Below are 72,089 nucleotides of genomic sequence, written 5' to 3'. Positions count from 1 at the left end.
GTGTAAAAGTGCCTTTTACACCGGTTGGGATCGGAACCGGTGTAAAAGGTGCACTTTTTACACCGATTATGACCATAACCGGTGTAAAAAATATTATATTCTACAACGGTTGTGGTAATAACCAGTGTAAAAAGTATTTTTTTATATTATATTTATTTTATCGATTTTACCCATTTTTGTGCATAGAAATTGCCAAATCAGACAGCCCAATTAATTTACAATTGTTTATCAAGTATTTATCAACTATACAAAGCTATTTAACTATTAAAAAAACTAATAATTGTCTAAATTGTCAAAATTGCCATTTCTGTGCATAAAAATTGCCAAATCAGACAGCTCAATTCATTTACAATTATTTATCAAGTATTTATCAACTATACAAAACTATTTAACTATTAGGAAAACTAATAATTATCTAAATTGTGTCAACTATCAAAATTAAAACATGTCTAAAAGTAACAAAAACCTCACAAGTTCTTCAAAAATAGGTTGCCCAACGTATGCGGATATCTTCAATTTTAGCTTCAGAAAATGCATCCGAATGTCGAACATCTAAAATTTAATTAATAAAGTAGGCATATTAATCAATCTCAAATAACATATTAAGTGAACCATAATGTCAAAAAATGTAGGAAGAAAGTGCATCTCAAGTTGGCACAAGATAGTACAAGCTTCTTGTTCTAACTCTTCCAGTTTACGGGGATCAATAATTTTACTGCATATAGCATTGAAAAAAAAAACAAAGTCTGGTTATTGTAAGTCTTAAATCTTCTTTCAATATGTCTCGAATAGCCAAAGGTAATAGTTGTTGCATCAAGACATGGCAATTATGAGATTTTAAGCCTACCAGTTTCAACTCTTTCATAGATACAAGCTTCATAATATTTGAAGAATACCCCGAAAGAACTTTGATTCCATGTAAACACTCACAAAAACTTGTTTTCTCAGATTTGCACAATGTATGAGAGGCTGGGGGACAATAAGTTCGTTTACCTTCTGGTCTTGGGTGTAAGTCTTCCCGTATTCCCATTTCTTTCAAATCCAATCTTACATTCACACCATCCTTAGTCTTACCTGGTATGTTCAGAAGCGTTCCAATAATACTATCACACACATTTTTCTCCACATGCATAACATCAATACAATGCCTTACTTCAAGATTGCACCAATATGGGAGGTCAAAAAAGATAGACCTTTTTTTCCATATGCTTTTTGCACCAGTATTCTTTTTAGTCTTACCGAAGACAATATTAATGTTTTTCACACGTTCATATACTTGATCCCCAGTCAAAGCATCCGGAGCATCATTATGTTCTTGGTGACCATGAAAAGCTTTCTTCAATCTACGATATAGGTGATCTCATCTAAGAAACCTCCGATGGCCAAGGTAGACTGTCTTCCTTCTATGTTGAAGTTGATGATAGTTTGTGCTTTCTTTACAAATTGAACAAGCTTTATGACCTTTCACGCTATAACCAGACAAATTTCCATATGCAAGAAAATCATTTATAGTACAAAAGATCATAGCACGTAACTTAAAATTCTCCTTCTGATTTGCATCAAACATTTCCACACCTACCTCCCACAACACTTTCAAATCTTCAATCAGAGGTCTTAGGTAAATATCAATATCATTTTTCGGTTGTTTTGGTCCCGAAATCAACATGGATAGCATCATGTACTTCCGTTTCATGCACAACTTAGGTAATAGATTGTAAATCACCAAAAGAACAGGCCACGAACTATGTATACTACTAAAACTACCATAAGGATTCATTCCATCGGTAGAAAGTCCAAGCCTCAAGTTCCTTGGCTCATTGCCAAATTCGGGAAACAATTGATTAATTTTCTTCCATTGAGGAGAATCGGCTGGATGTCGAAGTTTTCCATCAGATATCCTCTCATTTGCATGCCACATCAAGTTCTTTGCATCATTAGTATTTGCAAACAAATGCTTGAACCTTAGTATAATTGGAAGATACCATAAGACTTTTGTCGGAGCCCCCTTCTCTTTGTACTATGGTGCCTCACATTTCGGACACTTCTCCTCCCCTTCAAGCTCTTTTCTGTACAACACACAATCATTAGGACATGTGTGTATTTTTTTATACTTCATACCTATTGGACACAAGATCTTCTTGGCATCATAATAACAATTTGGTAGTACATTGCCCTTCAGAAACATTATTTGAAGTAACTCTAACAACCATATGAAACTTTGATCACTCCACCCAGCTCTTGCCTTTAAGGTAACTAGTTTTAACACCCCAGATAACAAACTAAAATCAGTGCACCCCGAGTATAGAGGCTTCTCTGCGTCAGTGCACAAGTTATCATACACATGTGCTCGTTCAAAAGCCTCTTCCCCAACATCACGGATCATGTCCTCTAATCGATCTTCATTCATTTCTACTTCATCATCAAGATTATCAACTCTCACACATTGAGATGTGTTACTATAATTTTTCAATCGATCACCATGCCAAATCCATATTGTATAATTTTTGCAAATCCCATCACAAACTAAGTGCTCTCTTATTTCGGGAACACCTAGTCTCCTCTCATTTAAACAATTAACACAAGGACAATAGAACCTTTTACTATTGTCAACAGCATTTTTCTTAGCAAATTTTAAAAATTCTTTCACCCCATTATCATACTTGTCACTCGTTCGTCTAGCATTCATCCAACTACGATCCATATGTCACCTCTTAAAGAATATAACTAATGTTATTATCTTCAAACTATTTTAAAAAACTAAGTTCCTAATTAAATTAAGATTTGAAAAAATTTCGGCAGAATCTCCCCTAAAAATTGGATCTCCCAAGACTTTTAAAAAAAATTTACAAGAAAAAATTGACAATTTTAAACCAAATAAATGATCACATACAACAACCTGAGGCCTTATGAAGCCACTAATAGCACTCCCAACAACAATCAATATCATTAAAAACTAAATTTAAAAAAATTAGAGGAAAGAATAAATTCAAAAAAAATTTCGACAGAATCTCCCCTAAAAATTGGACTTCCCAAAAGTTTTAGAAAATTTTACACGAAAAAATTAACAATTTTAAACCAAATAAATGAATCACATGCAACAACCTGAGACTTTATGAAGCCACTAACAGCACTCCCAGCAACAATCAATATCATTAAAAATTAAATTTAAACATTATAAAATTTAAAAATTTATATTCAACACATACTTGGGTGGTGGCAGCTACAGCAACAACTCAACACTAAGAGGGAGGGAGAAGGAGTGGTGGAGGGGGGCAAGAGGGAGGGAGAGGGGCAGGGGGGGCGGGAGAGTGAAGGGGTGGGCAAGGGGAGAGGGGGAGGGGGAGTGGGCGGCGGGACGAGGGGGAGGGGATAGGCGGCCGAGGAAGGGGGAGGGGGGCGACAGGATGAGGGGGAGAGGGAGGGGGTTGGGTGGACCTAGGGGGAGGGGAAGGGGGCGGCCGGGGCAAACCGAGGGGGAAGGGGAGGGGCCGGCGAGAGGAGGAGGGGGAGGGGGCTGCGGGATGAGGGGGAGGGGGCTGGGCGGACCGAGGGGGAGGGGGAGTGGGCGGCGAGGGGAGGAGGGGGAGGGGGCTTGGCGGACGGGTGGGAAGGCTGGGCGGACGGGGGGGGGAGGGCGGCCGGTGAGGAAGAAGACGAGGGGGAGGGGGAGTGGGCGGACGAAGGGAGACGAGAGGGAGGGCGGAGGGCGCGAGAAGGAGGAGATGAGGGAACTGATGAATGAAGGGAGAATGAAAATGAATTTAAAAAAACATTTTTTACACCGGGTGCCTGGACACCCGGTGTAAAAGTGTCATATAATTCAAGATAATTACAAAAAATGCACCACCGCCTTTATTTTTTTTACACCGTTTGCCTTCCAACCGATGTAAAAAGTACCCCATAAATTTTATATTTTGTACTAGTGAGGGTCTTCGATCAAGCTCTGAAGGATGCTTCCTCTTGCAATTCCTCGTTCTCGGCATATAATAACTCCAGAGATTCACCTCTGGATCAGGCACCATGAAGCGGAAGAACCCCAAAATGAACCTGCATCTGTTTTGGCGGCATCTTGGTTCACTGCCAGGTATAGAAAACCAAACGCACCCACCATAGCTCCAAGCTTCTCCGACGCTGAAGATATCCCATGATAAGTAACCAGAATCTTGCAGGAAATATCTCAGCAGGCAGCCAGGCGCCACAAATATGTTGTAGCGTTCGAAACTGGCGAAAAGAGTCATTGAATACAGATATCACGTGTTGTTTTTCGAACAGAATTATTGATTGTAAAACGCAATGTCAAGCAGGGACCAAGTGCTAGTTGTTCCTAGTAAGTGAACTCCATGGCGACAAACAAACTCTTTAGAAACCAAATCCATGTTTATTACAATCTCGTTACTTTCAGCCACTGGCGTTTGCTTTTTTGCGGTTCAGCTTCGAGGTCGACTTGGAGAACTTTGAACACATATATTGCTTCAAATTATTTGCTCAGCTTCAACGTATAATTACTTTTTTTTTAAAAAAAAAATAGTTACCTTAGAGTTATTAACTTAGTATACAATCATGCACATTAATTGATAAGATGGTTGGGGTTTAAATGCCAATGAAGAGATTTGAGGTTGAAAATGTCAAACCAAATTAAACTTTCCCGGCCCATTCCCATAGGATGTTTGCGTACTTTACCCAAGGATCACAAGTCTCCAAATGCACCTTAAAAGTTGACGAGAAGACCAGAATATGATCATAATCAGATTATTTATGTAATAAACTTCAAGTGGACTAGTGCCACGAAGCAAATACGTACAAAACATCACGAACTCCTTGCCCAAATACGCACAAAACATCAATTCTACGTGTTTTATTGCGTTAGCTCTGCCTCTCCCTTGTTGCTTTCGTCTTCCTCGTCAGCCTCCCTGGATATCTCCTCCAAGGATCTCCCCTTCGGCTCAGGCACCAAGAATGTGAGAGCGAAGCCTAAAGCATTAATGGCCCCCAGCACGAGCAATGAATTCTTCACCCCAATACCTGGACGGTACCCTGCATCTACTTTGCTGGGATCCTGACTCTGGGACAGAGCCAAGAACCCAAATGCGCCAACTATAGCCCCTAGTTTCCCAGACGCTGATGATATGCCATGACACGTTGATCTGAACCTGGCTGGGAAAATCTCTGCTGGCACTACGAATGTTGTGGCATTAGGTCCGAAATTGGAGAAGAAGAATGTCAAGGCGTACAAGACCACGAATCCAACATGGTTGTGCTTGAGAGTCCAGTGATGGTAAGGAATGGCCAGAGCAAGCATAAATACGGTCATAAAGAAGAACCCCATCAATTGAATTTTGAATCTTCCTATTTTGTCAATCAAAGCCACAGTGAACCAGTAGCCTGGAATCGTACTGAATAGAGCAATAAGCGTTTGAGCCTTGGCAATGCTGTAAAGCTCCTCAAGGGCATTCAAGGTTTTCGCAGGAGGAATCCATCCAATTGCACTGAATATGTCTTTCTGAAATAGATTTTGGCTGTAATAAGCGATGTCGAGCAAGAACCAGGTACTCGATGTTCCTAGCAAGTGAAGGCCATGCCGAGTCAGAAACTCCTTGGAGAACAATCCAAATCTCTTGGCCTTCGGCTGAGGGGTCTTCTTCTCGGCTTTCTTGAGATCAGCTTCAACGTCCACCTGCAAAACCTTGGCCATATCAGCTGCTGCTCTCTCAGCGTTCTTGGCAACAAGAGCAGTGTAACGAGCAGTTTCAGGCATCTTCAGCCTCCAGTAGAAAGTCATTGCAGCCGGGACTGATCCCGCCATTAGAACTATCCTCCAAACGAAGTCTGCTTGTGGAACTGTTGACCCAACTGGATCGACCTCGTAGGGAGGAGCTTTGAAGCTGGACTTGAAAATAGCGGAAACGATCATTGCAAACAAGCCACCAGCCAAAATCCAAAACCCTGCATAGCAAAAACTGCAGAAATGAAAGCGCCACGAGTCTTCTTGCTGGAATACTCAGAAATGATGGTGGCAGAAAGTGGGTAGTCTCCACCAATACCAAAGCCAAGCCAGAAGCGGAAAAAGCAGAGAGTAGTGATGACAGATTTAGAGGTGTGTCCAAAGGAAAGGCCCGAGCAAATAGAACACAGGATCATCAGCAACAGAGTTATCCCGTATACGGCTCTTCGTCCCACCTTGTCTCCCATCCAGCCAAAGAAGAGCTGGCCAGTAAGTGTTCCGCAGAAGGCTACGCCATTAATGGCGGACGATACGTGGGGAGGCAACGTACCAGGTTTCTCCTCATCTCCGGCGTAATAAACACGACCGATCAACTTGGTGACGAGGGAAATCGCGAACAGGTCATATGCGTCTGTGAAGAACCCCATGCCTGCTATGATGATTGCAGTAAAATGATACCATTGTGTTTTGGCCACATCAAGCGCATTCAACACTTGGATTTGTCCCCTTCCCCATGATTTGCTATATTTCCCGGTCGCTCCTTGGAACGGTTGACATTCACTGCACAAGTTGAACCGAAACCTATTCAATAGATTTTCATAATTATGAGATTTCCCCCTCGAATTTGACAAGTACGTAGAATACTGCAATTAAGGGAACGTTAAAGCTGAGTGACCGTTTGCATTTGCACACATTTAAACACTGATCTAGAATCAAAGTGGCTTCTGGCCATTATAAAATGAAATAACGATGAAATGCTAAGCTCGTATAAATACAAATAAACAGTATTGCCTTGAATCCGCAACCTGAGAGCTAAAGAGGCAAGAAAACGAATCCGCAAATCTATATGGGGAGTTGAGGGTGAGCACTTATAAGTAACAAAGTCAGACATATTCTACCAGCATATTCTTTGCCAAATTAGCCGTTGAAATTAGTAGAATTTTTTTTTTTTTGGTTTTCACTTCTAATTCCTTCCATGCATATCATACCTCATATATTAAAATAAATTTCATTATACAGAAACTATTCATTTCAATTTCTTATTTAACTATAATATCCGTTCTCTTGATTCATTAAAAATAATTATTTAATTTATCTAACCTACTTATATATAATTTGAATTATTTTATCATTATTTGAAAAGCTTTTATCTTAGTTAAAAAAATATATTGTTGTTTTATTTAATAATTCTTCTGTAACGGATAACAATCTTCAAATCATTCTGTTTTGATCTCACAGCAAATATTCTGTATCGACTTTTTTCAATTAATTTCCTTTAAATTGATAATAAAAATTACACACACACACACACACACACACTTATATATAAAAGAAACTATTATTTTCCAGCACTTACGATTTTAGTTGCCATCTTTAAGAAGGTCGGCAAACCATCCAGGATTATAGTAATACTATCTTGAGAATTTTTTTTCAATAAAGTAACTTTTGCTTTTCAATAAAATAGTATTTTCTTTTATCTTTACATAATATGTGTGACTAACAATTTTGAAATGGTTATTTTGAATTTTAATTTTTTTTTTTTTATTACTTACATGTATCTTTTCATGGGAGGCAATCCTATTCAAAATACAATACGTAAATGCAATAGTGACAAATCTCATTTTGTTCATTGTTTATGATATTGAAACAAATGTAAATGTTATGAAAGAAAAGAATATAACGCATGCATTACCAAGGGATGAAATAGGTAAAATTGACTGAACTATTAAGATACCACTGTAAATAAGATTGTAAAATTAATAATACAACTTTAATTGTGCATTTCAAAATATTTTAATTATTTAAATAACAAGATATTAACAATATAGTTCACAAATTAATTTTACATCCAAGCATTCTTCTTTTAATCAGATTAGTTTTAGATTTTCTATTTAAACATAAACATATTATTTTTCATTAATTGTATGACTGTTCTTATTAAAGTGTTTTTTTGGGTTAATAACAATCTTATTTATTGACCTGAAATTGTTTGTTATGCCATTTCATCTTAATAATTCTTCATAATTGTGTGCCATTTTTAATTAGTTTTCTCCCTTTTCCTCCCACCCTCCCTCAATAGTATCTTACATTACAATAAATTTTACTTTAGATAAACTATTTATTTTGATTTTTTATTTCAACAGTAATTAGCTATAATATTCATTCGTTGATTCATTAAAAGTATTATTCAATTTATCTAATACACTCATGCTTAATTTGAATTGTTTAATCATTATTTTATAAATTTATTTTAGATAAATAATTTATTTATGTTTTTATTTAATTCTTCATTTGTAATGAATCAAAATCTTCGTATCATTCAGTTTTGATCTCACAAAAATATTCTTTTTGATTAAACGGGGACCTGGTAATTCTCCTAAATTCTCTATCGATTAGTTTATATTTTCTGTTTAAATATGATATCACTTGATGTCTCCTGATTTTTTAAATTTTTAAATTAAATTTCAGGTAAGATATATAATAGAAAAATTGTATTGAAATTTAGGAGAGGGAATTGCCCTTCACCTTAATATGAAGCTCTGTAATTTTGTTGTTACTCCCCTTAACAACAAATCTGATGAAAGAAACGTATTATTTATTTTGTTTACTCCCCCTAACCTACAAATACTTGTCTATCGTGTGTCCATAAACCATATATTTTTCTTGGGCCTGTGGTATAACAATTTTAAATACGTTATTTTGCGGTGGTTGTGACACCTTCAAATCAAGATTGAGTTGGGTGTTCATGTACTGTGCATGTATCATCTTATAATTTTATAGGTCTTGGATCTAGTGCGGAGGAGATTTAGTAAAAAGCATTGACAGTTCTTGACTGGTGTTGGCAAGAAATTGGTAAGTGGCGATAATACCCTCTTCTGGTGGGACTCGCGGACAAATCTTGATGGACCACTTATGCAGAATGTTCATAGCAACATCAAGGTTTTTAACACCAAGGCTATAGTCAAGGCTATGACAAGTCCCGATGGTAGATGGAATGTTAATCTTCTCCAACACTTGACGCCTCACTGGGTTGTCCAAAATATACTGAAAATTAAACCCCCGAATCAACAGGCTGAAGATCTTTGGGTGCTGGAAAAACTCTAAAGATGGTCAATTTTCTGATAAAAGCAGTATAACGAATTCTTGTGCCAACAAATTCTAAGGTCTAGAGGCAAGTATGGAATAGCTTTTGGAAGGGGTCTATACCCGGAAACAATCTCCCTGGATAGATAACCCGCGGATTCTCTCACAGCCAAAAGATATTTTACCTCAAATACTGAGTGCTACTGTAAGTGTCTTTGTGAGGAAACACATACACATACTGCGTGATTGCTCTTTTGCTAGAGAAGTATGTTCCTATTTTATTAACCCCATATATCTGTCTAGTTTCCTTTCTGGTGATTTACAGGTTTGGCTTCATTGGAATACGAGGCATAATCCAAGCAGGAACAAATTCCAACAATGGTCTCGGAAAAATCTGTTTTCCCAAGTCTGCCAGTCACTTTTGGTTGTGCAGATACAAGAAAATTTTCCAAAAAATTCAAACTACTCCAAAGAATGTTCCAGCAAGCTAAGCTTTGCTTCAAGTTTGTGAGTGAGCAAATTTAGAGCTGCCTATCACAAGAAACGACCAGAGATGGAGCAAGATGGCAACCTCCACCACCTAGTACATCAGAATTGATGTGGACGGGGCCCAGTCACAAACGAGAAGCTAGCAGCATGTGGCAGTGTCATACGGAATTATCGAGGAGAATGGCTTCTAGGGTATCAACTGTGGGTGATAAGATCATGTCTTCAAGTTTGTCAAAGGTTGGGCCATTCGAAAGTCCAGCTGTTCACTGATTCCTTGGATGTATTAAACCTTCTTGTGAAAGATTTAGGGGGAGGGGGGGATATTTCAACAATTTTACTTGTAGAGATTTACCATAACCATCAAATGAGCTGGCTTAATGGTTAGAGTGAGTTAAAATTAAAATTACAAAGACTAAATGATTAATATTTTTTTTAATTTTTGTTGGATCAAATCCAGGTCTATTTGTATGATATATGAAGTTGGATTGGCCTCATTCTCACATAAGGAACAAATCCCCACGATGCCTTTCAATAATTCTTTTAAAATAATAAAATTGTTAATTATAAAAAAAATTAAAATAGATTTTGGCCCTCACTTCATATTTTATTTTTCATTTTCTCCTATTCATTAATTCCTAGATTCATTACTGTTTCTCTCATATCTAAATCCTTTGATCATGATAGCCCCAAATATTCTCTAGTTTTTTCTGTTTTTTCAACGCCCTTATTTTCTATAGAAATAATATTAAAAGTTTCGAACCATTCGTATCTTCCATGCCAAGCGCAATATTTGACTAAAAATCCAAATTTGACTATTACAATATATATTTATAATGAAGAGTTTATTTTTTATATTGTTTAAATTAAAGGTGCAAATTTATTCCTAAAATATCACCCAAGGCCAGGTATCTTAAAGTAAGGAAATGTATAATGTTGCCCAATTTTAACAAATCCCGGGCAATGCTTAGTTGGCAATCTATGTGGCACTTTTTTTTTTAATTTGTTAAAGCACATTTCTTTTCTTTTCTTATTTTTCTTTTGTTAAAACACATTCATACCATCTCCATGCTTGATGTCGTTGATGCTTGTCAATCTCCCTCGCATGCTCCACTAAATAACCTTCAACAAACACCCAAGCCACTTGACCTTGGGAAAGCTCCGACTCATAAAAGCACGATTGTTCCAAGTCTGCGCCTGGTAAAAATGAGGAACGCACTGTTTAGGGTATTGAAGCCCTGGTTTGGGATAGCCAAGGCGCTGGTTAGATGCGTGTTTTTGTATCTGATATTAAAAATTCCGTGCCTCTTGCAAGTCAGCCACCGCCACCCTCTTCTGCCGTGCCAACTCCGCCTTCCTCTACGACTCCAGGTCTCTGCCTCCAATAACCTTGCTTCCCCCCATGCGCACGTCTGGGTCTGTGCGCAGGCTCCTGCTCATGTCACCTGCACTCCAGTGAGTACGGGTTTCCAAAATAGAGCCTTGCCTATATCTAGATTTTGAGTTGCTGGATCCAAAGGAGGAAGATCATGAGTAGAACAGTTCCTGCATTGACATGTTGTATTGCAAGAGTGCGTGCATCATTTCCAGAATTAGGAAATCTTCATAAATTAAGCAAGAAAATCGAGATCCATTCTCAACATGATCATCATCAAATTAGGAAATCTTCACAAATTTGAAAAAGGAAATTTGAAGGAAATAAAAAACGAAACAAGAAAAGGAGCGAAAAAAAGGAATAGAAATCTGGACGGTTTTTTTTTGGAAAGCTTGGGATGCCAAGAGACGAAACTGTTTCAGAGTTTTGAAATCCTCAAAATCTGCGGCCAATCGCTTCGTGTTCTTCTTGTTGCCTTCGCCTTTCCTTGTTTAGAGATCGAACTGTTTCACCAGTCATTGTTCGCACAAATGCAAAAGCGCAATCTTCATTCTTAATCACAAGGAGTATTTTGGCTTCACGGATTTTAATACTCCAGTATTGGGGTTCTAGGTTCTAAATTAGAGCAGGTTCCAAATGTGACAGGTCCTTGCGAGTTAGTGAAGAAAAAGAAGACGAACAAGATTTGAGGGATAGAGGATAGTGAGGACTGAGGAGTGGGTTTTGAAAGAGAAGGAATTTGAGAGAAACTTATCCGGCATGCCACCTTCAGCTTACATGGCATGCTAGATAAGCATGTCCTAGTCAGAACTTTCTATTTAATAATCGACGTTTCTCATTTATTTAAAGGGTTGACATTGCACTGTTTCAAAAGGTGACATTATTATTTCATTACTTTAAAATTTTGGCGTCCCTTGCTCGGTACCTATAGAGCAAATATGCACCTTAATCATTTTATGTTTTATCAAATACAAAGAACATACATCCAACACGCTCCTATCTTTTTTGGCCAAAAAAAAAACGACGCTCCATCTTCTCCTTTCCCTCAAATAACTAAAAACTAATGATTTCTAAAAAGAAAAACTGGATTAGAATGTAGTTTATTAAAAACTAGTAAAGTACCCAAGTAATGCACGGGTTTTATATTATAGTTTTTATAATAAGTTTGAAGGAATACTTGTAAACGATATTTTATTCATATATATCATATATGCAGTGAAGTTGTATTATTATAATTATTAATATTATATATACATATTCAAGTAAAGTAAATGGTAAAAACTAAATATATATTGCGTAAATCAATATAATGGGAGGTAAATTAACAAATTTTATAATTATTTAAATCAAATTATCGAATACATCCTTATAAACGACATTAAAAAAAATATTATATCTTTATAGTGACTATCCTTATCAAAAACTAATCTTTTTAGACTCTTAATGCTTTGAACATGAGAAACAACATATAATTGGTTATTGGTAAAAACAGGATGATTATGTACAAACCAATATGACATCGGATCAAATTCTAGCTCTTATTAATGGAAATGGCAAAAACTAACATAATGAGAAACTGCTTCTTTCTCATAATAAATGACAATCTTAAATTAGATATACATATAACAATACCTGGTATACATACTTTTATCCTTGCAGTTGATTCAGACATTTATTATGTTTCAATAACATGTTTTTTAGCTTGTGTAACTATAAGATGTATATCATTATACAACCCATAAACTTCTCAATGTTTCAATTCACATTAAAATTGAGGCACCTACTTTAAGCCATATTTCATAATTCAGGAGGTTTGACATTGTAATTTAATTTAAAAAATGTGTAGAATGCAAGTCATTAAGTAAATTCATATCTTCAACATATTTAATAACACTATCGAAGCTCATATATACAATTTTCTCTTAGAAAGTAAGAATAACATGTACTTGTTTACTTCTTTAGTCACAACCTACGTAAGAGCTAACACATAAATTATTTTAAAGAAAAGAAAGTATAAATTATACTGGCTAATTTATTCTCATTGTGCATTACTTTTGCATATACATGTTTAAAATATTATTTTAAATAACTTGTGTATTTATATTTTAAAAAATAATTAAAAAATAAGTTTTCAAAACTAAAAAGTTTAAAATATGATTAAATATTTCAAAAATATGTGCATTAAATTTTTTTTAAGATATATTGAATGATTCCTACACAACATCTACATCTAAATAGACTTTTTAATCCAATTTATGACTTAACAGTCAATTAATAATTGGGTGAATGGAAATAAAAATTTAAAATAAAAAGGAGGTTTTTGCTATAAAATTATTAATTCTAGAAAAGTTTGTGTATGTTTTGAAAAAATAAAAAGGATATATATTCAATGAAAGTAAATTAGAAGAGAAGTTAATGTATTTTATTTTTTTAATTATTATAATATATATATATATATGGATGAAAATTAAAATTAAATTGACAATATTTCTAATCATCATATATTGAAATTTTGATTTATCTAGCTTAAAATTCCAAATTTAAACTTAAATACTTTTTTTATTAAGAACTTAAAGTCTTTTTATTATTAATTACATTATATTGGCAATCCAAAATATTTGAATACATTGACTAATATTATTAGCTTATCCTACTCAAATTATAGCATGCCAAAATTTTAAATACTCCTCAAAGTTATGATTAATTTGGGAGAATTATTTTACCAAAGATATATTTTAGAGATATTTTTTGTACATTCAATTGGTTGATGTGTTTTGCACTTTTTAACTTATTTGATAACATGTTTTAATTTCAAATATCAATATTTACTAATTAAATAAAATGATTACTTAAGTAAAATATCGTTAAATTAATTAATACTATTTTTAATAAGAAAATATAAATAACATTATTTAATTGAAAAATATTAGTATTTTCAGATTTCAAATTTTACACAATAAACAATCAATATCTTAACCTTATGATAATATTGAATTTTATGAAAGTTCATCAAATTCTAATATTTCACATAATTTAAGTTTTAAAATTTAAATATAGATGAAGATGGATAAGAAATTATATTTTTAGAAGATATACTATAACTATCTTCTTTTTATTTTTATACATAAATATGTAAAAATTAAGTTTAAATATATTCACAAATTAACAATCAAACTTGATTTTTAAAGTATAAAATCACTAAAAGAATATCAAAATAAAATCCTACATTTATATAAATCAGTCTTGTAAAAAAGACTCGAGAAATTTACAAAACTAATTAAAGAGTTAAATGATAAATTTGCCTTTGAACTATAAGTTCAAAAGTATTTGATACTTTAAATTTATTTTTAGTAATGTCCTCCTTCAATCTTTAAAAACAGTGTAATATTATCCCTATAGTTAATTAATAATAACTTTGATTATTAGTTTACTAAAAAATTACTAAAAAGAATCTCAAAAATTATAGAAAAGAGACCAAGAAAATTTTCTTGGCCCTTTTTGTGTATTTTTTAGTCATTGTCTATATTTTTGAATATTTTACAATAATTTTTTGTTCAATTGGCATTCAAGGTTAATTTTTATTAATGTTTAGAGTAACATTACGTTTAACCCTTAATCAAATCTGTAAAATGAAAAGAAAATAGTAAGCAACATCACTTATTTATAATTGGTATAATATCTAAATGAGAGAAAAATTTGATTTGAATTTAATGATTTTATCTAAATTACAGATCTTCGTGACTATATTAGTTGAAGTTTTAAAATTCAAATAGAATTTTTGAGGTCTATGAAATTATATTAAACATTTTTAACCATTTTTTTTTGAACTTATATAGGTCTAAAAAAAGAATACATTAATTTAAAGTGCTTAAAAAGGACCAGATGTAACAATTTGAAATATATAAAAAATGACATGTGGTATTTAAATGACTATATATTAAAATAATTATTGCTTAATTAATTTAATAATTTTCTCACAACCTCTCACTAAAATATTTTACATGTGAGATCAATTTAAATAATTGAAATAAATTTTAAAATTTGAATTATATTTAGGATAAATAATTATTATGAGTAACTTTAAATTTCAAAATTTGAAATTGAATTCATCTTTAAAATTCAAGTAAATATATCTTCAAATTAAGTAAGATAAAATTTGATTACATAAAATAAGATGTTAATCCATCAATATAAATATTTAAAATCATATTTTAAAATAAATTTAGAAATGTAAATATATATGTTATATATATATTGTGACCACCCTTCTAGTTTATTTATAAATATTTAAAAATTTAGTCCAAACATATTTATAAACTAACAAAAAAGTCTAGCTTTTAAGCACAAAATATGTAAGAGATGCACATAAAGGTATTAATATGAGTTGTTTAACTCTTATAAGTTTGGTCTTTAAGAACTCAAGCTCATAAATTAACTTTTCTTAACTTTTTTCAAGTTTGACCTTTATTAATAGGATTTTGGGCTAAGCTCAAAGCTCATATAATTTTTTATTTTTTAAATTAAAATTTTTATATAGACTAATATATATATATATATATATATTACAAAATACCTTAATTAAATATCTAAAAGACAATAGTAAAATTTGAAGTATAATTAAAATAATACAAACCCTGGAATATAATATAAGTTATATAAGTCCTAACTTTTATCATCCAAATATAAATATAATATTAAATACTTTGATAGAAATTTATTTATAACGAAAAACTGTTAATATGATTTGAAATTAATTAGTTTTAATTTAAAATATATTCAAAATTTAGCTGAAATAATTTTTGTTTTGATATGAATAATAGAATTACATTTAAAAACTGTTATTGGTGACTTTAAAAAAATTCATATAATATAGCATATATAAAATAAAAATCTATAAACGAAAAAACCATTTATATATATAAAAATAAATAAATTCAGTTATTAAAAATATATCTTAGTAAAATAATTTTTTTAAAAAAATTTAATTTCAAAACAAAAATTATTGTTTAAAGATAAAATAAATTAAATTGAATTGAAAATACTTTTTAAAAGCATGGTTAAAAAATAATTAAATTTAAAAATCCTATATTGTAATATCTAATACAACAAATATAAATAAAAAATAAAACATTTAAATTTTTAAAAAATCTTAATTGATTATAATTATATAATATATTTATGTATTTATAAAAAATCCAAATTTATATAATTTTTGTATCCATTTAAATTGATTAAAATAAATAAATTTATATATTTTATTATTTTATTTTTCAAACCGCACCAATCAAAATATAACTAAAATTCAATTTTATTATTGTATGAAAACAAAATTAATTTATTTAATTGTTTTAAATTGTTCAATTTGAAATTCGAATAGATAAATATAGTTAAAATAAAATAAAAAATAAATAAAAATGATATGTCATCCCAAACCTAATTTCACACTCTAAATCTATCAAATAAATTGGTTTAAAAGGATAAATAATTATTTTAGATTTATTTATTTTATTTGATAAGCAAGTCACACATATTAAATAAACAATTTATTATTTTCAAAAACTTGACATATTAAATAAAATTGTCATTACTTTACTTTTTAATTATTTTAAACTAATTTCATATATTATACAAGATAGTTGAGAACTTGTTATATAAAATAAGATTATTTAATATATGTACACAATCTTTATATATTAAATAATATTAAGTCCACGATTAAAGTTTTTGAATTGATAATAAAGAATTAAGATATGATATTATCTTAAACGTGCTAAATAGAGTTTTCAAATAACAAATTTAAAAAATTTAAATACATGCCAATTAAGTAATTATCACTCGTTACTTCTTTGCTTGTAAGTTTGAAATGTTAATAAAATTATACTCAAAATGATGGATGGATAGAATTTATCTCAAGATGCAATTTTACATAAAGAACATGAAGCTAATCCTGGAAGGATAATCTATTATTCGATATGATCAGGAGCACTGCAAAACATGCAACATATTTTCAGAACATCTCACAAAAGACTTTCAAATGATTGTAGGGATTCAGCCACCCTATAGTAATGTTGTCCTATAGATATGATAAGTATTATATATTGGATGTAATTGATGGGATCCAAATTATAAAAAAACAAATACAAAAAATATTGGATGTAATTGATGGGATCCAAATTATAAAAAACAAATACAAAAAAATATAAATACTTATTCAAACATTTTGGAAGACTAATCCATCACCCATTAATTCTTCAAATATATTTCTATCTAGTAATTGCTAAACATGAATCACCTTCATCACAATGCGTCAATCCTTTTTTGTTGTATTAATGATGCAAATTCCATGCATCTTAGATGTAGAAGCCATTGACAGTATGAGTAGCAGTCGAGAGAAGAATAAATTAAATGTGATTAGAGAAATGAGACGAATTCTAAAGTGTAAAATGTGCTATTGACTTAATTTAGTAATTTATAATTGAATAAAGTTGAATTGGAAGAAAAAATTAAGGGGTAATTTTTAAAAATCAAGATAATAGATATTAAAAATTTATTTTTGTGAGTTTAGATATTTAATGTATCTGAATGTATTTGAATTTTAACAAACTTCACGAGAGCCTTCTCAATACATTAGTATTATCCAAAATTTAACATCTCAATATTCTCTACAAATAACAAACAATAGTTTTAAATACTTTATTGTTAAATAAATTAATCTCTATATTATGAAATTTATAATATGTGAAATTTAATATCATAAGATCCAAATTATTAAATAGATTAATATCTATACTTTATCATATTTATAATTCTTTAAAATCATGAGGATAGTCTAAATATTCAAACACATATTTCTTTTTCTAAATATCTAAACAAATAAATATTAATTTAAATTTAAATACCAATATATTTGCATATATATATATATATATATGTACTCGATCATTTAAACCTAGATTTTCGGCATAACTTTAATAGATGAAAACTTTAAATAGATATATATTAATTTAAATTCAAATATGATGAGATTTAAATTTTAAATAGATAAAAAATAATTTTTATATTTATTTAAAAATTAGTAAGTCATCCCACACTTAACTCTAAACCTGAATAACATATTTTATATACATTACAAAATAATAATTAGCCCAAATCTAACTCTAAATTCAATTCCAGAGCATGTAATCGTAGGAAAGACATCTCAAAGCATAAATTACAGCAAATTTAAAAATAAACACGTGGTATTTTTTCGTAGCCTTTAACCCTACTTTATATATATATATATATATATATAAATAATGATTAACTGGGCTTAAATGAAAAAGCCCAATGCGACCCATTATGAATGCATTTAAACGCCAATATGGGTCAGAGAATTGATGATTCGCCGGCCCATTTAATTAACCCTAAACCCTTATATACGAGTTATGAGCAGCCGAAGAGTCGCCATTTTCTCTTTGCCGAGAGGACAGCGGGAGGGGAGAGAGCAGTGATCAGCAATGTCGAAGAGAGGTATGGTACCTTGTGAGGGGTCAGATTGCCTGGCATTCATGTAATTACTTGTTTCTTTTGTCTTCTAACAGCTAGGTTAATTTGATCAGGTCGCGGTGGTTCGGCCGGAAACAAGTTCCGGATGTCACTGGGTCTACCGGTGGCGGCGACAGTGAACTGCGCCGATAACACTGGAGCTAAGAATCTGTACATCATTTCGGTGAAGGGGATCAAGGGTCGTCTTAACCGTTTGCCGTCTGCTTGCGTCGGGGACATGGTCATGGCCACCGTGAAGAAAGGGAAGCCTGATCTCCGGAAGAAGGTCTTGCCCGCCGTGATCGTACGCCAGCGCAAGCCATGGCGCAGAAAGGACGGTGTTTACATGTACTTTGAAGGTTACTCCCTCTCTATTGATTGTTAAATGCAATTACGTTTCTGGTTGTCTGCCACTCTGCATTTTTCTTTATGTGTTTTATATGGTTATGGTTGGTTGAATTTTGTTCTGTACACCCTATATTTCTCCAAACTTAATATTTTATTGGTTTTTGTTTAGCGAATTACGATTGATCTGCTGCGTTCCTGTAGAAAGTTTGTTTAGTTTTGCTGTGTTTTCTTGATAATCAAAGCATACGGATAGTCACATGTTGCTTCTAGTAATTATTAAGTGGCCACTACAGTCCACTGGTCGGTCATCCACAATCAGAAGCATATATCAAAGAAAATGCCAGTTTTAAACAGCATGATGTTTATTTCTTGCATTGTGTTACCTGTCTCCGGGTACATGTTATTTTTCTCTTCCCTTATCTCCTGCTTCTGCTAATCGTTATACTCTTACTCCTGATTTTGTGCTGAAATAGAACTGGGCAGTTAGATTTTAATACTGAAAGTAAGAAAATTTGTAAGTATTTGTTAAGTGATGTAGGAATCGTAGTATACCATTGGTGTGTGCAGGAGATTGTCATATACGTCGGTGGACCTATTATTATTGTTCAGTAGTTCTTGTTTTTATTTTCTTAGTTATCGTTTAATCATTTTAGGGAACAACTCGTGACTTAATTTTGCTTTATGCAGATAATGCCGGTGTGATTGTTAATCCCAAGGGTGAGATGAAAGGTAATTATGATCAAGGTGACATTTATTTTAATATTAAGCTAGACAGTAAATTTTTGAGTGAATATGGCTTAGTCAGATGATGATCTGATAGTGTATGTGATATTATTTATAATGATGAGATTACATCCTCTTGCTGAAGTTAGTTGCAATACAAACAAGTTACACTAACTGAACACATGGCTCATAACAATCTTACTTAACTTAAAGTGGACACAAGTACTCGGACATAAGTTATCTCACAATATATATATATATATATATAATAAATTCATCAGTGAAGGTATTTTAGCTGCATATGATGTTAATGACTATATCTGTTATCATTTGCGCTTTAGTTGATCTTAACCTGGTGATCAAATTGTTAATGTAGGCTCCGCGATTACTGGTCCAATTGGTAAGGAGTGTGCTGATCTCTGGCCAAGGATTGCAAGTGCTGCCAATGCAATTGTTTGAGTTATGGAATTGAAGTAACATGACGGCATGTATTTTCTTGTAGAATTTTCAAGTTACTTGCGAGGTTTTGTTTACTTTTAATTATACGGTAGTAATTTAGTTTATTTTGTTTCGTGGCTATCTTTTTAAATATCGTGTTCCTATGAAATCAATTGGCAGCTGTGGAGTTGTTTCTGTTCTTTCCTCCTTGTAACCTTTCCACCGTTTTAACCTCTTGTCGTGGAGGAGGTTGAGAGCATGGATTCACTTGACTGTTGTGGGGTGTGTCCCGTTTTACGTGGGCAGCGACCGTCATTTATTTATTTAACCAAGCAAGAGGGGGAGGTCCCTCTCGTCCATTTTTGATTTTCCCAACCAAACAGGGGGTGGGAAAATTCATTCCTCCCCTCCCCTCCAATCCAACTAGACATAGGTTTAGGAAAGATCGAACAAGGGCTATCAAGGGATAAACAGTCCAATGTGTCCGTCCCCTACTCCCCTTGGAGAAGATGGCCCACAATGGGTTTGGCTCGGAATACTATCATGGGCTTGCATAATTAAAGCCCATGACAATGCCTTGAACAGGGTAGTAAGTATATGGGTATTGCGTAATTCATTGCAGCATTTCGATGTTGGGCTCAATCACTTCAGCGTTGAGGATGAGAGTCCATTTCCACCCACAATTCCTCCTCACGCAGGGGAGCGGGTGTTCGACTGTGTTGTGTTAGACCTATAACGCTGAAAGAGAATTTGAGATTGAAATAAAGGCTTGCATGGTGACAAAATTGAAAATGGGCAGCAACAGTGAATGAGTCACGTCGATCTCAAATCGTCAGATTCCTGGACCATGGGTAGAAAACTTGTGTATCCTAATACCCCTAAGGTCACGTTAATGAGTTCGCTCCCGTGGTAAAAAATAATCAGTGCTCTCCCTATGTGATGCCCTGTTCTATCCATCGTAGTTCTCGAGTTTCTGCTGACAAAAGTATCAGTGAGTACCGCCTTGTGCATGGCCTTCTTCCATTTCTGTTTCTGAGAGGTAATTGTAACATCTCCATATCCCCGCCCGAGCATCACGTGAGGGTTTGATTGCACGCCCTAACCCCAATATTAGAAAAGTCAGGTGATAATTACATATGTCCTATGTTTTATATTGAAATAGGAGGATCTTAGGATTGAGGTAACCGCTAATTAGAGAAGATTATAGAATTTTGTTCTAGTACACGAGAGCATAGAATGTACTAGAATGTCTTTACAATGTGTGCACATTGGCCGGGCTTCACATCTTTTGAAAGCGACACTCTGTGTGAACATTAAGGATTTAGATGCATACAAATGTATATTTTTTGAGAATACAATTCAGATTTCAAGGTCTTGTTCCGGTTCAAGTAGTTAAGTAACGAGACAACAACCGCAGCAGGAGTCCGAATTTCGTTGTTATATTAATTAATTTACAATCCACTAGAAATAAATCAACCTATATATGGCTTCATGACAAGAAAGCGGTGTCTCCGCCATTTAACACAGTTCAGTTTATAATTTAGAGTTTTAATGCTGGCCCATGAATATATTCTACTACCATGCGATAATGATAATGATATGCTGCTGTATATAAAGACAAATTCAAATGGGTTTCTCTGTTCATGGGAAGTAAAACGATGCATGCCAATTAACAACTGGAATTGGATTCACACAGCCCTATTATACATAATTTCACCCTTCGAATATCATTACATTAGGATACAAGAAAACATTTCATGAGGTCGCCAACAAGAGGAATTATAGATCTTCCCCTGCCGTAACCGTGCACACAGCTTTATTCTATTAATAACAATAACATTGATATTGAAGGACCAGGCAAACCTAAGCACAAGGAACAGTTTTGTTACTGTAACCATGGGGTTGTTCTGCCTCCACCCTGCTTTCATCTCCTTCGTCATTCTCACCAGACATCTCCTCCAAAGATTTCCCCTTTGCCTCAGGCACCAAGAAAGTGAGAAGGAATCCTAAAGCGTTAATCACGCCCAACACAAGCAACGAGTTCCTAACCCCAATACCAGGATGGTACCCTGCATCTACCTTGCTGGGATCCTTATTTTGTGCCAGATACAAGAACCCAAATGCTCCAACAATTGCCCCCAGCTTCCCAGATGCTGATGATATGCCGTGACACGTTGATCTGAATCTGGCCGGGAAAATCTCTGCCGGCACAACGAATGTTGTAGCATTAGGCCCGAAATTTGCAAAGAAGAAAGTCAGGGAGTACAGTACCACAAATCCAATTCGGTTGTCCTTGAGAGTCCAGTGGTGATAAGGAATGGCCAGAGCAAACATGAACACCGTCATGAAAAAGAACCCCATCAGTTGGATAGTGAATCTTCCTATTCTGTCAATGAAAGCCACTGTGAACCAATAGCCTGGAATTGTGCTGCACAGAGCAATAAGCGTCTGAGCCCTGGCAATGGAGTAAAGCTCGTCAAGGGCACTCATGGTTTTAGCGGGAGGAATCCATCCAATTGCACTGAATATATCTTTCTGGAAGAGGTTTTGGCTGTAATATGCAATGTCAAGCAAGAACCACGTGCTCGAGGTTCCGAGCAAATGAAGGCCATGGCGAATCAGGAACTCCTTGGAGAACAATCCAAATGATTTGGCCTTTGTCTGATCAGTAGTCTTCTTCTCCATCTTCTCATGATCAGCTCGAATCTCCACCCGCAAAACCTTCGACATATCAGCCGCTGCTCTCTCTGCGTTCTGGGCTACAAGTGCAGTGTAACGAGCGGTCTCTGGCATCTTCATCCTCCAATAATAAGTCAATGCAGCCGGCACCGATCCCGCCATTAGAATTATCCTCCAAACGAAGTCTGCTTCAGGAACCGTTGACCCGGCTGGATCAACCTGGTAAGGAGGAGCATCAAACCTGGACTTGAACGCAGCTGAAATGATCATTGCAAACAAGCCACCGGCCAAAATCCCGAAACCCTGCATTGCAAAAACGGCGGCAATGAAAGCACCACGAGTCTTCTTGTTAGAGTATTCGGACATGATGGTGGCAGATAGTGGGTAGTCTCCGCCAATGCCAAAGCCAAGCCAGAAGCGGAAGAAGCAGAGAGTAGTGATGACAGATTTAGGAGTGTGTCCGAAGGAAAGGCCAGAGCCAAGGGCACAGACGATCATCATCAACAGAGTCATTCCATAGACAGTTTTTCGGCCGAGCTTGTCGCCCAGCCAGCCAAAGAAGAGTTGCCCAGAGAGCGTGCCGCAGAAGGCCACGCCATTCACTGCAGCCGACACGTTGGGAGGCAGTGTCCCAGGTTTGAGAGAATTCGGCTCCTGGTAGTATATACGGCCGAGCAGTTTGGTGACAAGGGAAATCGCGAAGAGGTCGTACGCGTCTGTGAAAAAGCCCATTCCTGCTATGATGATTGCAGTGAAATGGTACCATTGTGTTTGTGCCACGTCTAACGCATTCAACACTTGAATTTGTTGCTTCCCCATGATGAAACGTGTGCACTCGCCCCAGATATCCTTCTCCTTTCTCTCTTTTTGAAAGGCTTGCCTTCATTGCACAAGTTGAACAACAGTATATTCAGTGAAAATGCGGTTTTATGGTACTAGCTACAATTATTCAGAACTAAAGCATGCTAGTTTATTCAGTTATAACAGGTGTCCACTGAATATATAACAAGAGGCATTCCTGTATAGTGTATCATGTTAACAATGTTTTGTAATTTACTGATCTATGACCACAGAATATCGGAGACGGCATCAGTCCGTACAATAGGCCAATCTCCTACCTACCCCTTGTCATTCAATATTAACGAGTATTGGAAGGGTCTCAGGTAAGAAATTCAATTGATTGAACCAATGGTAGAAGCGCCCCCGGAAACAAGTTTACGTGTAGCTGGATTATTCAGCTTTATCTCAAAATTGTCAAAAACATAATCTATGTAAGAGATTAACTTTATTTTCGATTCCACATCTATTAAAATAACTTTGGACTATTCAAATTAGTGTCGAAGACAAAGCCATGTAGCTATATATATATATATATATATCATTGTCAATAAAACATAGATTTTTTTTTTGAAAATCTTAATCTCTGTGCAGAACATGGACTTATATTCTAATTTTTATGAAATTTTTGTCGTGCAATGTTTCAGAATATTGTTTTTTTTAAATTATAACTTAAAAAGTATGCAATATTTATGTATTTTAAAATATAATTTTAATAAATAGTGAATAAATAAGTATTGATAAATTAATTTAATTTAATTTTACGGTACTATTATTTTAAAAAAGGAGCTTATGCATGCTTATGATAATGATATATAATGAATACCGCATATGAATCGTTCATGTGTGCATATTTATTTATTTATTTTACTTTGGATGCTAAGATATATAGTTATATACTACTCCTCACTAATAGCACTATAGTAGAAAGTAATTTATTTCAAAATGGAAAACAAAAGATGGATATTTCCAAATCCTTCGTATTACCCTTATTTAAAATACCAATGCTAATAAAGTAATAACCCATGCAAGCAAAACGGATCTTCACTCTCAGGGGAAAAAAACAAGGGCACTCCTTGGGAACATTCCATTCAAAATTCATCGGAAAACAATATTCTAGGAGCGAACTTAAAAATTTTCACCCAGTGAATGTAAGAAGACATAAAGACTTGAAAATTGACTCAAGGAAAGAAAAAATTCGAAAAAGATAATGATTACTAGAAAAAGCACAAATATAATGGGACAGGACCGACACAAACCATGGACAAGAACATGTAGAGGCACAGTTGCTTTTATGAATAAACAAGAAAGAACATTTTGATTACAGGCACGTACGTACAATAACCAAATATGAACGAAGGGAATGGAGAAAAAGCACAAGAAGGAATGTAAACATGTAGAAAGAGGGAAAGAGAGAAAGGTGATACAGACCTGTAATGGACAGGCAAGCTCTGGAGTGAGAGAGAAGAGAGAAGAAAGGCAAGTTGAAGTTGGGTCTGGATGAAGATCGAGAACAAGTGGGGGAGCATTTATAGGCAACAATGGCACTATCTATCTCCCAAATATTCCAATGGCATATACCTTAGCTTCCTTCACTTTATTTGTCAACCTCGTCCCTAGCTTCTCTCTCTCTCAACCTCCCTCGTCTCTTACTTTCTATTTTTGCTTTGGTGCTTCCCTTATTCAACTACATGTTAATTCTTCACTAAAGCCACTTTATTATTTTAACCCCCTCATTATAAGTCGGTTAGTTTGAATCAAGTATTTTATTTTATACAGGTATCCTTCAATTAAAAACAATCATATTTAAGACATGTTCAAATATTATCAAATAGGCGATTAGGTATCTGCAGTTTAAACTTGGATTAAGTGTGATCTTTAGTAAATTAAAAAATTAATGGAGAATTAGAAACCTGTATGACTGAATAAATTTTATGATGGAGGTGGCCTAGAAGATTCGTGTAATTAATGGAGACGGGTCTGATACTTTATAATTCGTGAGTAGCTAGTAAGCCACCACCAGAAGTATCTACACTTGCCCGGGGCAATTCCGGCAGATAATTTTTGAACCAAGTATAATAATTGTGCAAGATTTAATGCGAACTTCGCTGACTTGGGCAACCTGCTTTGCTAATTGCCGTCCTTGAATAATTCACCTCCTAATCATCAATTAGGTGATAATAGAAACTATAAATCGGTAATATTATCAATAGTAAAATCAACGGTGCAAACAAGTTGTCGTGAATTTCAAGCAAATAAATAAATAACGAGATTAAGTCTGTTTTTATTTACAATATAAAAGTTTATTAATTTTTTATTACATATTTTACATTATTATTTAATAATCACACTTAATTAATTCTAAATGCAAACTTCCACGAATTCTGGAATCACATACTTATATTCCTTTGATAAATAAAAGAAAATATTTTTTGCATTATATCTTGCTGAATTTTTATTTCATCGTTCTCTTACTTTTTCATCCTTGCCACTTATTTTTTATAAGAATATGTAAAAGCCTAAAACAGTATTTACAATTATGATATGTTAGAGTAAAGTAATAAACTTGCATAAAAAAAAATAAAGTAATAAAAAACTAATGGAATTGGGTTTAACAAAAGAAATTAATCTCTTATAATGTAATAAATTAAAATTTAAATTTTTATTAAAAAAAATTTATATTTATAGTATTGACAGTGACTTGAACATAATTGCATGTAATAATAGAAAACCTATAAATAATCTAACAAAGAATGGAGTGATAAACAAGCGACACGTATGAAGTGGAAAGAAAATGTGTAAAGAAAAGGCACTTATTATGTGTAAAGAAAAATGTCAAAAGAGGGAGTCCGAAACCGAATGATTAACGGCAATACCGCTCATTAATGATGAATGTTATTCCTCGGCCACAGCCTACAGGGGCTATTTTCGCCGCTTCCCATCTAGATGGGTCCTTCTCGGCCTATATGGCTGACCATACTTTTCTTATTAAAAAAATATAAAATATTTTTTAAAAAATTAAATATAAGATATTTTTAACCTTTTAAAGTGTAATCATTATTTTTTTACAAGTGTCTCTATTAATGAATAATTTTATATTTATTATAAAGTGTTCAATATGAATAAATATGAAAAGATAGAATTAGTTTTAAAATAAATAATTACTTTATTGAAGGGTAAAATTTAGTTAAAAATGTCATGTATTTTTGAACGGAAAAAGTATTATAATATTAATTAATTATATAAATATCCTATATGCGTGCATGCTATTGAAAGTGATTTATTTAAATAAATATTTTATGTATTAATTGGAAAATGACTACACAACCATTATGATTTATATGAGTATATATACCTCTAGTCTCAAGCCTTACACCTATCGCGCTTTACCCTTTACTAGTAAAAATTGACCTTAATTATTTAAAGGACATTTTTTTAAATAGAACGCCTCGAAAAAATATGTGCGAGAGAGTAAAAGACTAGATCATGTCAATTGTCAAAGCAGAAAAGAGTTTCACATGCAAAGGGACGCTGGCGGTACAAAAATCGTAGCATCTAAACTGACGTTGGATGGTGCGCTAGCAATGTAATTATTGATTTCTCTAAACACATGATTTAAAATAAATTTTATGTAGAGTTAATAATATGAGTTAGGCTTCTAATCCATGCCCATCCCCCAAATTTGGTTGTCATCCCTTGGTTTTTAGTGCATCTTATGAATTATAATGTGTTTACGCAATACAACATGTCATGTATACTACGATTTTAATGATATCTTCTGGCCAAAACACACGCACGCAGATGGTCAGAGACCTTTTGTGGATTTTATTTTCAATAATTGAAGGAATTTATGTTTGTGTTCAGAATTCAGATACAATTTATAATTACCCAATGAAGGTCTCCTTAATTGTTGGAATACCTAAACTCTCTTGAAGATAAGGGAGTTGAGGGCACTAAATCAATACATGTTTGTGGGTGCGCGCGTGATTATCATGACTACCCAGTCAGCTAGCCTGTGTTTGAAGTGTGTCTATAACTGAGCAACATTGCTGGCTGGTGTTTTTCTCATCATTAATTATTACCTTTTACACCAAAGGAAGCAACCATTAAATTAATAACGACTCATTATTTAGCCTCTTATATAATTAGTTTCATATAATAAAGTATTTCTTAAAATCACCCATTAGCCTTGAGAATAGTAGCATTATCTTCTATTAGTTAAATATTTAGCGTGTATTTTGTTTTACATTGAAAATTATTAAAACTATGTAACTTCGGCTTGCTTACGCAAATAAGGTAAATCCAAACATACATTTGATTAAAGATATTAAACAAATTATGGTAGCATTAGCCATATTTACGTGTTAATTAGGAGGTCGCTTGCTCTTCTTGTGGGTGCTCTTTGCACTGCAGTGGCTCTTGCTTCGTTGTTTTCTAGAGTTTGAACTAGACACTTGCATGTTTCTTAAAGTCTCGTGGCTCTTACTAGTATTTTTAATCTACTTATAATTGAATGAGAAAATTAAAGCAACCATTAAAAAAATACTCGCAATTTATAATAGCTGCATTCATTCGAAGCTTGATGAGAAGAAAAGAGACACCCATTTGAATTTGCTTTTGGATAGTATACAATTGATTGGCCAGCATGAATTAAAATCCAAAGTGCAAATGGAACGAACTACATAATGAAGTATATGGTGGAGACTCGGCGTTTCGTTATCGTCACATGCATAGATGGATTTATTCCTTGTGGAATCTTGTAAATTAATTAATATAACAAACAATTCGGACCCCCACTCAGTTTGTTCTTAGTACTATTAATTTAACTGCAACATAGACATGGAACCTCAAATGTACTTTCAAAATGTATAGTGTCTGGAATGTTGATTTAAAACGATGTGAAGCCCGCCAGGAAAAGTTTGTGTGTGTGTGTGTGTGTGTGTGTGGTACAGAGACATTTCAGTACATTCTATATTCTCATGTTCCTGAACAAATTAAACTTGTATATTCATGATCTTCTCTGAATATCGATTACTTTTATTCCATCATCAATCCTCCAAATTCATAACCAATATACTATCAATATAAATAATCAAATCTCAGAAAGTTAATATTAAAAAAATAACGAAATGAGATCACACAAGGTGATTGTTTATAATATGGTATGAGCTGATAGTAATAGTACTGTGCCGGGATAGCTTCTTGCACAATTGATTCCAACCATATTTAGAATTGTTGTATTAGAAATGTTTATTAGCTTTGAAGGAGAAAATGTGGGGTGGTTAGAAGTGCCTTGGAAAGTGGAGGTAATTCTGAAGGCACATATATTTCATAAGAAAGCTGGTCCACCAGATACCACAGTATTGGATGAGCATTACATTCATTGGTGATTACACATCCACGTGCTTTTACTTTATTTCCCGGAACTAAAATCGGCGTTCAACCATGTCCATTTTTGAGGGCCTTAGTTTAAAGAAGATCTTTTCCAGATCTTTCAAATCAAACAATCAGGCGAAAAGCTTGCCTACTCTTTCACCATAATAAAATTAAATATCCCATCCAGCTCCCTGAACGAGTGAGCAGCATCATCAGGTTGGTGGGTTTGTGCTTCTTTGAAAATCTCCAATACCGGGTCACGTCCGTCCAAGGCCACTCACCACCATGGCCTAGTGGAAAGCACAATGAGTGAACAACACAACAATTAAAAAACAAAAGGCAACCCATTTTGACAATTCTACTCCCCAGTTTTTCTCTCTCAATGTTCAACTGATCAGGTTCCTGGAAAGTTCCGAGATACTGAAATTAATTGTACTTGAGCGTCAACTGTCAAAGTGAATTTGGACGTTATTTCTCTCCGATCTGCTCATTTAATTTCGAGTCACAATGCGCATCTATAGTCCGAGTGGGGGGGCTAATGATGCTGTGGTTTTTAATCTCACGCAGGAAATGTTGTTCTTGTCGCCGTCTAGGTTAACGATAGGTGTCAAGTCAACCTTCACGTGATGCTCAGGTGGGTGTGAGGGTGGGGACGGCACTAAGTCTAAGACATCTCATCACCGTCAGTAGGTCTGAAACAGAAATGGATGAACGTGCTCATCGTGAAACTGATATATTTTTGTTTGCAGAAATTCAACAGACCTCGGATGGTTAAACAGGGCATGCATGTATAGGAAGTGCACTAATTATATGGACATAGGTGTCTCTCTCTCACCCTGTATTGTCTCTGTGATCACTCACAAGCTCTAACCTTTCGGACTGCCCCAACCAAAAACTCGGACGTTACTGTCAAATGAAATTTGTTTCCGCACAAGGATTTGTTGATACATCATTCTACCAGACGTTACATGTGGCTCTGTTTTAGATACTGTGATACAAGGTGCATGATTATATTGTTTGGGCATAAAACGAAGGAGGATAGGACCAATCAAGATGTTACTGTTAGCGTTGACAACAGGCTGTGCAGCAGATTAATGGGAGAATGGTGGTGGCATGTAGATGTAGTTTCCAGCATACACACACGGCCTGAGGGAGGGAATTCAAAGAACAGTGACACAGGCCTGACCCGAACACATTCTGCGGTGTGCTCAGTTGATTATATTTGACCCTCAGACTCAACCCATCACCCACTAACACTTCACCTTCTTCAACAATTCTAGGCTGCATGACTATTGTGACTGAATAGGATCGACGTGACGTGACCCATTCACTGTCGGCAGACATTTTCAACTTCCCCCACTAAACGTGTCTTTCCAATTCCATTCAAATTGTCTTTCAAATCCACGTTCTTCAAACATCGAATTCTTTGGCCCAGGAAAAAAAAAAAAAAAACTACTGCGAATTCATCTCTGCTTACACAACACATCAACTCACTCTACAAGGCATGAGGGTTTGGGAATGGAAAAGGAGCTCTCATAATTTTGGGCCCAACCCAACAAGGCCTTCTGGGGATGGATAAAGGCCCGTAACATCATGGGCTTAACCATGCAGGCCCATTCTATCATGCACGAAGTGTCAAGAATAAAGTTTACTATTCAAGCCTTAATAGCCAATGTATTTATAAATAGAAATCATTATATTCAACCTCAACCTTAATAAAAATATTATACTTTATAATAAATATTAATTTCATTGATTGATTATGTACGTGAATAATTATCATATAAAAAACTTGGCCTAACGGCTAACTCTTACCTAAAATAGTAATTTTTTTTTTGCAAACAAGCAAAAAAAAAAAAAACTATACAGCTAAAATTGACTGCAAGCGCATTAAATAATTTATGAAAGAGTTTGATGAAAAATATATAAAAAAACTTATATACTTAGTCTTATATATTTAATGTATATATTTTTAATTGAATCAAGATATGTGATATTTTATAAATTATTTATTCTATAATAAATTATTATTATTAATTTTATCAATACATTAAGATTCATTTATCAGATTCATTTATCAGGATTTAATTGGATATGAGTATAGTCTCTCTAGATCATAATATAAGTCATGTTTAATTAATTTATGATTTATAAATAATGTTAGTTGAAATTTTAAATTATTAAAAATATCCATATTTTTTTATTTACATCTTCATTAAATACTTTATATAAGATCCTTGATGATAATAATTAAAATTTTAACATATAATTTTTTAAAAGAAATAATAAACACAGTAAAGATATAGTTAGAAAAATAAATATGATCGTTATTATGCTCTATATTTTAAATTTTTAAAACATACCTTATATTATAAAATATGAGTTAAAGTTATCGTTGACTTTCTTTTTGACGTCGCATGCATTTGTCCAGCCGCCTAATCCCAAAAGAGGCCTTCCGTATGCAGACGGCCGACGTATCCGGGGCGTGGTTATCTTTTCATCTTTGCCACGTTGACAACACCCAAAGGCGGTCGAATTAAGCAAAATCTTTTTTTTTTTTGCCATATTTAATTAAAGTAGGATGTAATATAGTACATTAATACCTATAATGAATCAATGTGTTCATATTTCAACCTAAGCATCGAGATCAGACCTTGGAATGGATTCGCTTTACAAACTTTGACGGAGCTAAGCTGATGTGGAAAATAAATTATGCGGCTTGTTTCGGACCATGGGGTTTCTAGCGCTCTTTCCTTCTAATAATTCTTATAATGCCTCAACTCTTAAATTATTCTTTATCATTTAATTATTTACTTATATTTAAAATGAAAGATTAATATCTTAAGACCTTGAAACATTACAATTTTACATATTTACGATTTTTTAAGTAAAGTAAATTAAAATTGCACAATTTTTGGGTATCATTTTAAAACAAATAGTAAGAAATAAGAAATCACTATTTTATTATTATAAGACATTAAATTGTAGCCAAATGGTGAAAATTGTAGTTTTTACTCTGTTTTTTTTTTTTTTAGCCCACGATTATTAGTAGCGATTAGAAGACTGCTGAAGGAGGTTGTGGGGAACAGAGGGGATTCAAGCAGGGGCACATGTTCATGCGAGCGACTAGTTTCAAGAAGCCACGCGATTAAACAAGAAAGCCCCAACCCATGGAACATGTAATGCGGAGGTCAAAACAGAACTCAAAACGAAGGCACATTTACAATGAAGAAAGAAAGCCACAAAATTAAGAGCCAAGTTCCAAAGGAATGAACAAATAAAGAGAGAGAAAGAAGGGAAAGTGATCAAAGAGAAGTGAAGGTCAAGAGCTGGTCCAGATAGTCGGCTCCCAAATCCTCCAGCACCAACACGCCGTCGTCATCACCGGATTGGATTCGGGTTTTGGCAGCAGCAGGAGTCCTGGGATTGGACCTTCGTCTCATGGTGTGCTTTTTCTTGAGGGCCAGCACCGGAGAGCAACCGTCTTCCCACGTCTTGTACGGCATCTTCCTCAGCGATTCCCTCACCACTTCCTCCGGGAAATTCAGCACTGCCTGTGACCCCCGCGTCGATAATGCTGCCTGATCGTACGCCAGAGCCGCGGCCTCCGCCGTCTCAAACGTGCCGATCCACACCCTCACCCCTTTCCTCGTGGAGTCCCTTATCTCCGCCGCGAATTTCCCCCACGGCCGCCTCCTCACTCCTCGGTACACCCTCTTCGGATCAGCTGGCGGCGCAGGCGATGCGCCTTCAGTTTTTTCTTCTTTGACTTGAACAGTGGAGGAGACTTCGTGCACTGATTCCAAGAGTGCTCCGGGAGAGGAGGAGGGGTTGGAGTCGGAGGAGGAGGAGGAGTCCTTGGCTACAGCATCGGAAGACAGGAAATAATCGGGTGAGTGGTGGTGGAAGGGGAGGGAGTAATCGTTGAAGAGCAACAAGTCATCCCAGCAGGAGAATTGTACTCCGGAAACGCAGGAATTTACGGTGGAGAACTCATCAGGTTGTGGGTAATGGTAATCGAAGAAGCAGGAATCTGAATCCATGTGGACTTCAGTGTGCTGAGCTACACCTGGCTAGTACTTTTCTTTCTTGTCTCTGCTTTTCTATGGACTGATTAACTAATTCTGGTGGGTTGTCAAACAGGTTTCGGGTTGTGTGTATATATACCCAGTGAAAGAAGGGAAGAAACGAGCAGAGAAGTGGCATATTGGAAGTTGTAATTTTACACGAAAAAGAAGTGAGGTGGGGCACGGCGAGAGTCTGGGATTATTGGTGAGGGAGGATGTCTGGCGGGGGGATTAGGATTAGACAGTGTTGGGAAAAGGAAGGGCCTCAGTGAAGGTTCTGGATACAGGGCATTAAACAAACGAGGACAGGGGTTGCTAATTACTTGTAATAGTTTTTTTAAGTATTTTTTGACACGTGACACAAAACATGGGCAGTAATATTCGACCAACAAAGCCCCTCTTCCATGCCACTGATACCAGACCAGATTCAGCCTTCAACCTAGGATCGATGACTAGGCTTGCCCCTAAACACTTTCATTTACTTATACACGCTTGATACAAGTACGGTCGTGCTTATATTGCGGTGTGAATGGTAAATGTATTCACAAAACGGAATCGGGATAATCCTGTATTTAACACGCGCGCGTTGTGGTTGTGGTAGAACCACATATAGTGAAGTGTGATACATTCCTTACGTTGACAAAAATTACAAGCATTGTACATGTAAATTTTGTAACTTTCTGTACTCTACTATTAATATTTTGCATCCCTTGATTAAATAAAAAATATCAAGACATAAAAACTTAGAGATATAATGTTTTAATGATTAGAATAAGATATGAAGAGTGTGTTTATATGAAAGAGCATATTAACTTATTTAATACTCCATTTGTTAAAAAATATAATACATTTTTTAAGAAGTTTGATATTAAAAAATTTAAAATATTTTAAATGTTTTAAATGTAATCATTTCTTTTTTTTTTTGAAGTTTCGTTAACAAATAAATTACTTTATATTTATTTTAGAATGAAATAATCTATTAAATATGAGTACATAAAAAAATGATGTCAATTTAAAAACAAGTAATTTATTTTATTATGATGTGAAATTCAGTTAAAGATATCTTATATTTTTTAAAGGAAGGAATATAATTTTTCAAAACATGATCAAACTGCTTATGTTGTTAAAATTTTAGTCCTATTATAGTTATATTATTTTTAAATTAAATTAGCTTTACATTTTTTACTTGTGGTCCTAACTCTATCATATTGATATACTCTTTCTGTCTCTATATATAAAGTATTTTATATAAGTTTATTTTACCCCTAAATATGAAAGGTGTCAATGATATTTTTAAATAATTAGATAATTTTACTTTTATTTTAAAAAATAAAATAAATTATTAATTATATATTTTTTATAGGGGTCAAATTAAAAAATGATTGTATTTTTATGTGAGTTTAATTAAATAATAAATTTTATTAATTTATAAAATTTAATTAAAAATATTTTATATATAAAAGTGAAGGGAGTATTTTTCAGTAGTTATATGGATGTACTCCGAATTAATTTTTCTGGCAAAAAAAAGCCGAATTAATTTGATCCACTTCAAGGAAGATAGATAATTGAGACTGAGGAAGGCAGGTTTGAAAGGAAGCGCGAGACACGGGGCTCCACCACAACGGGCGTGCTCCGTCCTCTGTGTTACTGTGTATGGGGCATCCTATTTTGATCCGAAACACAAAAGGAGCGGCATCTTGAGGTCCCCCGGTCACATCCACGCTCACATCATGTTTCCATCATCCTCCGCCGCCGCCATCACCGTAAAAAAAAGAGAGAATGAAAGTTAGACCACAAAAGTCTAAATTAATGAGAGTTCAATCTTTAATAAGTTTTTTAGAAAAATTAGTTAAAAATATTAATACAGATAATTATAAATTTAAAATTTTTAATTATAAAAAATTATTGAAGTATCAAATACAAATTTTAAATTATAATAAAATTATTATTTATAATTATTTAAATTAATATTTGTAATTTATTTTAAAAAAAATTTTGTAAAATACTTAACTATTATTATTTTAATATTTCGGGGCTCGAGTATTATTCTAACTAAAAAAATTGCTTATAGTTATTGTATTTTTATTATATGCCACTTTCTAATAAAAATTGCTGGTAGCTAATATAAGACACTTAATTTAATGTTAATTATGTTTTTTAATATTATTTTTATTTAAACTCAATGTTGTATGAATTAAAAAATTTATTTAAATATAAATAAAAGTAAAATTTTATTTTTTTAAGTAAAGTTAATGACCCAATCACCTCTTATTAGGTGTGTAGTTTGCTATCATTCTTATAATTCTGTAATAAATCTTATTATAAGAGGTGGGCTCAATCATATAATCTAAATATGGAAAAAGATTACATACTTAGTTTTATATATTTAGTGTGTTGTGCTTATCTTCAATTAAATCAAGACATTTGCATATTTTATGGAATATTTATTTTATAACAAACTCTTGTTATTAATTTTATTATCACATTAAAATTTATTTGTTTTAATTTAATTAACAATAAGTATATTTATGCAATGCTAAGTACCTAAATCTTGCCCATCTAATATTGTATTTTATCAACAATTTAATCTTTAGATATATATTTTTTAAATTGGCCTTGTTTGTTAAATTTTATATCAAGTATATTTGATGATAGTATATCTCATCAAAATAGTTTAAGTTATTTGACTAGACATATTCTAAATTTTATATATTTTTAATATATTTTTTAGTTTTTAGATTTGAAATTTCTTTATCTCTAAAAAAAGGTAATTTTATTAAAGGTTGTTGTCTTATTTTCATTATTGTTCGAATACAATATATTACCCCCCTCAAAAAAAAAAAAAAAAGACGAAGAAGAATCTATTGGGATACTTGATGCATGCTCTCAGTGGACTATAATGGGGTTAAAAAGAGAGGAAGATGACAACGTCACCAATCCAAGTTGAACGGCTATAATAAAAAGAAAGAATCATTGTCATCAAGTTGCGATTTAATATGGTCTACTTGGTGACCGGGAATAAAAAACTCTTAACGTGAATTTTTTATGAGGGTTAAGGTCCGGACGCCTCGTGCGTAATTTCAGAACATAGGAAGATACATTGTACTATTTTATATTATACCCTGTTTTTGGTCTTTTCCTTTCCGGTCAAATTATTTCCTTTTCCCAAGTTTAAAAAATTTAGTTATTTTTTACTCAATTGTTTGTCATTGATTTTTTTTAAAATATCCTTGTTATTAATGTTTAAATTTCTTAAATATATACTCCCTCCATTAAAAAATATAAGGTATTTTTAAGTAAATTTCATTCCCTTAATAAAATAATTATTTATTTTTAACTAATTCTATATTTTTATATTCATTCTTATTAAATACTCCATAATAAATATAAAATTATTATTAATAAAAATATTTTTTAAAAAATAATGATTATATTTTAAAAAATTAAAAATATTTTATATTTTTAAAAAGAGAGAGTATACAAAAAAATTGAAAGTTTTGGTTACATTTAAAACCCAAAGGAGTAGGTCCCTTTGATTTATGAAAAATCGGTTGTTTCATTTTCATGGTACACGTTAATTAGCGACGAAAGAATTAGTTGGCCGCCATACCATCAAAGGTCATATGGATTCCAAGTTCAGAATTCAAGGTCAAGATTGCCGTTTTGGTCAGATTTTCTCCTTTTCCTTGGGTTTAGATTGTGTCAACTAGGATGGAGGGCCTAACATGCCCTCAGCTTTTTATTTATCTTTTAAAACATATGTAGTTGGTGCATTGGTGGCTCGGTGCTATTCATTTATAAAAAATGGAGTACAGTATTGGGTACCGGATTCATGCTCGTGAGTTGCGGGTCAAACAATTTCGATTGGCCAGTAGGATGGGACAAGAGAGCTGATCTCACGCAACGCTGATTTTCTAATTCAAGTCTAGCAAATGCAGACCAGGAAAAGCAAACAGTAAAAGGAAGAGACGATAAAGCTTATCGTCCTTTTTGGGATGTGATGTTGCAATGAGTTTTCGATTTGACTTTGAATTTAGGAAAATTTATTATTTTTGATTCATAAAATTTATAAATTTAAATTTATTTGTGTAGATTAAATTTAAATACTTCCTCTATTTAAAAATATAAAATATTTTTTAAAAAATTAGATATTAAAAAATATAAGATATTTTTAATTTTTTGAAATATAATTATTACCTTTTTTTTAAAAGTATACCTATTGATTATAACTTTATATTTATTATTGGGTATTTAATGGGGGTAGATATGAAAAGATAAAGTTAGTTTAAAAATAAGTAACCACTTTATTATGGAGTGAGATTTAGTTAAAAATATCTTCTATTTTTAAATGAAGGGAGTACATATTTTATCAAGAAAGAATGATAGATAAATCTTTCTTAAATAAAAAATAACAATTTAATTCTGCAAAAAGTAATAATAATAGGGAGGTTTAAGAGACTCCTTTAATATTAAATTTATTTATAAAATTACTTTAATACCTTTAAATTTGGTTTTATCAATGACCAAAATAATTTAAAAAGTTATAATTTTTTATTAACAAAATCTATCTAATTTTATATTTTTTACAAGTTTGATAAAGTATTCACATGTTTAGTTACACCAATAATTAATACGATTTAAAAAATCATAACTTTTTAAATTACAAAAAAGTAATAAAAAAATTTACGTAAAAATTTAATTTGAAAGAAGCCTCTTGTGATCTCATTGTTATTATCATATTTTGAGAGATCAAATTGTTATTTTCTTATTTCAAAAGGATTAATTTGCCATTCTCCCTTTCATTAATATATTTTTTATCATTTCACATCCCTTCTATATCCTAGTTTTTGGAAATATTAATCACTTTAACACTCTCCTTATCTTCTAATTTTCATTTTTCATCTCCCTTTGTCACTCCCTGAGATTTCAATTTCTTTTAATACCACAGAAACAAAAATGTTTAAATATGGGACCTTAAATATAAATTTAAATTTAAATCCAATAATCCAAACGTGACCTTAATTTTTTTCTTAATTTAATAAATTTTATTTCAATTTATCACTCTCTCAGTTGGGGAAAACTATTCTTGTAATTGTTAATAAAAAAAATTACCCCTTATATATATGGTTTTCATTCTTTAGCAGATAAAATTATCAGACCTTCGACTTCAAAAAACATAAAAGCATGTAATATACTTGATGAATAAGCTAAGCGTTTCAAATTGTGTGATGTAACATCTTCAATTTTAAACCCAGATTAATTAAACTAAAAAAGGTTAGTAAAGTGAATTTTTAAGGTGTGTGACTAGAGAGATCTAACGAGCATGTTTGATCTTGATTTTAATACCAAACTTAAGGATAGAAGAGGAAGAATTTCTGAAGGGAGTGATTCTGTGCCACTCATTGCGACATGGGGCAAGTTCGCCGCGGCACATGCGTGCCAACATGCCTGGAAGAAGCTCTTTATGCCATGCGCCGCAGCGTATGGCTAGAATTTTACAACATTAAGTCAAAAACTTAATGTGAAATAGAAGAGAAAACAAAGGAGTGGTAAAAAAGCTGAGCTGGGATTTGAAAAAGCTAATTGTTGAAAGTAATTTAGAGCTCATAAACACTTAAGGTAAGCCTCGTAACTTAAATCTCCCTCTCTTCTTTCATTTTCTTAATGGTAGAAGTTAAGTTTGATTTCTAATGGTGATTTTTGGTTCATAGAGATTATGGGTCCAAACCCATTCACTTAAATAGAGTTAATGGGGTAGATTGAGATAAGTAAACTTGATAATTATAATTTTATGATGATTGGTGGTTTTAGGATATTAAATATCCAAAATTTTTATAAATTTAATAGTTGGGAATAATATGGCTTCATTAATGCTTATTTAAGAGCTTAATGTTATAAATGAGAGTTAAAGGAAGCTAAGAAACCTTATGGATACTTTTGCATAAGTTTAGAATAAAGCTTGAGTATTAAGAAATGATGAGAATGCTAGTGAAAAATAGTTCAAAATAGATATTGATGTTTTGCATGGTAAATGTTTGTAGTGTAATTACCATTGGCTCCATTCAAGCTTCTTGAAAGGTTCAGGAGCAAATAGTTGAGGGGTCAAACCTTTGACAAGGTAATCGAAAAAATTTTATCTTATACTTGTGTGTCTATCAGTTTATTGATTTATAAATTATTATTAAAACGTACAAACTAGAGAAAATGTAAGTGTGGCATAATTTGTGAAGAAATTCACTAGATTAAATTTGAGAATTTTATGCCTTATGATGCAAATTTTTCCTTGAAAACAAGAGTGGTGGATTTTCGTATTAATGTTTATTGGAAGTGCAATGATTTTTACAAATTGAGAAGTAAAATGAATCTTTGTTATGAGGAGTCCAATGATGTTTGAAAATAGGAAAGTTCAATAATTTTAAAAATGTGAGGTACAATGATTGTGATTTGGGAGTTCAATGATCTGTTTTGTTTAGAAGTTCTATGAAATGTTTTGAAAAGTTCAATGATTGTGTAATGATAAAGTTCAATAATTTTAAAAGTGTGAGGTACAAATTGTGATTAAGGAGTTTAATGATTTGTTTGGTTTTGAAGTTCCATGAAATGTGTTTGAGAAGTTTAATAATTATGTAATGATAAAGTTCAATGATTTTAAATTGTGAGGTATAATAATTATGATTTGGGAGTTCAATGACTTGTGAGGTTTTGAAGTTTCATGAAATATGTGTGAGAAGTCCAATAATTAGGTAATGTGATGTTCTATGAATTGTATATGTGTGAATTATAGCATGAATGTCCATTGCATGAAAGGCGGGAGTTCGCCTAAGAAGCAGAGTAGATAAGAAATTGAGATGGTAAGGCCCATTCGTGTGGTGGATTGCCTATTTTGATTCTATCTTTACTGTCCTACTAGTTCAATGAGGGACTATCTTACTAGTTCAACAAGAGACTTGAACCTAACTAGCTATTCACCGGTTCAATAAAGAAGCTAGTTTAGGATATATAACACCCCCTAGTGTGAGAAATGGAAAAAATCATGATCCATAAGTGAGTTGGGTACACCTTGGCCTGGTAATCTATTCACAAGTGTTTAGGCTAGGGAAGTCAAAGAATATAAACTACCTCGTTGAGTTATAGCCCACGGTTTCGTGCCAGAGGAATAAGGAGGTGATAACGAAGGTGTGATCATGCATATAATGAGTAAAGATACTTGTTGTCTATATTGAGTTTGTAATGATGGTATTTTGAGTTGAGTATTATTTTTATGCTTTTATGCTTGTCAATAAATTGCTTGATCAACTCTATCTCTTTGAAAAGTGCTAAAAGTGATATTTTCCTAGTAGTTGCTATTATGTGAGCTAAATTATGGATATCAAGTTTTCAAATATCTCATATGGTCTAGAATATTAATATTGATGGCTACTCACATTTAAACTAGCTGTTACGCATTAGCATGAGTTAGTCAGACCTTGGTTACTGAGTAGTTGTACTCACCCCGTTATCTTTAATATTTTAGGAAATAGCTTAAGAAGTATGGACAGAGGAAAACAACCCAAGGCTTAGGATCACAATTCTTTTGTAGTAGGCCTCTTTAAATTGGGTAATTTATGTGTATGATAATTTCAATTGCCAACTAAAATTTTTCTTTTTGTTACTTACTTGCATTAAGAGAAAAGTAAATTATAATTGATATTTGGGCTCCAGTGAGAGAGTTGATTATTATGTGTTATGTTGATAGGATCAAAATACTAATGCAAGTGAGGGTAGCGTATATATTGTGATGAGTTGAGAAACCTTGATGCCCCCTTCCTATGATTTTGAGTTAAGGGGTCGAGTAGTGAAAATTTAATCTAGACATATTTTTTTTATTTTGGTGCTTTGCACGAATTAACTTTGTTGAGTTGAATGTGGTCATTTGGTGTCGGTGGCCATTAGTCGTTAATTTTGCGATAGGACACCTGAATTTTTCAAAAGTTTAGGTAAAGGTGTAAGTTTTGAAAAGAGTATCTAATTCTTGTTTTAAAAATAATTTGAACATGAGACCAATGCCATTAGTTAGAGCCCGAAAAGAGCTTTTGTATACTCCTAGTTCACATCATTCGGATGTCGGATGAAGAGTTGGGGCACATCGAAAGTTAGCCCTAAAGCTATCAAATTGACTATAGAATTCACTGTCAAAGTTCGTATATTTGCACCGCAGCGCGTGTCACAGAGATGAACATGCCGCAGTGCATGTTCAACGAGCTGCGTCGCATGCCTTTTAAATTTTTAATATTTTTCTTGTTTCAAATGTTTATATCTATGTAACCACTCATGTGATAATCCCTTGGTTTCGCGTATTTTCGAATTCTGTTTTGCCTGTTTACAAGACTTGATTTGATGTAGATTTATAATCTTGAGGGCCTCATTTTGTTAATCAATAAGAATTTTGCATTCAATGAGCTTAAAAGAGGAGGATATTACATGTGGGACTTAAGGATTTCCATTTGCTGCACAGTAGCCCATGAATTTCCAAATATATATATATATATATATATAATGGTAAAATAATACAGTGAATTTGCTAAGAGGGCCTGTGGCCGTGCGGCGCAATGCGGTTCAAATCCAAATTAATTATTAATCAACAATATTGCATATTGGATGGTTAAAAAGAAGAATGGTAATTCTATTGCAATAAGAATGGTAATTATTAATGTAGTGTGACGCTTGCATCAGCTCCCGTCTCTCGCTCTCAGTGTTTTCTAATTTTATTTATGATTCACTATCAATTCCATTGTAATTTACTAAAACAAAAAACAAAAACTTTAAACTTCATTAGTTTTCATATTTATCCCTAACAAGAACAAAAACAATTTTAATAATTTTTTAAATAGAAATGTAAATATGAATATAAAAGATGGTGAAGTGCCTTATAAATAAAATTAAAATTGATCTTTTATTTTTATCTTAATTATTAATAGGACCTGAGGAGAAATTCATTTCAATTTTCCACTCAATAAGCTCACGTTTTCGATCTATTCGGGAGTTTTAAAAGTAATAGTGTCAGTAGTCAGCACTGAGTTAGCTGCTATTCATTACAGTTAGTTTATAATAAAGTACCTATGTTTATAAAATGTAACACCTGTGACAAAGTAACGGTGTGTAGTTAGTTTAATGAGTGTTACTCCATCAGCTAGTCACCCCATAAAGAAATGGGATCTGGTCACCTACAATAGGAAGTGTTGGATGTTTCTTCATACTTCCTCCAATTCCCCACTATCAGTCACTTCCTCCAATTGGATGTTTTTTCTCAGCCCTTAATATAAGACAGTGAATAAAATTTAGCAAAGCATTTTTTTATTTTTTTTTAAAATTCCTTATATATCAAATTGGTTCATTTAGGTGGTCTGTTTAACTTCAAGGTTTGAATAATGTACTGTGAGTTTATAGTTTTAATTAAAAGTAGTTTGGAAATGTTATAGTGATTTTTAAAGAAATCAAGACTCTTAACTAATTTTAATCACATTTTTTAATCAGTATGATTTGATTACAAGAGTCTTTTAAATAATAGTAGAACGTGTTATACACTGCCCCAATAGAATTTCTTGTCTTCTGCTGAACAATGGAAAGTTTTCATCATTTTTGTTCTTCTTTAAGCTTGTCATTAACATCATCATTCATTGATTTCTATTTTCAAAAAGTACATGCAATTCTTTTATAGTGTAACATCACACTGTTCTGTGCCTTTCAGTATCTCATATACTCCATCTGTTAAAAAATATAAATATTTTTTAAATGACTAGATGTTTAAAGTGTAAGATATTTTTCATGTTTCAAGGTGTAACTATTATATTTTTTCAAAAGTACCCATTATAAATAAATAAAGCACTTTATATTTATTTTCAAGTGAAATACTATATTAAATAGGAGTGAATATAGATAAATGATATTAGTTTAAAGATAATCAACTACTTTATTAAAAGAAGAGATTCAATTAAAATGAGAGTGAGTATATGGATTGATCAGACCATCCACTATATAGAAATCATATTAAACCTTGAGTAACTCCCACCAAGTATTTGATATGAAAGACAAAAAATATATATAAAATGTCCTTGCCGAAATATTTTTTTTATGAATAACAAATAATTAACCTACGCGGCGTAGCAACGTATGCTTGTATTATTGATTAAAGTTATAGATTTTACTAATACTTCTAATGATTTTAATTTGCTACGGTAAATTTGTAACGAGATATATTTGCAACTTAAAGAAAAGTATTGGCCCAAAAAACTTAAAGAAAAGTATAACATTCATAACTGTAAAGAGTAACTAAAAATTACTAGAAGTCAAAGTAACCCTAAATTATGTATGACAACAATCAAGCTTTTAATAAATTGAACTTATAATATTTATTACTCGATAGTATCGTAGCTATTAGAAGTCAACAAAGTTAAAATATGTTAAAATTAAACAGTAACATTCTTCTACTCTACCATAATAATTGGAAGTAAAGGTCAACGAGTTTCTAATTACTTCACAATGCATAAGAAGTACAAGACTTCCTAAAAATAACTGCTCAAACAAGTTCGCGACATCTATAACCCATCAACATTCTTTCGCTTAAAATATTATATACTTCAATTATATTTTGGGAACGTCGCCAACAATAATTGAACTAAGAAGTTGGGGCGGTTTCCTTTTTAATGGAAGGACCGATATATAAAGGAAGAATTATTTTCATGTACACATAAAAAATTAATTATTATAAAATTTAACAATTAAATTAAAAAAATTAATAATAAAATTAGCTGTCAATCTGCTTAATTCAGTTATCATTAAATCTTATAATAATGAATTTTTTCATGTGAGATTTTAATGTAATTTTTTTATATAAAAATAAAAGCAGCGAGGAGATGAAAGTCCTGCGATCCCAATAAGACCGAGAAAGTGATAATTGAACCCACATTATGTCAATGTCTTCCCCAGCATTTCAGCACCCGTGCCCAGATTGGGGCTTCTGGCCAGATCCCTCTGATATTTTCCTGGAATCTTCTCCAAGCATTAATGATTTCTATGAAGATCCAATCCATGATTTTCTCTCCTTCGATACGGTGGACGGTCCAACACGCGAGAATATTAATGATGAAACTAAGACAGAGCAATCGCCAGTGAAGTCAAAAATCAGCAAGGAGAAGACATACATAGGGGTGAGGAAGAGACCGTGGGGAACATTCGCAGCAGAGATCAGAGACACCACCAGGAATGGCAGAAGAGTTTGGCTGGGAACGTTCCAGAGCGCGGAGGAAGCTGCTTTAGCTTACGACCAAGCTGCATTCACCATGAGAGGCAACTCTGCTGTTCTGAATTTTCCGCCGGAGACGGTGAGGCAGTCTCTGCGAGGTATCAAGTATGGCTGCCGCAAGGGCTATTCGCCTGCTTTAGCCCTCAAAGAGAGGCACTACATCCAAAGAAAACTGTCGTCAAAGGCTGAGAAAGACCGAGCCAAGCAGCAATCCCTAGTGGTCGTACTCGAGGACTTGGGTGTTGAATATCTGGAGCAACTTCTCACCATATCTGATTCTGATCAAACTACAAGCCCTGGCTTCTTCAAATAGTTAAACCCCTGTTTCCTAACAGTATTACTTCAAACCTGTAAACTGTTTTTGCTTTTTGCTTTTTGCTTTTTGTTTTTTTGTTTTTGTCTCAGAGGTCGTTGATAGATAATTGAACAAAGATATAATTACAACTTTAGCTGTTGGAGAGTTTATGTGGATCTCTACCTTCTAGAGTGCATCAACTTCTTGCACCCTCGCTTGTACAGTTATTTTGTTCCCAGTTGCCTTGCTCTAAAAGCTGGCTGAGCTTCTTTTATTTGAATGCATTCTTCTATCAAAATCGGACTTCCTCATGAATTATTTGCTTTAGGTATCGCTTCAAACCCCATGTATGACATAGCTTCACTAGTTTCCCATGAAAGATAAATTAATCTTCACGGTTACTAATCAAGTTAGTCACGGCAAAAGAGAATGAGTCAATTTCACTGAGTATGCATTTATGTAGAAACATAACTGAAATAAATGCCCTGTATTATGCTTTGAAGTTCTTATGTTACAATTCACTGTTTCGGGTTCGGGATCTGCTTTGTAATATGTATCAGGGCTGAGGATTGGTCATCCACACACGTATTAGTAGACAATGAATATCGAATTTTTTACCTGGCCACAAATTTGACGAACTACATATTGTGTCAAATGGAACCAAACTTGAATACTAATTGATATAACTCGAGGGATTATAATTTAGAGATGACACCTACATGCTCGCTGTCTACTTTGGATGCGATGCAAACACGGTTAGGAGGGGTTAGATAAGTGTTTTGAATCGGCAGATTGAAGAAATATGGCATCAATAAAGTCAATGAAAGAAACGAGGCCAAAAAAAGTTTTGAAGTCAGATCAAAAGAGATAAATAAGTAAAGGGACTAGAATATTATAAGTACTTAAGTTTTGAAAGTATTTTTCACTTATATCCCAACAGTTTTATGATATTTTGAACTTATTTTTATATTAATTAAATTAATATAGGTTTTCAATTTCTCAATAGATGCCTAAATCCTATCATGCAATTTTTTTAGACAAGGAATATCATTAACTGAAGCCAAAACAAATTGTAGGGACCATTAACTGATAAGCTTTAATTTGAATCACATGAGAACAAATGATATTTTCGAGCCAAAACTAAAGTCTAGTTTACCAGAGAAAAAGATATGAATTGAAGGATCGCAAGACGAAGTACCTCATTTACCTTAATTGTTTTAACGGTTGGAATTTTTTGATGCTTGACCAAAAGGATAAAGCCAGAAATATTTGTTTCTCCCCTCTAACCGAGACTTGGAAAACAGCGTGTATTTAACGCAGTATTTGATACTGCAGGAACAAGAATAATAATTAGAACAGTGGAAACAGAGATGGCTTACCCTAAGAGCTCAAATAATTTGGCTTTGAAAATTAAACGTTTGCAGTGGCATGTCTTGATGAAAAAGTGGAAATTACATGAACTTAATTAATGTATTGCGTGCGGTTAATCTGATTGCATGCAGAAAATGAATTAAGATTAATCTCAGATATAATTTAGTATCAAAAACAGCAGCCAGAGTAGCTTCCTCTTTTACACCGATCACATGTGCACACTTGGAATAAGAAAGCAATATAAACATATATTAAGGTGCTGCAATTATTTCTCCTCATCATTGCTGGACAGCATTAATACATCATGTGATCGAACAGGTTGTCTTGTCTTCAATGTATCGTGACTTCAATAAATGAAGAATAAACAACTATCGTGCAGTAATAATTGTCAAATAGTATTGATTAGAGAAATGAAATAAGAGTCATAGTAGTATATGTGTAAGCGGTGCAAGATACAATTGGATAAAGAAAGAATGTTGTAAATTAATCAGACCACCAGATTTGAAGGAAAAGCTGAACCGTTAGGTAAAATTGAACTCCTAGTTTAGAGATGACAAAGACGCCATTTTTAGTTATGCTATTAACAAAAAGCATTAATTATTTAATTTGTATTACTTTTGCCAGGAGGGGTTTGGACATTACATGACCCAATTGGGTCGTAAATTTTTCACTTTTTTTCCTGAAGGGGGAATGAAACTTTGGAAGCATGAACCTCAGTCAAGCCTCACTCTCACCTATTGATTCTTAAATAAAAGTTATTACAATTTGAGTATAAAATACAAAGGGAAAAAAGTTGGGATATCATTCCCACCATGTATCTGGCATGAAAAGCAAAAATCACATACGGAAAGAAATAACGCAGCGTACATCATACTGTCAAATAAAATTAAATTTTCAAAAACAGACAAGGCAAAGTTAATTGGCAGATCATCTGCAGAGATCTTATCTATTATTAGTTATATGTTTTTCAATGCGCGCCAAACAGCAGCAAATAAATCAGATCAAATAGAAACGAAAGTGCCAGATAGTTGGACAAATATGATGATGCATCATGTATTCATCTAGCCTCATGTATAATATCTTTAATCAGAAATTTTTAAAAGCTAATATTCAAGTTTTATACAAAAAACACAAGATGAATTAGAGGGCGTATAATTACATCAACCGAAGAAGCCCAAGCAAAATGTGAGAAGGAAAAAGACACAACAGCAATACTAAAAATTCGAGAGTGATTTTCGTTTCAGTGAGCCTGATAAACATTAGAAGGATGGGAAAGTTGGAATTTACCTCTAAATATGTAGAGCTAGTGTATCTATTGTCTAATGTATCGTTCGGCGTGTGAAATACATGCCCTCTTTAACATTGCTGAAATGGGGAATTGAACAACTGGAAACACACATATAAATTGGGAAAAAAAGGTTAGCATTGACGGTAATAGCAATTAAGGGAAAAGGAAAGAGTTAGGGTTACAGTCACGGGGGCGGGAGCGAAGTGAAGGGATGAGGCGGGGCTTTGAGTAAAAATAGGCGCAAACTACTGGCTCTATCCAAAATAGAAAATATAAATACGACTAACTAGATTTTACACCCGTAGAAGATATATTAAAATGTGATATAGAGATATTTTGATTATAATAATTTTAATTATTTAATATTTTGTTTGAATTAAAATTCTGAAAAAATTGACCGGACGACTGTATACCTATTTTTGACCGTTAATGTAAATTAAATTTTTAATTTTATCATAGTTTCCACACATATTATTTTAACTATTGGTTTAAAAATTTTCAACTAGTTTTTTTAGTATAGATATTCGGTTTCCCTTGTTTAATGTAAATTTTATATGTCCTTTTATCATGAAAACATTTTAAGAAAATAAAGTAACTATAGCATCCAAATGACACTTAAAAAATATTGACAATAATATAAGGATTATGTGGCATGAGGCCACACTACTGCATATATTCCTGCTGGGCCCACGTAGATGTTAAGCAAATGGTTTTAGCATTTGTGCTGCAATCACTGCAGAACTACAGTGAACTTTTGACAACAATTATAAATGAGGGAGATAACAAGCAGGTATCAATGCGATATACATTAAAAAAACAAATAAATAAAGAGAGAAGAATAAATTTAAGAAATTTTGGAATATAAAAAAATGTAAAATCCATATAAAAGGCACAATATTTATCAGTAACAAATAAAATGACTTGTCTTATTTCAAGTAATTTTTTATTTTTTTAATATACATCGATACATTTTTTTTTTTTGAGTTCCAGGCAACTACTTATTTTTTTAACTCATCCAATATTTACCTATTTTAGCAGGTTTAGATAGGCAGATAAGAACTATAATCCTTCATTGCGCATTGGATGAGAGGAAAAAAGGGACATCTAAGTTAATTTTTTAATGTCTAAACCTTGGTAAAGTATACGAAAAAGTGTTATGCACAAGTAAAATAAATTGTATGAGATTACTGAAATAAGTGGAGAATGATAAAAAAGGGGAGAAAATGGCAGATATATACATACATATATATATATATATATGTATGTTTTTTTTTTTTTCACCAGAGGTAGATATATAATATTTCAGGCTTCAAATAGTGTGATATACACAAATTCCCATTGCAATTAATATGGGCAAAAGCAGTAAAAAGATGTCATATTTTAACTTAAAATCTCAATGTTCAAAATTATGAATTTTTTTTATTATATATTAGTTATTGAGTTTAACTTTATTCAATATGAGATTTTGTTTTTAGTCCAATTACACTTGGACATTCTAACAGCCACAAATAATATACTTACAGTGCAATTTTTCTTGACCTTCTGCTCACGTCATGTAAGTTCAATAAGAGATAAATCACAATTAGCTGAAGCAAAATTGAAAAAAAAAAAAATTGAACCCTTTTGCCAGTTAAAACAGTGAATTCAAGTCCTAAAAATGAACAACAACAGAAATGTGGCAGGCATACAACATATAAGGAACAAAAGAGTCTCTACTTCAGGATGTTCTTCAATATCTCTCTATATATCTATTGAATGGCCGGGGTTACTTTGAAGGACAGAATGAAGGAGATTTTCTTCTTTTTCCCCATGGGTCATAAGCGAACAAGATGGAATATATAAAAAATGAACTCGTTTGGTTATTAAAAAAGAATGAAATGAAATGGATTGAAAAAATAAGACAAAAATAAATTAAAACATGATAAAACTCATTATTTGACATTACAAATGTGGGAATCATGATATTTTTCAAAAATCTCATAAATCATAATTGTCAACCTCATAACTAAGTTACCTTTCTTTCTTATAGATGTACTCACATATCTCTTCTGACTATCTTATTTTTACCTTTGTTTTTTCCTCCCATTTCTTTCTAGTAAGCAAATGATGACCCAAGTGATATGAACATTATTTAAAAAAAAGATTAAGTTTACATGCATCCATAGATACATACATAGGCAACAGCCAAATTAAAGATCAGAAAAACGATGCAGATGATAGAGAATAATATATAGGAAAGACCATTAAATCATGGTAGTATAATAGTAATACTCACATAGGGTATGACAATTGGGCATCTGGTAATAGTTCTGTTTCTGCAGAAACATAAGAGAGACGAGTGTGAATGAAGCAGACGAAAGAAAGAAGTGCGTAAAAGGCATGCAAGGTGGTGGGGTTGAAATTAAAAGGAGCAAGTGGGAGATACTATGCGTGAGTTGAATTTGGGCAATGAATGAAGGAGATGGCTGTTGGCAGGATTGGTGCACGCGCGTCCCGATTCATTGTCCCACGTTGTTCCTTTAACATTTGATTAAAATGAATCTCAATCCCGGGGAGGCAACCGTACATCCTAATGTAGCAACTCTGAATGCATGAATGATGAGTGCAAGTGTTTGAATTCCTCTGTTTTCCACCCAAAACTCAGCAGCTCTCTGCGTCCCCACCTCATCACCTAACCCCATACTATTCTCCTTCTTTTTCCAGCCTCCTTTGAAGTTTGAATTTTCCTCTCGGGAAGGGAGGAAGGTGTATGAACTAATTAATTAATTAATTAATTCAGAAGTCAGTCAAATTGGTTATCTGCCATTAACGTGTCATATTTTTTTTTAATATTTTTCACAGAATGCCCCTCTAATTAATTCAATCTAGGATATTGCAGTGAAAATATTTTATCAAAATTATGGAAAATCTTAAATCTTGTTATCTTTATTTTAAAAATTTAACAAGTTTTCACCTCTGTCCCCTCATAGGGATAAAAAATATTTTTAATAATCTTTTACCATTTAATAATGATAGAAAGGTGAAGTTAAATATATAAAATAATAAAGTGTCATATAAATATGATCAAAATTAATATTCTTTCATTGACTTACAAATAATACAAGAGAAGTAATGAACAAGGCAGCTTAAGCCAATGAGGCAGATAAAAAAGAGGATGAAATCTTGCAAATTAAATGGGAATAAAACAAACTCTTAAATCAGGTGTAACTTCCATGGCTAGAGAGAATATGATTTAGGTTTAGCTTCCAAGTTTCAGCCTCCCACCAAAAGAACCAACAATTAGTATTAATATACTAATAAATAGAGCTGGCTAACTTGGCTATTTCCATGTACAGTCAGAGGCAGACAAAAAAATTATTGAAAAAAAAATCAAATAATAGCACAGGTTTGATTAATAAAAAAATGCAGAGAGTGAGGGAGAAGTGATGATAGCGAGTATATGAGATGGCAAGTGGCGACGCAGGGAAAGGGCGTCCTAGATTTGGCAGAATCAAAAGCCAAATTATTAATTATAATAATTATTATATCAATTAAGAAATAGGTAATTTTGCAAATAGCGGCCGCCCAACATTTCCAAATGCATCTCCAATTATTCTACTCCATGGGAGAAACAGGAACCTAAAAAAAAAAAAACTCAAGTGATTGTTTTTAAGGTTTTTGGTCTGGACGCCTCGTGCGTTATTTCATAACATAGGCACATGCATTGTAGTCCTCCTTCTCAAATTATAAAATATTTTTAAATAAAATTTTACATATTAATGACCCTCATTAAACACACTTAACAATCTTATTTTTTAAAAAAAATATAAACTTTTAAAAATATCCTTCATTTAATAACTTTAAATCCACACTTAATTAGTATTAAATAGATAGAGACAAAGGGTAATATTAGAATAAGACTATTTAATAAAATTTTAATCTTCTCAAAGTATCTTATATTTTAGGATGGCAAATCTCTCTTAAAAATATTTTATGATTTAAAACAAAAGTAATACTATTTTATACCCCGTCCTCTCTCCTAAGTCTTCCAAATAAACAAGAAAAAATAGTATTCAAGAATCACTGTACAGTATTTATGTCACATAGGTTTCTTTTCTTTGTTTTTTTTTAAACTATGAGTGACATTTCAATCTTTTCGCATATGAAGTTAATATATCAAAATGACTAGATGACTGTATTGAGAATATAAATTATTTAGTCATTATGTGATATAAAATTATATAGTGATCTTTGGATGCTATTTTTTTCATAAACAAATGTATCCATTTCACAATTGTGAGAATATTAATTATTTTTATGACTCAGATAGTGTTTTTTAAAATATCCTTATTGTTTCCACGAAAAAAATTCCTTACTGTTAATGCTTAATTAAAATGCATGCACATCTTCATCTAAAGGTGTATAGTAATTGAAAATGTTCATCAAATGCATCTCATATCGAGAGCTTTTTTGTACATTTAAAACAAAAATTTTAGTTTTTGACAGTTTTTACTTTTTAGCTTTGGATAATGGAGAGCGACTAAGGAATTTGTTGGCTGTCATACAAATACCATTAAAGGTCATGTGGATTCCACGTTCAAAATTCAAGGTCAAGCTTGCCGTTGGTCAGATTATCTTTTTTAACTTGGAATTAGGATCGTGTCAATTAGGAATGCAGGCCTAACATGCCGATGCTCAACTCTTTTTCTTTTTGACCCTTGTTAATCAATAATTATTATTTCTCTATTAAAAATATAAATTATTTTTAATTTTTTTGGTCAGAAATTATTTTTAATTAAATCTTACTCTCTAATAAAATAATTTTTATTTTTAAATTAATTTTATTTTTTATATTTTTTATTTAAAAAATTATTCTATCTTAAAATAAATATAAAATAATTTATTCAATAAAAAACACTTTAAAAAAATAGTTATCTCTTAAAATATTAAAAATATTAAATCTTTTAAAAATTACCTCATATTTTTAAAATGAGTGCGTGTTTATATAAAAAATTAAAATGGAGTGCAGCATTGGTTGCCAAATTCATGCCCGTGAGTCAAACAACGCCGATTGGCCAATGAGCTAGGACAAAGGAGCTGACCTCACCCACCGTTAGTTATTTTATTTATAAATTACTTCTTATACTCTCTTTATTTAAAAATATAAAATATTTTTAATTAAATTTTATCTTTTAATAAAATAATTATATATTTTTAAATTAATTTTATTTTTTATATTTATTCTTATTAAACACTCTAAAATAAATATAAAGTCACTGTTAATAAGAGTATTTTTTAAAAAAAGATAATAATTACATCTCGAAAGACTAAAAGTATCTAATATTTTTTGAACATTTAACTCTTTAAAAAATATTTTATATTTTTAAATAGAGAGAGTATATTTTACAAGAATCAAGCAAAATTTTAAAATTTATTAAGTTTATCAGCAAATTTAATAAATTATTAATTTTTTATTAAATATATATATTTTAATAACACATTTTTTTTAGCATTCAATAAAAAATAAAAGGAAGAATTTGAGAAAAAATTTATTGATATAACTTATAAAAAAAAATTCTTTATCCACCTTATAAACAGAACTAAAGGAAATAAAAGATAAAACAAAGTTTAACAAATATTGTTACGATTCTTAACAGGGGATGAAGAATGGTCGCTGTAGTTATATCTTTAAAGTTATTAAAAAAATGTAACATTTTAATTTTATTATTCTTTACAATTAATAATCACAATAAGTTACATTATAAGAATTCAAATGACAATATATAAACAAGAGGTACAATTGAAAAAAAAACGTATTAATTACTCTAATTTCATCTTATATCAAGAATAATTTTTTTTAAGCTTCATCTTATAGTAAGGATCGGAAAAGGCAGTAATAAAAAAAATAAGAGAGAAGATAAGCTAAAGTTTTCTTTAGTTATTAATTTATGGTGTGTTTTGATTAATGGAGATTTAAATTTGGATCCAATTCCTTACTTGTACATACAGAAATCATTTCTTATTATATTTTTTATAATTTTGATATCTTCAAATCTCTCAATCTCTTTATGTTCTCACTTATTGATACCTTAATGACTATCATATTTTACTTTATTTCTCATTCTTGTCTTTCATTGATTGAAAAATAAAGGCAGACTTGTCATTTTTCATTTTCATTTTAAATCTTAACTTATCTCTCTTATTCCTTTGAAATTTTTTAAACTTCCCAAACAAAGAATTTTAAATGTAATATTTGAAATATAAAATTTTAAATCTAAAATTGAAGTTCACAAATTCAAATATTACTTAATGAATTTTAGGGTTAATATGCAATTTGAAACTAAATTATAGATTTAGAGGTGATTTAAATCCTAAACTTTTAATACATACATTTTAAACCTTAAACAATTAAAGCTAAGGCAATTTTGCCTGTATTGTTAAATTTGAACAAATGTTCATCAAAATAGGGTTTAATGTGTGATTTTCACCAAATGAGAGTAGAAGAAAGGGGGGGAGTGAAATTTGATAAAAATTGCACATCAGACCTCACTTTTTTTAAAAAAAAAACTAACCAATGTTTGTTGAAATTTAACAATGGGGTTAATTATTTAAAATTCAAAATGTATCTTTTAAAAATTCAGTATTCAAATCGTCTATGAACCTATAATTGAAGGTTCAAATTACATATTAACCCATGAATTTTACTAGTGGTTAGAGAAACAATTATTGTAAATGTTAAAATTACCCCCGCAATCACTATGAATGTACGGTTTTCTTGTTTTTTAAACAGAAGTTTAGGTGAGTGGTACTTTGTAAGCTCACTGTATATCCATGGCTTTCATTTCATCCTTTGTCAGCTAAAAATATAAGTCCTCCAATTTAAAAACAACTTAAAGCATATGATAAGTACTACTTTCATATTTAAATGTTAGCAAATTTTAACCAACTTATATATATATAGTTTAAAAAATTGGTCCAACATAATAATTATGTCTAAAATTTAAAAAATTGAACCAAGTGACCATTATAATTAATTTTTAATATGTGGAGGAATCGGGTTTATCCTGTAAAAATAACTATGATTTTATGATGACTAATTTAAAATATATGATAAATATTTTTTAAATTTTGTAGTTTTGTTTATAAAAATAATGAAATATATTCTAATAATTTCTCCTGCAATAAACGATGGAGGCAATGAATAAACAATATATAAATATAAGATAATAGGTGCGAGGAGCACAAAATTAAAAAGCGTTTCAAATTGTGAGGGAACAAAGGATTTCCATTTAATTGTTGCACGGTCGCCCATAAAATTTTCAAAATAATACTAAATTTATCTCAAATTATAAGATATTTTTTGAGGAGATTTATAATCCTAAAATGTAAGACACTTTGACAAACATAAAATTTTATTAATAATATTTTTCACATTATACTCTCTTTCTTTAATATTATTTCATAAATGGGGTATTAAATGTAAAGTATTTTTGAAAGTTTATATTTTTATTTTGAAAAATAAAGTTATAAATATATTTAATGAACTTTATTGATATATGTGATTTCTAGTGTTCTCTCTAACATTACCAAATACATAGGACACAAGACACAAGACAACATTATGATAACTAAAATTTATTCAATTCTTTATATATGGTTATCATAACATAAGTTTTAGAGAATTATTTAAGAAAATGGGATCCTAAAAAACCCTTTTTGAAAAGTCTTTTGAGCTCAAATTATAATTTAAAATAATTTATATAAGATAGAGAAAGCATGAAAATTAATAACTCTTAAAAACAACAATGGAACATTTTGTAAACTTCTAGAAATTATACTGTCTGCCATAGTACAAGCAACACCTGCGGCAGTAGATGACACAGAGACACCACGTCCCTCTCTATACAATGTGCAATGACTTTTAGTTATATATTTAATTATTTCAATTTAAAAATAAAAATTAAATTTAATATTCATAAGAAAATTATTTAATATTTTATTTTTTCTTTATTTTAAGTTCATTTTCATGAATAAAATAATATTTTATTAAAAATATAATGTAAAAAATAGTTTAAATAAAATATAAATATTTTTAACATATTAATAATTAAAAATAAAATTTAATATATATGTGCGTATATTTTTATAATATATTGTTTGATATATTTACGTAGTTAAAAATATATATTTAATTTCTCATATAATGACTACGGGTACCGTTCAATTCAACTGATAAAGAAGGAGAGTATAAGACTTAGAAGGTAAGAGATTAAGGATTCAAGTCTTAGCTTTGGCAAAAACATAATAAATATGTGATATGGTAAGGAGTAAGTGATATGGCACACAGTGAACAACGACATGTCATAAGTTTTCGCACATGTTGGGGGTAATTGGACACAAATAGTAAGTGATATGACAGTTGATGAGGTATGAGATTGTTGGCGACATATCACAAGTTAACGCACATATGACGAGTGATATGGTATCACCATTTTTAAATATAAGCATATTTAACAAAGGACTAATCCCTCACTAAAGTTATCAAATTTTAAATAGTATTAGTGAGGAATTAGTAAGAGTTATGGTCCTCGCTAAAAATTAGTAAGGAACTGAATTCCTCTATAATTAATGAGGGAATTATGATCCCTTATTAAATTTAGTAAATCCTTTTTTAGTTATAAATTTAGCAAGGAACAAAATTCCTTGCTAAGACATAATTTAACAAGAGAAAATGGCATTTAGATAATTTCATTTTTCTAGCAGTGAATATATAACAAAAATTAAAAATAAATTAAAATAAAATTGAAAATAACATTGAAATTAAATAATAATTAAACATATAAATTAAAAATTAAAAAAAAGGAAAGGAATCATACCTGGACGGAGAGAAAAGATGGAGGAGGAGGAAGACTGACGCACAAGGGGGGAGGTGAGGAGGCAAAGGATTGAGAAGAGGGGAATCGAGATGGGGGAGGAGTTAGGGGACTGAGACTGAAGGAGGAAAGTGGAGGGAGGGGAATGAGACTGAGGGTGGGAAGTAGGGGGAGGAGGTTGAGATGGAGGGAGAGAGAAAAGGGGGGAAGGTCCACGACAGAGGAAGAGGGAAGTGGCGAGGGTTGCAAGGGAAGACAAAGAAACAAATAGAAAAGAGGTGCATTTTTTTTTTTGTAAATTTCAAACAGTTTCAACAACGAGTGAAGTGGCACCTGCTGTTGAAAGTATTATATTTTATTTTTTAATTTTAAAAACTTTTAATAATAAGCAAAATTTCACTTGCTGTTAAAAGTATTTTCTATTGCAGTCTAGTTTGAACTCAATGTTGAAAGTCCTACAATTACAACAAATATTACAAAAAATGGCACTGCATCTACTTTTAGCAGCGGGTGTTTTTTTAACCAATGTAAAAAGTCTCCTATAAAAGACAAATTCTATATTAGTGATTACTATAAAATTGCTCATATATGATGCTTCTTATTAAATGATTATGTGTAAAAGTAACTATCTACTATATTGACATAGGTTGGCAGTTATTTTCAAAACTGTCCTATACGTACTTCAGAATTTTAAACTTTTTAATATCAAATGCATACCGTCCACAATATATTTAACATATTGATCATTTGTGTGTGACAACTGTTCAATATCGGGTCTTAAATCCCCAGTTCTTGTCTCCTCTCCGCCCTTTGTAATCCTCTCTCTTCTCACGTTCTCTCCTCTCTTCTCATGTGCCTTCTGGATTCATTGCTGGCATAATCCTCACTTTCTCTCTTTTCTGTAGTTATTGTCATTGCCTTTTTTAATCCTTTTATCTCCCTCATTATCTTATACTCTTTCCAGTCCTATTTATAAGATATTTTTTAAAAATAATTTTTAGTCCAAAATATAGGACATTAAATTACTTTTTTTAATTTTGTCCTTTTTTTATTAGCGTGAAGATCTTTAATATAGTTGTATTATTATTTAAAGTTAAGGATAAAAATGAAAGTACCTTTCACTTTAATTTTTATGATATTAAGAAAAAAAAACTAACTTATCTTAAGATATGTAAAATGATTGAAAGTATTTTATAATAAAGATCGGATGGAGTATACTTCAACCAATCTTATTCACTTACTTCTTTTAAAAAATATAAGGTACTTTGAGTTTTTTAAGGTACAATTAATAAAATTTTTTCAAAAATATCCTGAATTAGGAGTAAGTAATAAAATTTTTTGATTGAAACACCCTATTGACAATGATAAAAATGGAAAGAATATATAATTTTAAAAACAATTAATTAACTTGTTCAAACATGTAATTTAATTAAAAATGCTTTATAATATTGTGCCAAAAAAAGTGCTTTATAATATTGAATGTGGAGAGTAAACAGAAATAGTTAAAAAAAAAAGTTCAACAAAGAGGCAGGAGAACGAGATCTTACAAAATCAAAAATGAAGAAAGCATACTCTTAAATTAACTCTTACGTGTAAGAGTGGGGAGGATGATTTAGGCCTAACTGGCAACCCCCACCAAAAAAAAAAACAATGAATAGTAATTAGACAGTTTTTTGTGTGTAACAGAGTTGAAATTAAAGAATTTAAAATAAATATCATTAACACAATTGATATCGATACATTTGAGATGGCTAAATTTTTAAAATTTTTTCTATTCAATCATTTTTTTTCTTAGATATTTTATTTGTACACATATTGCCTTTGTCTAAATTTAATGCTAATATTTTAAATTATTAAACCTTTTTAATATTTATGAATATTATAAATATAAGTATTAAAAGGTCAGAAAGAAGAAAAGGATTTGTGCCTAAAATGCATAAGAAAGCACACTCTTATCTTTTACTCACCAAGAAGGAAAGAGATATATTTTTTCTTTTATATGTATGAATTTGTGGTCAAAGAATTGAATATGTTTTGTCCTTCTAATTGTTTTCATCTCGCTTCTTTGATGTGAAAAGACAAAGAGTTGCCGCTTATCTTGTCAGCATGAAATGTATGGTGAAACATGCATAGTTTGAAGAGCCAACCATAAGATAAGGATTGATGATCCAAATTAAATTTAATCTTCTTTTTATTTCTTTTGTTTCTCTTTACGGATAATATTTATGAAGGATAGTTGATGAGAATTGATTGATATTGAGTACAGTGAATTAGGAAAATACATGAAAAATAGAAAAAGAAATTAAATCTCATTGATCAAGAAAATTGAAAAGGCATGGGAAAGTACAATAAATGCAGAAAGATAGCCGAATGAGGTTAATGCTAACAAAGTAACAATCAGAGAAATTTGAAAATGGGATTACTCTTGAATTAATGCTCTTATGAAAGTAAATTGAAAATGCATGAAAAATAAAAAAATAAATTAAATCTCATGATCAGGAAAATTGAGAAGGAATGGGAAAGAATAACGAATGGAGAAAGACAATCAGATGAAATTAATGCTAATGATTATAAAAATTTAAAAAGGAGATTGCTTTGGAATCAATGCTTCCGTGAAAGTAGACTAAAAATACATGAAAAATAAAAAAATAAATTAAATTTCATTAATTTTTTGACCAGTAATTAAATCTCATTAATGAATCTAGATAAATTTTTATATTAATATTAGCCTAAAATTTATTAACTAATGAAAATTAATTTTCTTAGTCCATTAGATTGAAGCTAAAGGATTTGTATATATATAGATTGATGATGATTGATATTGAGACATTAATAAATAGAGCAGGCTAACATGGCGTCGGATATAAATAAATAAATAAATTTTCCATGTAGGATGAGTGGCCGACAAAAAGAAACTACGGAAAAATAAATAATTTATGGGGGAGAGTGACGGATTGTGAAATTTTATTAATGTAAAAACAGATGGCCAGGTTGGGGGGAGGGCGCCCTAGATTTGGCAGAATCTAATGCCAAAATGTTAATTATAACATCAATTCGATTAAGAAATAGGGAAATTTGCAAATTGCGGCCGCCCAACATTTCCTAATCCAAAACTTAAATCGGCTTTAGCATCAGTGTGTCAGGAGGCAGCGTGCTTATTTTGTGAATTGTGATTGGCAGAGGGACCCCACTCAGACTCGAACGCTGCTTCTGGAATCTTGACCTGGAACGCTAATTACAGGCAACCACATGAGTAAGACATTGCATAAAATCGTCAACATCAAACATTATTAATGATGATCTTATAGTAATTAATTGTATTTATCCACGCATCCATTGCATTAATGGCACCACTCTGGATTCATTTCAATACCTTGTATCTGCCCTTGTGCCTTTCTTTATTCTTCTATATGGCGTACATATGTAGCAGCTCCAGCCTACAGCACCTGCAATTCAGAATCCACCTCACGCTACTCTTACATCTTACTACTTTGCAATTAATTTGTTCAAAACGATTAATATAAGCATTATTACTGCTTTTAATTTTATCGAGTTTTGATTTTGTCGTCCCAAACTTCAACCCACCTCGGTTTTCTGCCTCCTACGATGATTATTGTGTCTAAGCTTCTCCTCGAGAAGTTGGTCCGACCCACGGATTTCTCTCTGACGGGTTTTGCTTCTTCGGGAGAAGATCAGATCAAGATGAATAATTAATTCCCGTATTCATTGAGAATTGCTGGTTAATTAGTCTCCCACTAACGGTGTTTTTGATCCATCCAAGGTCTCCCAACTCTGCGGCTATCATCAGCATTTTTTTTGAAATTTGACTCCAATTTCATCAATCCTGCGTTAGAATTACACCACCATCAGCGTTGCTTAACGCAACAACCATAAGTCATCCCATCAACACTACTTTGCCTTGTTCCTTCTTTCCTTGCCGTGAAGCCATCCGCAACCTACAATTCCCTGCTACTTTGGACAGGAGGGAGCAATATTAAACGTGAAAAGATGATATTAATTAGTTTAAAGACGATTAGTTAACTTTTTAAGGATATATATAATTATTAAAAATGTCATTATTTTTTAAGATTTGATTAAATATCATTGGTAAAATAATATTTTAATTATTGCTGGAGCTGTCAAAGGCGACGGTCTAGCATTGTTGGCCAGTCAAAGGGGGCTGGTCGAGCTTGTCAAAGTGCATTTTGGTATCTTCAGAGTGAGCTCAAATTACCAACAAAATCCGAAAAGGACTTGTTTATCAATGAATTTCTTACATCTAGATTTGTTTATCTATTAACCAGTCAGGATGTGATTTCTAAGCATCGCTTCGTGACTGGGTAAAAAAAAAAAAAAAGGACATCATTACTGAATACTTTTAGCAAGTACATTCAATTTATACAATAAGGTCTATACATTACACAAAGTTTGCTGTAACTTACATGATTCAACTTAGTAATAGTGTTATTATGATTAAAAAAAGAGGGATTATTCTTGTTTCTTGTGACGTAATTATATATACACAAATTTGTTGACTTTTTATTGTATATTTTTTATGCATTTATGTATTGCATCTTATCTTTTAATGGTTGACGTAAAATATAATTAATTAACTTTTCTTACAGACATAACCAAATGATGATGATAAATTAAATAAAATGGACAATAATTTTCTCGCAAATTGTATATTTTCTATATTGAAATGTATATTTTTGTAAAGTCTAACATATACTTAGGTTCATAAAAAAAAAGTTTAACAAAATCTTAAGTGTTAATGAATTTTATAATATATATATATATATATATATAAGTACTACTTATATGTGTAGACAAATTAAGTTTTTGTTAAAAGTACTACTTATATGTCTAGACAAATTTTAATCAAGTTGAACACGTTAGAAATAAGCAAGAACAACATAAAAATCCCTCTAAAATGTAAAAATGAAAATTTTTCTCAAGTTTGCTAGGACCTTTATGACATTAATGTCTTTTATAAAATGACTATAATGCCCTCAATTTAAAATAAAAAATAAATGGATTAATGATTAAAAAAATTACAGAACAAATTTATTATTTGCTATCCTGTTTTAGTCATTGTAAAAAAAAAAGTCATTATTTTATACTTCAATGATTAAAAACTTTGTAGAGAGGAAAGTTGTGACTACGTATCCCATTTTAGTCATTGCAAAAAGAAAAATTGTCATTATTTAAACTAAAGCAATTACTAACATTTATAATACTGTGACTTTAATGATTAAAAAAATTTTCAAAAAAAAAGTTGTAATTACTTATTCTATTTTAGTCATTGTAAAAAAAATTATTATTTAAATTAAAATAGTTATTGCTATTTACAACACTTAAATTTTAATGATTAAAAAATTTACAAAAGTAATCACTAATATTTACTATATTTGGGGCATTATAGTAATTTTACACAATATCTTAATGTCATAAAGGTTGAAAAAGAACTTGAAAAGAATTATTATGTCGCGTAAGACCTCATTATCATTTATACATTTCAAGAAATTTTTTTTATTTTTTTCCTAGAAATAAATAGATAAATAAATATTTCAGTTAAACTATTAATTATGAATAGAAGTCGTCTGGATGGAGAGAAATGTAGAAAGCAAAGATAACAGCGACTTAGTGAACAAATTGAATCGAAGGGTTAAACAAAAGAACTATTGCTGGGAAGCAATCTTCTAATTGGATCAATGGAAATTGGAAATGCCAAGATATTTGACTATATCCTATTTTCCCAATCAAATGACGCATCTGAATCTCTGAATTTGCTAGATTTTGTGGCCTCCAGGGTATGCCGGAAGGTAGTGTAGAGAGAGAGAGGGAGGGAGGGAGAGAGAGAGAGAGTGCGTGTGTGTGTGTCTATTTTAGTTTCACACTCGGTAAATGCTCGAGTTCATGCATACACTCCACCTCTCACGGCGGCGGAATCTCATTGGTGTTATGCAAAATTCCTTTTCAAGGTACAGTTATGTTACTCAGCCCCCCAAACATGTCCGCTAATTATGTAGATTTCCCTCTTCCATTACACTATTAGTATTTTTATATAATATTTCATCGATATATTTAGCCATAATTAAATTAAAATATTTTGGTTATATATTAACTCTTCACTTATAAAAATAAAAATAATACTTAATTAGAATTTATATTATATCAGATAAATTGTTTTTGGGTATGTAAAACATATAATTTTTAAGATATTTACAAAATTACACCCTATTTTTATTTGCGAATATTTTATTAGTTATAACAGTATTTTCAAAAAGTATAAATTGAGATAAATTGAGATGTGTGTGTGTGTTAATTTTTAAAAATCCCCCAACATAGACCTAGAGCTTATCCAGGCATATTTTGTCAAACAGTACTTTCTTTTGTCCTGTTTATAAGTTATTTTTTACATGTTTCACTTAAATTAAGAAAAATTTTAAATCTCATTAATTTTTTCTTAAAATTTAACAAGTTTAATATTTACTTTTACCCTTAATAAATTTTCTTAAATCTCATTATTGATATTTTTGTTCAAAACACTTAATAGAAATAAAAATGTAAAGAAGATAATTGAAAATTGATAGGGTGTCCTATTATCAAATTTTTCATTCTTCTTATAAGACCAAACAAATAATGGTTTGTTCGGATACAACATAAAAGACATCCTTGGACTTTGAAGAGAAGAAACCATAGTATGATGCGATGAACCAATTCATTGTTACGTTGTCAATTTGTCATATACCTAAAAAGTACAGTAAATTTATCAAAAGAAAAAAAAGGTGTGGGTGGGGGATGACAAATGTCGTGTCGGCCTATAAATCCTATAAATCCCGGTGAGTTGTGAACCATCATGTATTTTTTATTTCTTAAAATAATAAATCACAGGTTGATGCTCATTGCTTGTTTCATTTATCCAATATTGCTTGTTTCATTTATCCAATATTTTATCATTCAACTTGGGTCTGCACCTTATCCTCTATGAGAATATTATTATATTATAATTGCACGGTTCTCCATTTTAAATTTAGCAATTTGATCACCAGTTTATACTATTTCCGATGGAATGGCTATTTCTATTTGCATTCAGTGAACAAGCAGCATCTTACTTAACATATTATTAAATTCTCGAATCTTAGAACGCTGGCACAAAACCAAATTCTATCATGCATCCCAAATAAAAAATTCATCTGTTAAAATTTAAAATATTCAGTATTTTGCTATATATATATATAACAAAAAATTTTAAATTTTCTGCTTTCTTTCAGCGAGACCCACCTAAGCTTGATAAAAAGAAAAGAGAAAAGAAAAGAAAGAACAAGAAGAAAAAATTGAATAAACCCAAGCACTTTGAGACTAAAAAGAAAAGTACAAGGCCAAATAAAAAACTATAAACAGAAGTAGTAAAGAAAATATTATATCAGGAAACATTTAACAAAATGATTTAAACTATTTTGGTAGAGTATATTATTTTTAAGTATATTTTGATATAAGAAATCTAACACTTGAGATTGTTTTCTTTTTTTTTTGTTTGGAAACCGAAGAAGAATACTTAATTGATCTGGACACGATCACATATCAGATCTGCAATTGGAGTCAGCGCAACCTCTACTTGGACGAAATTAAAGCAGCCAAGACGTCCACAGCGGCTAAATGTGGATTGAAAACCAGAGGCTTAAAACGTGTTACGGTACAATGAACATGTGTTCAAACTATGCTATAAAAATATTTTTGTGTTCGTGGGGCAACGGATATATTTGTGGGTGAAGAATCAGGTCATCATGTTTTGATCCAACTTGTGATCTGTTACGAAATGCACACCCACTGTTGCTTCACTATCCCAATCATATCTTTTCATGAATTAATCAATCCAACTGTATGGCTGCTATGAAAGGAGACACTTCCTGTACCTTTATTTGAGTAAAAAGCACCTGACATACGTGAAAAAGTATACTTTAAAGCTACCATTCCTTTTCTTTCTCCCAATATAGTATTGCTTTTGACTCGGTCACCAAGGCCAGGAGACATTTCTTGTGATGGATATTCAAAATTTAAACACGCCATGTCACCAGCAAATGTAAACTTGAGCACTGCACACATACAAAAATTAATAAAATCATGACAAGGAAACATGCATGTGTGCTTTGGCCTTTGGGCCACGCCGATATCAATGACGAATACACTCAATTCTAATTTTCCAATGTGTATTAGGCTCAAATTAAAATAATAGAGCTAGCTCGTAAATAAAAGACGACGACAAGGATAATAAATATGAAATTCATGTTGATGGATGGGGAAAAAATAATGAAAACTATGTTCTCGTAATCCCCCAATAGATTCAAATTCAGTAATAATATTGAAAACTGAATACATGGTACGCGGACTAAAAGCTTGGATGATGACAAATTAATAACAGGCGGCGTCCAAATACCAAGCAAACACGAGGCGTCCAAAATAGAAAATACCCAAACTAACTAATTATGAACTATTGTATTGTCCACTTGATCATTTGACGCACTTCTATATAAAGTAAGATCATCATCAGTTCACTCCTGTTAACGTTGTATTTTTCACAATGGAGGAACAGATCAGAGGTACTTTTTTTTTTCCCCTTTAACCCAAGATCAGAGGTACTTTCAAATCCCATTTATGCATGCCAATCTACTCCTCTCCTCCTCCTCCTCCTCCTCCTCCTTCTAATAATATATTTGGCTTCAGACTATAGCATCATCTTTGTCCTGAAATTGGTCATTCATTAAGGTTCCATCAACTTCTTCATCCAAAGGACGCAAGGAATTATCTATTCTGTCTGAGTAAAGTAATTTCTTCAATTTTTCTCGCTGTACTCCACTATCTTGCTTTTCATAATGTTTACACAGTTTAACTGAATTCATGGACTATGATTATTTATAATAATCCGTTATACATCTGCTTGAATTTATTAATCAATGTTGAGAATTTAGATCTACTCCCTCCGCTGGCCAAAAACAAAAAAGATCAAATACGAAACTGAGACGAGTTAGGCAATAAATCGTATAGGTTTATAACCGATTCATTAGAATCAAATAAGAAATTCTACAGCTAGCTAGTTCTTTTGTGCCATTTTTGTTTTAAATATTTTATGGTGTTTCCTCGAATTTCAACTAAAAAATTTCTTTGAGCGTTAGATATCGTACACGGCCCCACACACATATATAGGCGAGAATATTAGCAAAACACCTGAAGACATTAAATTATATCTGACAAGTGGTAGGAGTTAACAAATTGGTAGTGTAAGTTATTGTTTTAATGATTTTAAGAAGTTTTTTTATTGAAAAAATGGACGGGTTGAATATTTAATTTTTGATTTGATTGAAAAACAACGAAGAATGTGATCGTTAAAACCCGATTTAAAAGATAAAAGGGGGGCAGAATGGCATTGGCAGAGCGGGAGGATATTACTATACCATCCTCGAGCTGAAGCAAAGGCGGTAAAAGAATGGGCTTTTATTTAGTTATTTAGGCATTAAGTTAGGGAACCTGAGTGAGTTTTTCCCCACTGAAACCAAATCCTGGCACTGTTGGTCCTTTCTTTTCATTCAAATTCTTGTCTTTCCAGATTTACTGAACTGTTCTGCAGTTCTGCTTCTTTACATTTTGCAGCTCAGCGAGGCATTTCAGCAAGGTTCAAGATGCATTGCTCCACAGGTATGAAACAGCACTCCGGCCGCTCTTTCCATTCATCTGTTTCTCTTGTTTAAATCGCTGTGTTATTTAATCTGTCACATCACATGTGCGTATATCTCTTTATGAAAACTTGGAAAACTTCTCGCCCTCTTAAGTGGAAAGCGTTAAAACATGACGAAACGAAGAAAGCTGAGCCGAGATTTATAAAAATTCTTTGCTGCACAAACAGATAAACATTATTCCTACACTTAAATTTAAGGTATTCCATCCAGTCTTAAATATATAGAATATTCCGCGTGTTGGATTATAGAATTCATTTCGAGTAATTTTTATAATTTGAGAAAGTTTAATAATTTTTACACATATTGAGAAAACTAGTTAAAATTAACTGCTTTTATTAAATATGGACATATTTTCATTCATTTTACAAAATTACCTTTCCTCAATAGAGTTTATTCACTATTGTAGTCTTATATATCTCTCTGCATAATTAAGGGTACTTAGAAAAAATCAAGTAATTAATTAACACTCCTAAAAAGTATGTAAAGTCGTTTATATAGAAAGAACCGGAAAAAACAAAAAAAAAAATTCTTACAAAAAGGACAGGAGGAAATAGAATTTAGGATGCATTGCAATATATATATATATATATATATTCCCTGTTTAATTTTTCCCAAAAGACTTTAGAGAATAGAGCCCACTGCCCACCCACCATATTTTAAAAAGTGTAGCTTTAGAAAGACGTTGTCCTTTTTTAAAAAGCTTGAGTTAGTTAACTACCTTTAATTTCTCATTCTAGTCCGTGTGGTCCAATTTATATTATGGAATATAGTATTAATATTCATTAAATTGGATCCTATGATAAAATATAGTTGGCTGTGAAGTTATTAATTCGCAGGACACTTGTAAGTCGTAACTATAGTTAGATGCAATTAATATTCAAGGGACTGACAACTAACAAGCAACTTAGTTTTTTTTATTTTTTTAATAACAAAGTTTTTAAGAGTTTAGCTAAATTATATCGATCCTTCTCTTGTTCTAAAAAATTACAATTGAATTTTCTATAATTTATTATTTATCAATCAAATTTTTCTACAGAATGTGTATTCCTTTCAGGAAGAAGGCTGTTTTTTAATTATTTATTAGTTGGATGGTTTAAGGGTCGCCGTTGATGGGTTAAATATTGAAGAAAGGCATGATAATAACTGATTAATTGATTATTGACTTATAATTGATTTTAATACAAAGATAAAAAGGAGGGAAATCGTTTTTTGATTTTTCAAATTCAAACAACAAGGGAATCGCAGCCCCTCTCTTAACAGGGAAGTGAAAGAACACAATCTTTAGGACTGTGATGTATGTACTATGAAGAGTGGCTGATTTCCTCTCTGATTCTGATTTCAATCCAATACATAATGTAAATAATTTATATTTTTGATAAGTCTTATTTAATTTGAAATATAGGATATGGGTTATTTTTATGCTTATTTTAACCATATCACTACTTCATTATTATTATTATTATTATTATTATTATTATTATTAAAGTACTTATATAAAATGCTTAATAACAATATGACTAAAAAGATGTACTCCCAAAACATTTTTAAGGGATTAAATGTTAAAAAATATAAGATATTTTAAAGTTTTAAAGTGTGATCATTGTTTTTTTTTAAGTGTCTATATAATAAGGAAATTAATTTATATTTACTTTAAAATAAAACGCTCTATTAAATAAGGATAAGTATGAAAAGATAATATTAGTTTAAAAATAATTAACTAATTTATTAAGAGATGAGATTTGATTCAATTAAAAGTATTTTACATTTTTTTATATGAGAGTATAATTTAAAAAAAAAATAAGATAAGACTTTGGTTAACTTTTTTTTAGAATAGTAAAATAGTTACCAACACCATGTATTGTGTGCTGACAGTCTTTGGGGTCTTTTGTATATTTTTTTAATTTTAAAGTATACATTTAATTATTTAATTTTATATAAAATTTTATTTTAATTTTTTAATTTTATAAAGTATCTTTTTAGTCCTTTAATCATAATATTGATAGTTTTATCACACAAAATTTATATATTAAAATTTTAAATATTGATAAAACATTCTCAAATATTGATATATTAAGTTTAATTAAAAATGATTAGTATAGAAAAATAATGATTTGAAACTAATAATATTAGAGATAGAGAACTGAAAATATATTTTATAAAATTAAGGGATCAAATTGAAATTTTATATAAAATTAAAGAATTAAAATATACTTTAACTTTTTTCTAAATAAACATTAAATGTCTTTTTATTTTAAAAAAGAGTCAATAAAACATTGAATTACCGCATTATTCCTCGGCTCGAAAGTCTAGCAACGCTGAGCATTTACATCTTTTTCGTCATTTCAATGTTTCATGTTCGGACACCGTGTTAAATTATCTTTACGCACGTTTTCCCGAAAAATCAGTCTCGAGCTTTTTACTTACCGCTTCTGAAGATCCCACACCCTAATTTTTTCCTGTTCTCGCTAAAAACCCTCTATCTATCCTTCATGGCTCATATGCTTTTCGTTCGTTGCTACCACTATCTTTCGCGAATTATGTTTTGTTTCATAGTTATTCAATCCCCAAATTTTGCCAGTCTTCCTTCAAGGGACATTATTTCTGCAGGGAGATAATAGGCAACGCGAAGATTTCAGCAATTTAGTTATCGAGGTAAATGTGAAATTTCCTTCCTTTTCTAATCTTCAATCTTATTTATATCAGTATTCTGGAGCAAAGGTTACTTTATGGTGAAACGATGGTTGCATCGTTGTTGGTTGATGCCTCCCAGATATTCCAGTTGGAATTTATCCTTATATCAGTTGTATCTGTCTAATTGTTGGTTCTATCTTTAGGTTTCTCACGGTGTTTCTTAATTTAATGGTTCTAGATAAAGGCAATTATAGTACATAAATTTATATATAACCGTTATTTGATTCATGATCAATCTGCCTTCGTCTTCAGGATGACTATAATTTTTTATTGTCTGCCAATATTTGATTTATAAGCATCTGCCAATATTTTAGGTGTTCGTTGAACTCGTATATGTGTCCGATTTAGACGATAGCGAGAAAGCGTCCAAGGACTCAGGTCATATATTCTTAGATTAGAAATATAGTTTTTCAACTTATAAGCTTTTCGGAACTATGATGTTTTTTTTTAAATCTTTTTGGTGTCTTTTTCCACCTCAAATTTTGTTTGAACTTCTTTGTATGATTAATCCTTCCTTTTAATTTTGGAAGTTTTTAACTTCTGATTAATGTAGACTGTTTTTTGAATGAAAATAGTAGTAAAATCATCAAAGATTGCAAACTAATTAAGTCTTTTGTGACAATCTCTAATCATCATCCATCACCTTAAGACTTGATGTAGACTTTTTCAATGTTACATCATTTGAATTCTAATTAGCTGACATATACACTTTATAAGTTTTAAGTCCTCGTCAGCTTACATTTTTCTTTTAAATTTTCTACAATAGGATGTGTGTTTATTTCCACAAGTGCCAGCCTGGTGGAACTACTTGATGAAAAATTGTTATGCTATTTCTGTTTGTGGATTTTAGATACCGAAAATATTGGTCGTGGGACTGTTGTGTATATAGATCAATGATGGGCAGTGTATAATATGTATCATCTTTGTCGAAGCATCTAAGGTTCTTGTATGTTAAAATGAGTTATTTGATGCCATTTGGTATGCATGTATTTTAGAATTCTATGGCATTCATCTAAGATATCTCTATGTATATGTTGGATTTTCCACCAATAATTACAAGATCTCTTATCCTTTTTTATTTGTTTTTAATAGCTTATATAATTGATCACTGATTTGCACACCTGATGTCAAATGCATACATATATACATAAATACGTACGTATGCACATATATAACTTGAATTTTCATCTTTTATCTTCTTGGTCTATACTCAAAAAGAGCGTATGATCAATACCAATTTGACATGATAATGAATATAGCTGAGCGTTAATATGACTAAAGCAAAACTGCTGTTAAACGTAAACACTAAACTTCTCCTCCGTTTGTGCTTTAACCTAAGCGTGGTTGCTGCAGAATTTATAACTACTCATGGGAAGAAATGAGCTATATAAATGTGGAACTAAATGAGGTATGACATTGTTGGTAAATTTTTCATGATATATTGTATCTTGGAAACATAGTTGGAGAGATGTTTTGTCATATACTAGAATCAACTGTCAGTTCCTATGAGTGTGAGAATTGTAGAATACTAGAATGCAGCTAGAATCTTATAATTAGAAGTACAACTTGCTTTCTTCAGCAAACTGTACTTTGCTGTCAGCTCTTACTGTCCAGCAATAGGGCAAACAACTGCACCACTATACTTTTTTGCTTTTGTGCATGTAATTAGTAATATTGAAAAGGAACTACTCATACTGTTATGGCTTGTCTGGTCAAAAAAGAAAAAATACTGTTATGACCTGCAACATTTGTTACTCGAAATTAAACCATTTACAGTTCCTTTTCTCCAATGAGATTAGAATACAACATTTAGTTTATATAATTCCAGTTTCATCTCCATCTTTTCCTTAAGTTCATTGCCATCAAATTTACCGTCCGTGATTGCTACTATTTTGGTGAGGTACGTTTTTTTTCCCCCTACGGTATCAAATGATAGATGTAAACATCCTGTAATTCCTAAGGAGTTCCTTATTATAAACATTTTGTTTAGTTCAGATACAGTGACATACAGTGAAGGTGAATGTAAATAAAAGGCATATTATATTCTTCTTTCTCTCTTCTTTTCGCTCTCTGGAACTCACAAGACCTTTACAATTGAAAACTGTAGACAATCCAAATTTATCGAGTAACTGTTACATTTAAATGTACTGTCTCTGAAGTCTTGAGTAAAATGAAGTATGAAAGAATTTCTGGTTTTATCGTGTCATACACGGAAAGATTTTAGTAGTGAATTCCAAGGTAATTATGTACTTGTCGCTAAATTAATCCTTATATTCTTTTCCTCGGGTATTGTGGACATTTCTGTTTTGATTGCATCCAGATATGTTTTAGGTGCTCTGATTGGAAACCAAAAATTCATGGCCAAGGTGATTAAAATTGCTGATCAATTGGTCATATTTTTTTGGCATGTCTTGTGATCGATGATTTATCTTTTGGGAAGGATTTGAAGCTATTTCAAAAATAGTGCGCGCAAGATGAAGGTCACATTTCGGTTGAAGAAAAGAAATGAAACGAGGAGCCAGCTTTAGAGTTGAAGCGACGCGCAGCTATGGCTTTAGCTGAAGGTGTAATCATTTTAATTAAGTTCTACCTCGTTCCTAAACCCTGCTGTATCAGATGTCAAATTTCTCAACGAGCGCCAATATAAATAGAATGGGAAGGTGGACTTATGATTAACTCTGAAGAGAAAATAACCACAAAATAATTAAAAAAGAGGGATGAAAATAAGATAATGAGGCTCCCTCCACACATAGTAAGTATAAATAGAAGGAAATAATTATGAAACGCGATGAATCATTTGAAGTGGGTTGGGCATGCAGTTTCATCGGATAAGCTGAGAAGTTGCTCCAGATATTCTACACCTAGATCTTCTAGCACCACCACCTCTGATTGCTGTTTGGCTTTGTCTTTCTGGGCTTTTGACGACAGTTTTCTCTGGATGTAGTGTCTCTCTTTGAGGGCTAAAGCAGGCGAACAGCCTTTGCGGCAACCATACCTGATGTCTTGCAAAGACTCCTTCACTTTTTCCACCGGAAAATTCAGAACAGCGTTGTTTCCTCTCATGGTGAATGCAGCTTGGTCGTAAGCAAGGGCAGCTTCCTCCGCGCTCTGAAACGTTCCCAGCCAAACTCTTCTGCCATTCCTGGTAGTATCTCTGATCTCTGCTGCAAATTTCCCCCAAGGTCTCTTCCTCACCCCTATGTATGTTTTTTCCTTACCAGTGTCGGCTTCCGTGACCTGTGAACTCGCCGGCCGTTGTTTTGCCGCCCTGTCAACCATATCGAAGCAAAGACAATCGTGGAAAGGGTCTTCATGAACTTGGTGGCTTGATGAAGAGGCCAAGAAAGCATCGGAGGGGTCTTGCCAAAAGTCCCAATCTGGGCATGGGTGCGGCTGATACGATGGCCAAGACATAGTAGCCAGGGTGGCGCTCTGCTTCTGCAACGGTACGACTTTCATCCCATTATTGTACTTATTTATAGAGCCTAGATCCATGATGCTTATCTTGAATCAGCCCCCACCGCAATTTCTTTATAGCAGGAAACTTAATTATTTAATGCTGCAAGTTTGAATCAATTAAAATTCACTGGTTAAACTTTAATTCAATGCAAATCAATTGTTAAGCATTTAAGATAGTGGTGCGCACATTTCAGAAAAGAGCTCAGTATTGGAGTTATTTCTTAAACCTTATAACTA

The 72,089-nt window shown here is 31.9% G+C and overlaps 5 protein-coding genes, 1 non-coding gene and 1 pseudogene across 6 annotated transcripts; 3 read left to right on the top strand and 4 right to left on the bottom strand.

Moving 5' to 3' along the window:
• Nucleotides 1-4,388: 4,388 nt before the first annotated feature.
• On the bottom strand, nucleotides 4,389-6,564 carry LOC129316644 (inorganic phosphate transporter 1-4-like; annotated as a pseudogene).
• An 11,704-nt stretch (nucleotides 6,565-18,268) lies between these two features.
• On the top strand, nucleotides 18,269-20,119 carry LOC129313992 (60S ribosomal protein L23-like). The gene is made up of 4 exons (XM_054957377.1): nucleotides 18,269-18,395; nucleotides 18,485-18,769; nucleotides 19,446-19,487; nucleotides 19,858-20,119. The coding sequence occupies exons 1-4, from the start codon at nucleotides 18,383-18,385 to the stop codon at nucleotides 19,938-19,940; spliced, it is 423 nt and encodes a 140-aa protein (XP_054813352.1). The 5' UTR covers nucleotides 18,269-18,382; the 3' UTR covers nucleotides 19,941-20,119.
• On the top strand, nucleotides 19,018-19,159 carry LOC129297138 (small nucleolar RNA snoR137). The gene has a single exon (XR_008590123.1). It is a non-coding gene; the product is annotated as a small nucleolar RNA snoR137 (small nucleolar RNA).
• Nucleotides 20,120-21,580: 1,461 nt separating the features above from the next.
• LOC129313981 (inorganic phosphate transporter 1-4-like) lies at nucleotides 21,581-24,981 on the bottom strand. The gene is made up of 2 exons (XM_054957366.1): nucleotides 24,867-24,981; nucleotides 21,581-23,478 (listed from the first exon to the last, which is right to left on the bottom strand). The coding sequence occupies exons 1-2, from the start codon at nucleotides 24,962-24,964 to the stop codon at nucleotides 21,783-21,785; spliced, it is 1,794 nt and encodes a 597-aa protein (XP_054813341.1). The 5' UTR covers nucleotides 24,965-24,981; the 3' UTR covers nucleotides 21,581-21,782.
• A 7,013-nt stretch (nucleotides 24,982-31,994) lies between these two features.
• Nucleotides 31,995-33,263, bottom strand: LOC129322730 (ethylene-responsive transcription factor 1B-like). The gene has a single exon (XM_054969087.1). It carries the CDS (start codon nucleotides 32,852-32,854, stop codon nucleotides 32,117-32,119), a length of 738 nt encoding a protein of 245 aa, XP_054825062.1. The 5' UTR covers nucleotides 32,855-33,263; the 3' UTR covers nucleotides 31,995-32,116.
• Nucleotides 33,264-43,718: 10,455 nt separating this feature from the next.
• LOC129307794 (ethylene-response factor C3-like) lies at nucleotides 43,719-44,608 on the top strand. The gene has a single exon (XM_054948706.1). It carries the CDS (start codon nucleotides 43,825-43,827, stop codon nucleotides 44,470-44,472), a length of 648 nt encoding a protein of 215 aa, XP_054804681.1. The 5' UTR covers nucleotides 43,719-43,824; the 3' UTR covers nucleotides 44,473-44,608.
• Nucleotides 44,609-71,053: 26,445 nt separating this feature from the next.
• Nucleotides 71,054-71,823, bottom strand: LOC129321648 (ethylene-response factor C3-like). Its single transcript, XM_054967504.1, has one exon. The coding sequence runs from the start codon at nucleotides 71,805-71,807 to the stop codon at nucleotides 71,187-71,189; it is 621 nt and encodes a 206-aa protein (XP_054823479.1). The 5' UTR covers nucleotides 71,808-71,823; the 3' UTR covers nucleotides 71,054-71,186.
• Between the last annotated feature and the right edge of the window lie 266 nt (nucleotides 71,824-72,089).

Source organism: Prosopis cineraria, unplaced genomic scaffold (genome assembly GCF_029017545.1).
Source record: "Prosopis cineraria cultivar Desert tree isolate PC_DT_omini unplaced genomic scaffold, ASM2901754v1 PC1, whole genome shotgun sequence".
NCBI classification, from domain to species: Eukaryota; Viridiplantae; Streptophyta; class Magnoliopsida; order Fabales; family Fabaceae; genus Prosopis; species Prosopis cineraria.
This window is presented reverse-complemented; position numbering and strand designations above follow the sequence as displayed.

Excerpts from the sequence above, each read along its gene's own strand:
- LOC129313992 (XM_054957377.1), top strand. Across the intron at positions 18,770-19,445 it reads TGTTTACATGTACTTTGAAG|ATAATGCCGGTGTGATTGTT; the intron begins GTTACTCCCTCT and ends TGCTTTATGCAG. Across the intron at positions 19,488-19,857 it reads TCCCAAGGGTGAGATGAAAG|GCTCCGCGATTACTGGTCCA; the intron begins GTAATTATGATC and ends TTGTTAATGTAG.
- LOC129313981 (XM_054957366.1), bottom strand. The coding sequence starts at position 24,964 with ATGCTCCCCCACTTGTTCTCGATCTTCATCCAGACCCAACTTCAACTT. Across the intron at positions 23,479-24,866 it reads AGCTTGCCTGTCCATTACAG|GCAAGCCTTTCAAAAAGAGA; the intron begins GTCTGTATCACC and ends TGTGCAATGAAG.
- LOC129322730 (XM_054969087.1), bottom strand. The coding sequence starts at position 32,854 with ATGGATTCAGATTCCTGCTTCTTCGATTACCATTACCCACAACCTGAT.
- LOC129307794 (XM_054948706.1), top strand. The coding sequence starts at position 43,825 with ATGTCAATGTCTTCCCCAGCATTTCAGCACCCGTGCCCAGATTGGGGC.
- LOC129321648 (XM_054967504.1), bottom strand. The coding sequence starts at position 71,807 with ATGTCTTGGCCATCGTATCAGCCGCACCCATGCCCAGATTGGGACTTT.